General features: G+C 45.6%; 2 protein-coding genes, 1 long non-coding RNA gene and 6 pseudogenes across 3 annotated transcripts; 6 read left to right on the forward strand and 3 right to left on the reverse strand.

The window, feature by feature from the left end:
- ORNANAV1R-PS3052 overlaps nt 1-1,661 on the reverse strand; it is a 2,315-nt pseudogene extending 654 nt beyond the window's left edge.
- A 7,191-nt stretch (nt 1,662-8,852) lies between these two features.
- ORNANAV1R3062 (vomeronasal 1 receptor ornAnaV1R3062) lies at nt 8,853-9,776 on the reverse strand. The gene has a single exon (NM_001253454.2). It carries the CDS (start codon nt 9,774-9,776, stop codon nt 8,853-8,855), a length of 924 nt encoding a protein of 307 aa, NP_001240383.2.
- ORNANAV1R-PS3507 (vomeronasal 1 receptor ornAnaV1R-ps3507 pseudogene) lies at nt 24,824-25,753 on the forward strand (annotated as a pseudogene).
- Nucleotides 24,854-25,753, forward strand: ORNANAV1R3075 (vomeronasal 1 receptor ornAnaV1R3075). The gene is given in 1 exon segment (NM_001253467.1): nt 24,854-25,753. A coding segment is annotated over 1 exon segment (900 nt).
- Nucleotides 28,339-29,233, forward strand: ORNANAV1R-PS3111 (vomeronasal 1 receptor ornAnaV1R-ps3111 pseudogene; annotated as a pseudogene).
- Nucleotides 28,582-33,335, reverse strand: LOC120638187. The gene is made up of 2 exons (XR_005659709.1): nt 32,789-33,335; nt 28,582-29,199 (listed from the first exon to the last, which is right to left on the reverse strand). It is a non-coding gene; the product is annotated as an uncharacterized LOC120638187 (long non-coding RNA).
- Nucleotides 41,288-42,228, forward strand: ORNANAV1R-PS3473 (vomeronasal 1 receptor ornAnaV1R-ps3473 pseudogene; annotated as a pseudogene).
- ORNANAV1R-PS3474 (vomeronasal 1 receptor ornAnaV1R-ps3474 pseudogene) lies at nt 45,798-46,730 on the forward strand (annotated as a pseudogene).
- On the forward strand, nt 58,534-59,277 carry ORNANAV1R-PS3136 (vomeronasal 1 receptor ornAnaV1R-ps3136 pseudogene; annotated as a pseudogene).

Genomic DNA, 60,948 nt, shown 5'->3' on the forward strand with positions numbered 1-60,948 from the left:
TGACCACCTGGAAGACGCTCAGGGGGCAGGTGGTGCAGATGACAAGACCTCGCGCCAGCCGGTAAATGTATAAGAGGATTTTACAACCAACGTCATCCAGGAAATTATTCAGCCCCCAAGCAGACAGGATGTCGGGGATCCCCTTGCTGAAAAGGGCCATGGTGTTGGCCAGGGCCAGGTGGGCTAGGATCGGGTCCCGAGAATTCAGCTGGTGGGTGGTGGAGACCATGTTTGCATACACCAGGAGGAGGAAAACATTCCCTGAGACGCCAAAGACAATTTGTAACAGAAAGAGATTCCCAAAGGCACATTCCTGGCATCCGTTTTCTTCACTCAGCTGTATCAGAAGAGCTCTACAGTAATACAACCTGGGAAATGAGACAACTAGAGGGAAACAAATACATGCATTAAGAGATAGAGCCAGAGAGTGCCAAGATTCAAAGGAAAGGACAGAAAGACAAAGAGTCACAGAGAGAGAGGAAATGAGGTAGAGAGGGTGGCAGAAGGAGTCACAGGAATCAAACCATCAATCAGCGGTATTTATTGAGCATTCCCTCTGTGTAGACCACTGTTCTAAGCGCTTTGGTGAGTACAATACAACATATTTAGGAGACACATTCCCCGTCAATAATCAACCTTACTGTCTAGAGGGGAGGAAACAGATACATGTAGACAATGCGGGCAACAATCCTGCTACCTCTCACATGCCACATGAGAGCTCTACCACTTCAGTTTATTCCCCTCAGAGAGTCGACAGAGAGACAGAAGAAGAGAGGCAGAATTTGTGAATTAGATGGAGATGGTACGACATTGAAACCAAGTCAAAATGAGACAGTGTGAGTCAAAGAGGGACAGAAAGAGCTCTAGATAGATAGAGACAAGTCAAGGAGGGAGAGACGGACGGAGACGGAGAGCTAGAGAGACACAGAAATCAATCCCTCACTGGTATTCTATGAGCAGTTACTATGTTCAGAGCACTGTAATAAGCGTTTGGGAGGGTAAAATGAAACAGTTGATAGAACGATTCCCTGCCCACGATGAGCATACAGTCCAGAGGGAAGACATACATTAGGGTTTTTATATATGGCAAAGCTCCTTATCTTCCTGCCCAAAACCCTGTCCTCTCTTTGACTTTCTCATCACTGTAGAAGCTTCCTCCATCCTCCGCATCTCACAGACCCCTAACCTTAGCATTATCCTTGACTCCTCTCTCTCTCTTTCAAAACACTTATACTATCCTTCACCAGATCCTATCAGTCACACCTTCAGAACATAGCTCAAATCTACCCTTTCCTTCCCATCCAAACTGCTACCATGTTAATATAAACACTCATCCTATCCCACCTAGATTATTGTATCAGCTTTTTGCTGACCTCCCAACCTCCTGTCTCTCTCCCCTCCAGTTCACACTTCACTCCACTCCTGGGTCATCTTTCTACAAAAAACGTTCAGGATATTTCACCCCCCTCCTCCCTTCTCAAAAATCTTCAGTGATTGCCCATCCACCTCCATATCAAAAACTCTGCACCGTTGGTTTTAAAACACTCCATCATCTTCAACCCTCCAACCTCACCTTGCTTCTCTCCTTCTACAACCCAGCCCACATACTTCACTCGTCTAGTGCAAACTTTCCTATGGTGCCCCAAACTCACCTGTCTCATTGCTGACCCCTGGCACACATTCTGCCCCGGGCCTGGAGCACCCTCCCTCCTCAGATCCAATGGACAATTACTCTCCTCGACTTCAAAGCCTTACTGAAGGCATATCTCCTCCAAGAGGCTTTCCAAAAATAAGCCCCACTTTTCCTTACCTTCCATTCCCTTCTCATTGTCCTCACTTGCTTCACTTTTATGCTTTCATTCAATAGTATTTATTGAGCTCTTACTATGTGCAGAGCACTGTACTAAGCGCTTGGAATGTACAAATCGGTAGCAGATAGAGACAGTCCCTGCCCTTTGATGGGCTTACAGTCTAATTGGGAGAGACAGACAGACAAAAACAATAGCAATAAATGGAATCAAGGGGGTGAACATCTCATTAAAACAGTAGCAAATAAATAGAATCAAAGTGATGTACATCTCATTAACAAAATAAATAAGGTAATGAAAACATATACAGTTGAGCAGACGAGTACAGTGCTGAGGGGAGGGAATGGGGGAGGGGGAGGAGCAGAGGGAAAGTAGGGAAAAGAAGGTTTAGTTGAGGAGAGGTGAAGGGGGGGAGAGGGGGAGCAGAGGGAAAAGGGGTAGCTCAGTCTGGAAAGGTCTCTTGGAGGAGGTGAGCTTTAAGTAGGGTTTTGAAAAGGGGAAGAGAATTAGTTTGGTAGAGGAAAGGAGGGAGGGCATTCCAGCATCACGGGAGGACGTTGCCCAGGGGTCGATGGCGGGATAGGCAAGAACGGGGAACGGTGAGGAGGTGGGCGGCAGAGGAGCAGAGAATGCGGAGTGGGCAGTAGAAAGAGAGAAGGGAGGAGAGGTAGGAAGGGGCAAGGTGATGGAGAGCCTTGAAGCCTAGAGTGAGAAGTTTTGTTTCGTGCGGAAGTTGATAGGCAGCCACTGGAGGTTTTTAAGAAGGGGAGTGACATGCCCAGAGTGTTTCTGCAGGAACATGAGCCGGGCAGCGGAATGAAGAATAGACTGGAGCGGGGAGACAGGAGGAAGGGAGATCAGAGAGAAGGCTGACATAATAATCCAGCCAGGATATTATGACAGCCCGTAACAGTAAGATAGCCATTTGGGTGGAGAGGAAAGGGCGGAGCTTGGCGATATTATAAAGGTGAGACCGGCAGGTTTTAGTGACGGATTGGATGTGTGGGGTGAAAGAGAGGGGAGCCGAATCAAAGATGACACCGAGGTTGTGGGCCAGAGAGACATCCACAGTGATAGGGAAGTCAGGGAGAGGACACGGCTTGGGAGGGAAGATGAGGAGCTCAGTTTTGGTCATGTTGAGTTTTAGGTGGTGGGGAGACATCCAGGTGGAGACGTCTTGGAGGCAGGAGGAAATACGAGCCTGAAGGGAGGTGGAGAGGATAGGGGCAGAGATGTAGATCTGTGTGTCATCTGCATAAAGATGATAGTTGAAGCCGTGAGAGTGAATGAGTGCACCGAGGGAGTGAGTGTAGATGGAGAACAGAAGAGGGCCAATAACTGACCGTTGAGGAACCCCAACAGTTGGAGGATGGGAGGGGGAGGAGGAGCCTGAGAAGGAGCCTGAGAATGACTGGCCAGAGAGATAAGAGGAGAACCAGGAGAGGATGGAGTTGGTGAAGCAAAGGTGAGATAAGGTGTGGAGGAGAAGGGGATGGTCAACAGTGTCAAAGGCAGCTGAGAGGTCAAGGAGGATTAGGATAGAGTAGGAGCCATTGGATTTGGCAAGAAGGAGGTCGTGGGTGACCTTAGAGAGAGAGTTTCAGGAGACTGGAGGGGACGGAAGCCAGATTGGAGGGGGTCCAAGAGACAATGGGAGTTAAGGAATTCTAGGCAGCGAGGGTAGACGACTCGTTCTAGGAGCTTGGAAAGGAAGGGTAGTAGGGAGATAGGGCGATAACTGGAAGGGGCTCTTCACCCTTCCCAACAGCCCCACAGAACCTATGTACAGATCTGTGATTTCATTTATTTGTATTGATGTCTGTCTCCACACCTCTAGACTCTGAGCTCACTGTGGGCAGGGGATTCACTTTTTACTGCTGTATTTTATCTTCTCAAGGACTTACTAGAGTGTTCTGCACACAATAAGTGCTTAATATATGCGATTGAATGAATGAATATAAATAAGTTATGGATATGTACAGAAGAAGACAGAAACACAGTATGACAGAGGGAAACAGAAAGAAGCCAAGCAGGTGTCAGACAGAGGCACAGGGAAAGAGACAGACAGAGATGGAGAGACAGAGGCCAAAAGAGACTCAGAAAAATATAGTACAAGGAAATATACATATATAGAGAGAGAGTATGGAGAGAGAGAGAGAGATACAGAAGGACAGATAGAGACAGATGGAGAGAAGTCAGAAAATGACAGAGAGAAAGAAGTGGGGAGAATGAGAGTGAGACAGGTAGAGAGAGATGGAGAATGCAGAGAGAGGAAGAGAGAAACAGAAACAATGATTAATTCATTTGGATGCCCAGTTAAATTCGGCACTACTTTCCATATGGACCCAAGACAAGCATATTTCCCTGTGGGCAGGTTACATAAGGTACTAAAAAGGTTCTCAGGTCCCACTTTGTTCCATTTCAGATAATGCTGAGAACTTACCCCCAATTCATCAAGACAGGGCTGGAACTCTCCAGGTTGGACGGAGGCAAGATGAGGCATGATTCCCATGGCAGCCTTGAGGAAATTTAAAGGAGATGAGGGAAGAAGCCTGGAATACCCTCTGACCCATTGCCCGGGGGACAGGTTCATTCGGGAATCGGTGTGGCAAGACAGACAAGGAGAGACCAGGGATGGGAAGGCTGAGTTTTATACGAAATTCATTCCATGAAGCAAATTGTATTATTTGATTATTCTGAACACAGCGTATTGAATTATTTGATTATTTTAAATGAGGTGAATTGAATTATTTGATTATATTAGAGCTTCCCTATAAGATGAATATTCTTATGTGCTTCTTGCATATGGTAAAATACCTAGGTCTGACCCAGCACAAATTCACTTATGGTTTGTTCTCACATGGTGATGTGGCTAACTCCCACCCACGAGCACTTCTCATTTGGGAGGAATCCACTTATGCGTTACTCACCCATGGCAAAGCATCTGGCTTCCGGCCCCATGAGTGTTCAGCAGCAAAGTACACTCCCCCATCCCAAGGCTTCTCACTTGGGGCAGGCAAAGTGGGCTTCTCACGCTAGTGGCAGAGGTGACCCGCAGCCATCTGCTGCAAGTCTTGATCTGCTGCACAGCAGGTCAGAGGCCACAGGTATTTATTACCTGTGCTACTAGACCATTGCAGCTTCCAGCCTCAGTTTATCCAATCTTTGCCCTCCCACTTACTTCATACCTAATTTGATTGGCATGCGTGGGGAGGGACACCTTCTGTATTCCAGGCTTGGGCTGTCAATCTAGCAGTTTGGGTTGTAGGGGCGGTATCTCACCTTCACTTCCTAATTCCACCTGTACCTCTCCGTTCCCTACTCCTTTTCCTCTTCTACCCCATTCCCTCGTCCCCTTTCTTATCTGCCCCTCCAACCCACCCTCTCCCTGAATTAACTTTGACCCTCAGCTCTTGGAGCTGAAGACAAAGAGATCGTTTGACCTGAAGAACATGGGTAACAGCCAAGAGATTTTTGGAAGATCTAAAGAGGAACGAGATGCCAGTTGAGATTAAGGAACTAGGGTAAATAAGAGCAGTCTGCATTTGGCTCCAGGATTTGATTATTTTCCTTTTAACCAGACACAAAGTATTTTAAGCTCATGATAGTCTTGTGAGGTGTTCCTATTTTTTTTTTTAGTCTGCCATCTTAAGTACACTACAGCAGAGTGTTCTATCCAGAGCATTTTGGTATTTGTCCCAGCATTTCAGTAAGGCTTTGAGGGAAGGTAGATCTGTGGTCTGACAGTGTTCTTTTGTCTGTCGCCCCCCTTATTGACGGTGATCGCATTAATGAGTAGGGATTGACTCTATTTCTTGCCGACCTGTACTTCCCAAATGCTTAGTACAGTGCTCTGTACACAGTCAGCACTCAATAAATATGATTGATTGAATGAATGAATGAAAGGGAGATATTTCTAAGGGGGAGAGAGTGTGCATGAGCAAGAGGTCATTGGCAGGAGATGTGAGAAGGAAGCACGATGAGTAGGTTGGCTTGAGAAGAATAAAAAGTGCAAGCTGGTGTGGTGTGGGAGAAAAGCATAGTTAGAAAAGCAGTGTGGCGTAATAGATAGAGCATGAGCCTAGGACTCAGAAGGACCTGGGTTCGTAACCCTATTCTGCCACTTGTCTGCTGTGTGACCTTGGAAAAGCCACTTCATTTCTCTGCACTTCAGTTATCTCATCGAGGAAATGGGGATTAAGACTGTGAACCTCATGTGGGACAGGTACTGTGTCTGACCTGATTACCTTATATCTACCTCAGCACTTGGAAAAATGTTTGGTACATAGTCCTTACAAATGTTAGTATCATTATAACAGGTAGAAGGGAAAAAAAACCCCAAACTGGTGGATTGTCTGAAAGACAGTGGTGAAACTCTGTTTGCTGTAGAGAGGAATGAGCAACAATTAGGAGTTTTTGTTTTCTCAAGATGAAGGAGCCTCATCAGAATTTAGGAGGGAGTCCTGGTAAACTGGACACCACCCCAAAGGTCCTTGTCCCCTGGAGCAATGAGCCATCTTAAGAATGGCTCTCGGTAGCTGCCACTGCCCAGATCAACTTCCCGAGTGCAGGAACCTTTAGAATTTTAGAAACCCTGAGCCCCCTAGAATTCCAGATACTTGCCTGTCATCCCTTCTTTCCTGATTTTCCAATCTTAACCCTGTTATACTGATTTGTTAGCACTATAATTTATAGTTATTCTTAATCCACTGTTATTCTGCTTTGTCTCTGTCTCTACCCTCTGTCCTTGTTTCTGAAGCCCAGAGGAATGAGCATGGAATTGTAAATCTGTAGAACCAGGATGTAGCCCCAGCTTTGCTTTGACCTACTGTGTGACCTTGAGCAGGTCACTTTGCTTCTCTGGACTTGAGTTTCCTAACTAGTAAAATGAAGACATGATACCTGCTATACCTCCCTCTTAACTGTACACATTTGTACTTATCTTGTATAACTATTTCTCAAGCATTAAGTCAGGTACCTAACAACATACCCTCTCATTTCAAACTGTAATGTAATTCTTTCTCTGCTCCCTCACTCTTCCCCCTCAGCCTACTAGGCTTTAAATACCTTGAAGGCATGGATCATGTATTTTGAACTATAAAAGTGCTTAGTACAGTGGTCTGCACAAAATAAGTGTTCAAAAAATGCTTTTGATTGATAAGATTGTATGTCCACTACTGGACAGGGATTATGGCTAATCCAATTGTTTGTATTTATCCCAGGATTTAGTACAATAGGTACTTAATAAACATGAAAACCAACCAGTGAACATCAAAAATGAGGTCCTCCAAGCTCGTAGTATAGGACTTAGTACTCACAAGGTGAATTTGTTTACTACTATTATTACAGAGAAAACTCAGCTTGTGTTTGGTAGGACACAAATACAAGAGCTCTTATATGAATCTTTTTAATCATCAATCTTCATCTTCAGCACCATCATCATCAATGTCAGTATCACTATTTACATAATTATCTCCCCCCAAGAGCTCTTTCCAACCTGATTCTCCCTCCCGCTTTCCATCACCTAGGCTCTCAGGTCTGTAGCCCTTAAGCACTTTGATACCCCATGCCCAGCCTCACAGTGGTAGGTACATGTGTTAAACTCTGTCATTTCCCCTATTAGTAATTTTTATAATGTCTGCCTCCCCTCTAGACTATAGTTCTTGTTGGTTAAGGATCAAGTCTACCAAGTGTAAGGTACTGGACTCTGAGGCAAAATACAGTTAAAATGGTAGATGCCAGATTTCATGGAGTTGAAAATCTGCTATTTTTATCTTTATGCTGGTCTTTCTGGTTAGATCGTTGGGGAGGTATGTATACATTTGTTTTTCTAAACTTTCCAAGTTTCTAATACAAGACTCCAAGAAAGTGCTCCATAAATTCTACAATCATTTTTATTACAACTACCTTACTAGGAGTACTACTTCTAAGACAACTACTGCTAAAGTTAGTAAATAATAAAGATGATGATAAGAATAAGAATAATGAGGAGAAAGGTAGGAGAGTTCTCCTTTGGTTCCAAGACTTGTCCTTTGGTTCCAGTACTTTTTTTTAGTATTTGTTAAGAGCTTACTAAGGGTCAGGGACTGTATTGAGCACTGGGGTTCACACAAGTTAATCAGGTTGGACACAGTCTCTGCCCCATATGGAGTTTGTAGTCTTAAACCTCATTTTGTAGCTAAGGTAACTGAGGCTTAAAGAAGTGAAGTGACTTCCACAAGGTCTCCCAGCCTGTGTCTGTTCAGAATTACATTGTTCTGTCCCAGTTGCTTAGTACTGTGATCTGTATGCAGTAAGCACTCACTAAATACACTTGAATGAATGCAATGAATGAATGAATGAAAGTGTCAGAACCAGGATTAGAACACAGGTCCTTCTGACTGCAAGACCTGTGTTCTGTCCACTAGGCCATGCTCCTTCTCATTTACATTTCTGGTGGTGAAATTGTATCTAGGATTGTGTTGTTGAGGGTGAATTTCTTCCATACTTACCCACTGTGCCCACAAAAACTCAGTCATGCACATTTTCTGACTCTTTGCCATTTTGATGATCATTGGTCAGATACCAGTCATGCCAACAGCAGGACATGTACATGAATTTGTATCTGCACTAGGGAGGATGTTTTGCACTGAGATTTTCACACTCCTTGGCCTGGTTCTTGTATGAAAAGCCATGCATGATGGGAATGCTGGCAGACCCTGACAGACCTGAACATACCCCTAGCGTTACTGACTGCTTCCCCTGTTCTGGGTTAGCCTCCTTCCCCAAACCAATGACTCTCATAATTATCAAGCATTGTTTGGTGTCATTGGCCATGGGGAAACTTGGAACAGGTTACCAGGACACCGAGTAGTTCTGCTTCCATATCACAAACACATTTAGACATGGAAGCCAGCTCCATGTACCAGGCCTCCGAGTATACAGGAGAATGAGACTTGCAGGACAGGGTGTCTCTAGCCCCTTCATCCCAGTTCCATTACTATCCCATTCCCCAGATCCCTGGATCCCCCACTCCCTATCAGGCATGCACCATTTCCTAAGACCCTATGATGGATCCAACTTGGGAATATGAGAATCCCTTTTCCAGAACTTTCTTATCCTCCTGTCGCTGAGAATCATCAGAAATGGACTGACAGCTGAAAAAGTTAAAGACATAATGTTGCTACGAAGGATGAGAGGGGGATGTATCTTCATATTCAATAAAAAACTCAGGGTTATTGTGTTCCGTCCAGGGAGGAAGACGTAGAGGGTGACCAGGGCAATGATTCTCTTTGCTGCTCTGACCTCGGGCATTGTCTTGGGGGAGCATCCGGCCCTGTAGAGGTGTCGGACCTGCCAGTGGTGTCTGTGCAGGACAAACACCATGTAGCCACTGGCCACGCTCATGAGTCCCACGAACAACATATCACGGAGGAAGAGCCCCACTGCAATGATCAGCGATGTGACTGCGCTGATACTGATGGAGGAGCAGTATTTCAGGATGACAGAGTTCATGTTGGTGCTGTTCCCAAGGCCCATGATGAACATGGGTGTAGTCATGTCAAACAGCAGATTGAGGACCCAGGAAAGGAGACAGGAAGGGAGGATACACCTGGGGAATTGGGTTTTGACTCCCGCCCACTGAGAGGTGCCAGAGCTGATGGTGATGGCCTGAAAGATGCTCAGGAGGCAGGTGGTGCAGATGTCAATACCCCGTGCCACCCGATAAATATATAAGAGGATTTTACAAGCAACGTCATCCAGGAAATTATTCCACCCCCAAGCTGACAGGAATTCGGGGATCCCCCGGCTGAGAAGGTCCATAGTGTTGGCCAGGGCCAGATGGGCAACGATCAGGACTGGAGGATTCAGCTGGTGGGTGATGGAGACCACATGCCTATAAGCCAGGAGGAGAAATACATTTCCTGAGACCCCAAAGACAATCTGGAACAGAAAGAGGAACGCATAGGCAAGCTCACTGATATCCATTCTCGTCACTCCATGTTATTAGAAGAGATCTGCAGTAGTTCAACCTGGGGAATGAGAAAACTAGAGAGAGAAATACAAACATTAAGAGACAGAGACAAGAGATAAGAGTCAGAGGAAGAAACAGAAAGACAAAGAGTCAGAGAGAGAGAGAAGAGAAACAGGAGCAACTGAAATCAAAAATCAGTCAATCAGTGGTATTTAGTGAGCATTATATGTACTTAGGAGAGTACAGAACAGAATTAACAACCTTACTGTCAATTAACAACCTTACTGATTATTCATTCAGTCATTCATTCAATTGTATTTATTGAGCGCTTACTATATGTAGAGCACTGTACTAAGCGCTTGGAATGGACAATTCAGCAACAGATAGAGACAATCTCTGCCCAACAATGGGCTCACAGTCTAAATGGGGTAGATAGACAACAAAACAAAACAAGTAGTCAGGCATCAATGCCATCATGATAAATAGAATTATAGATAAATACACATCATTAACAAAATAGAGTTATAAATAATATATACAAATATGCACAACTGCTGTGAGGAGGGGAAGGGGGAAGAGCATAGGGATGGAGTAGGGGAAATGGGGAGGGGAAGAGGAGCAGAGAGAAAGGGAGGGCTCTCTCTGGGAAGGCCTCCTGGAGGAGGTGAGCTCCTCAGTAGGGCTTTGAAGAGAGGAAGAGAGTTAGTTTGGCAGATGTGAGGAGGGAGGGCATTCCAGCTCAGTGGTAGGACATGGGTCAGGGGTTGAAGGAGGAACAGACGAGAATGAGGGACCGTGAGGAGTTAGTGGCAGAGGAGCAGAGTGTAGGAGGTGGGCTGTAGAAGGAGAGAAGGTAGGTGAAGAAGGAGGGGGCCAGGTCTTGGAAGCCAAGAGTGAGGAGTTTTTGTTTCATGTTTCACTGTGGGGAGAGTACTGTACTAAGCTCTTGGAAAGTACAATTCAGCAATAAAGAGAGATAATCCCTACCCACACGGGGTTTACAATCTAAAAAAGAGAAGACAGATATCAAAACAAGTAAACAGGCATTAATATAAATAAATAGTATTATAGATATGTACATGTATTCAGAAGTGCTGTGGGGCAGGGATGGGGGATAGACAAAGGGAGCAAGTTTGGCAATAAGGAGGGAGGGGGAGCTGAGAAAACATGGAGCTTAGTCTTGAAAGGCCAGTAGGGCTTTGAAGGTTCTCCTCCTCCAAGAGGCCTTCCCAGACTAATAGAGGGACAGATGTATTAGGGAGAGAGACACAGAGAGAGAGAGAGAGAGAGAGAGAGAGAGAAAGAGAGACAAACATGGTGAGACAGTCAGAAAATGAAAGAGAGAAACAAAGAAGTAGAATGAGAATGAGAGGTAGAGATAGAGAATGACAGAGAGAGGAAGAGAGAAACAGCAACAGTGATTTCTTCATTTGGATGCCCAGTTAAATTTGAGACTACTGGGCCCAAGACAAAAATAGTTCCCTGTGGGAAGGTTACACAAGAAATTAAGAAGGTTACCAGATCCCATATTATTCCAATTCAGTCTCATTTCTCAGATAATGCAGGGAACCTGCCCCCAGTTCATCTGGAACTCTCCAGGTTGGACTGAGGCAAGAAGAGGCAGGATTCCCATGGCAGCCTTGAGAAAATTTAAAGCAGATGTGGGAATAAACCTGAAGTACCCTCTATCTCCCCTCTTAGGATGGTGAATTCTTGAAGATACAAAATGACCTCTATAATGCAAGCTGAGAATGTCCTCTTCTCCACTCCACCTCTCAGATCCCATAGTGCAGGGGGAGAGACATTGGTGATGACTAATGACCCTTGGGAACCAGGTAGTGAGAGCTCACTGAGCATGCTCAGTCTCTGGGCAGGAAGGAGACAAAGTCTATGTTCTGGTTGCCTTCAGGGTGGGCTTTAGGGGAACAAGAAAAGTTATTTCGCCTCCAACCCCTTTCCAGGAGGTGGCCAGGAGGTGAGGCCAGAAAGAGAGAGAAGGGGTCTGTGTTGAGAAGGGGTGGGGAGGAGAGAGGAGAAAAAGGAGAGTGGAAAGAGAAAAGGGAAAAAGGTAGAAAGGATTGGGGGAGGCAGGGAGAACGGCCAGGGGAGTAAGAGAGAAGGAACGGAAAGATAAAAACAGAAGGGACAGGAGTAGAAAGGAAGAAGGGACAGCAGGAGAAAGAGAGAAGAGACAGGTGGAGAAAAAGAAATGGGAGGGTGAGAAGAGTCGGGTGAAGGGAGCCAGGATTTACCTGGTATCTTATTTCTACTCCAACACTGGTTTGCTTTGGGACCTTGGGAAAGTTACTTAACTTCTCTGTGCCTCAGTTTCCTCATCCTTCAGGGTGTAGTTGGAAATTTCCCATATGGACAGTTGATGGGACCAGGAGTCAGAAGACCCAGGTTCTGCTAATAACCTGCTGCGTAACATTGAACAGGCCACTGAATTCATTTATTCAATAGTATTTATTGAGTGCTTACTATGTGCAGAGCACTTTATTAAGCACTTGGAATGTACAATTCGGCAACAGATAGAGACAATCCCTGCCCAGTGACGGGCTCACAGTCTAAGCCGGGGAGACAGACAGCAAAGCAAAACAAAACAGAACACAAAAAACAACAAGACATCATCACGATAAATAGAATCAAGGAATCTCTCTGTGCCTCAGTTACCTCTCCTGTTAAATGGGGATGAGATTCCTTAGCTCTCTCCCTCTCAAACTCTGACCCTCAATAGGGGACAGGGACTGTTTCCAATCTGATTATCTTGTTTCTACCCCAGATGTTGGTGCATAGTAACCACTTAATAAATATCCTCATTAGCCCGGCCTGCCACATGCTTGCTGGGTGACCTTGGGCAAATCACTCCAACTCTCTGAACCTCAATTTCTTCATTTTCAAAGTGGCATCTGTAAATGCCACGACACAGAGATGTTGAGAGAGGACAGCGTGAGATACATCAACTGACAAGCCCCTAGTACAGTGCTCCGCACATAATAAGCACTCAATAAATACCACTGATTGACAGAACTTTGGGGTAATAAATTTAGGGCTCTATTATTATTACTGTATTATCATCATACTTTGAAAAGGGAATTCTCCCTAGCTTTGCCTGCCTGAAATGGGACTCATATGGACCCTGCCTTTGGAGGTGGCATGGAACTCCTAATAACACAATCCTCCCTTCTAATGAGGGTTGTCTGGATGCTTTACACCCCAGACATGTGGACACCCTTTCTTGCTTTGCCTGACTGTTCCATCCAATATAAAAATCATTAGAAATCTACTGTGGAAACAGCATGACCAAAAGGAAATAGCCCGGACCTTGGAATCAGAGGATGTGGCTTGCAATTGCAGCTATGCCAGTTGCTTCCTGTGGGATCTTGGGAAAATCACTTTACTTTTCTATGTCTCAGCTTCATTATCTGTAAAATGGGCATTAAATACCTCCTCGCCCTCCCACTTAAAGTGTGAGCCCCATGTGGGACAGGAGCTGTGTCCAATCTGATTAATTTGCATCTAACCCATCACTTAGAACAGAGCTTGACTCATAGTAAGTGATTTATAAATATCATAGGAATAATAAGAATAAAATAATAGAAATAAGGATAAGAATAAAAATAAGAATTAGAATAATATTTAGAAAGAGGTAATAATCCTTTCCCAGGATGAGAGCCTGGAGTCCAGCACAGTTGGAACTGATCCTTTGCCTCAGGATCTGGTGGACAAGGATTTCTCTCAAACCTACTTCACCTACCCATATCTCTCTCCTCCTCCACAATGTCGGATTTTCCCCTCCCTCCAGGTCATTTCTACATGCATATCCCATTGAGGTCTCAAGCTCAAAATTGACCAAAACTGAACTCCTCATCTTCTCTCCCATAGCCTCTCCTTCACCCAATTTTCCCATCATACTTGGCAACACTGCCAGCCCACCCCATACCATGGACTGATCCTTGATTCCTCGCTCTTTTTATATTCATATTCAGTCTGTGGCTAAATTTCATTGGATTTTCCTTCATCAGATCAACTGCTTCCTCACCATCTAAATGGCCACCATCCTGCTGCAGGCACTTGCCAGGTTAGACTACTGTGTGATCACTCTAGCCTGTGGATGTCACTTCTGCTTTCAGGAGCATTTCCATTGGCAACATTAGTGGGCCATATTCTTAGCATCAGATATCAAGGCAGTATTGTGGACAATGAAAGCCTATAATTCATTCATTTGATCGTATTTATTGAGCGCTTACTGTGTGCAGAGCACTGTACTAAGAACTTGGAAAGTACACATTGCTCAGTGGAAAGAGCACGGGCTGGGGAGTCAGAGATCATGTGTTGAAATCCCAGCTCCACCGCTTGTCAGCTATGTGACTTTGGGCAAGTCACTAAACTTCTCTGTGCCTCAATTACTTCATCTGTAAAATGGGGATTAAGATTGTTAGCTCCAAGTGGGACAACCTGATTACCTTGTAACCCCCCCAGCGCTTATAACAAATATTAAGAGCTTATCATGTGCAGAGACCTGTACTAAGCGCTTGGGAAAACACAGTACAACAATATATCTTTAGCTTTACAGACATAGCAGGAATGTTAACCACAAAATCGCATTTCCGTCGTGGACCTGAAACTGAGAGAAGCTACTAAAATGGACAAGCAGCGTGGCTCAGTGGAAAGAGCACGGGCTTTGGAGTCAGAGGTCATGGATTCAAATCCCGGCTCAGCCACTTGTCAGCTGTGTGACTTTAGGCAAGTCACTTAACTTCTCGGTGCCTCAGTTATCTCATCTGTAAAATGGGTTTGAAGACTGTGAGCCCCACGTGGGACAACCTGATTCCCCTGTGTCTACCCCAGCGTTTAGAACAGTGCTCGGCACATAGTAAGCGCTTAACAAATACCAACATTATTAAAATGGACATGGACTAAATAATTTCTTATTGGAGCCAAGGGCAGTAATTTCATTGTAACGATGCTAGTTTTGAGAAAGATGCAGACCACCAATCTTTGTTTATTATTTTTAGGAGCATTTCTTAAACTGGGAGAAAGCAGCGTGGCTTTGTAGAAAGAGCAGGGGCTTGGGAGTCAGAGGTAGTGGGTTCTAATCCCGGTGCCTCCACTTGTCAGCTCTGTGACTTTGGGCAAATCACTTCACTGCTCTGTGCCTCAGTTACTCATCTGTAAAATGGGGATTAAGAATGTGAGCTCCAAGTGGGACGCCCTGATTACCTTGTATCCACCCAGCGCTTAGAACAGTGCTTTGCACATAGTAAGCACTTAACAAATGTCAACATTATCATTATTATTACAATATGGCAACAGATAGATGCAATCCTTACTCACCGACAGGCTTACAGTATAGAAGGGGGAGACAGATAACAAAACAAAGCAAGTAGTTAGGCATCACTACCATCAAAGTAGATAATAGAGCCATAGATAAATGCACATCATTAATAAAATAAATAGAGCAGTAAATAGGTACAAATATATGCAAGTGCTGTGGGGAGGGGAAGGGAGTGGAGCAGAGGGAGGGAGTCGGGGCCAATGAAAGGAGAGGAAGAGCAGAGGGAAAGGGTGGGCTCAGTCTGGGAAGGCCTCCTGAAGGAGGCGAGCTCTCAGTAGAGCTTTGAAGAGGGGAAGAGAGGTAGTTTGGAAGTCATTGTCCCAAGTAATGAAGCAGTGCTCACTGCAACACAATTGTTCTGGGGAAGGGGTGACCAGAAAAGAATGGCCCAGCAGCAGGATAACCAAACAACAGTTGGTTGGAGTGCTGAAATTGAAAATGTAAATCTAGGAGGGTTGGGGAGACTATTTAAGTGCATGGTAAAACAAAGCCTCAGGCCATGCTAAATCCCAGCTGGGAATCAATAGCTCTGGAGAGACCAGCATAGTGCACTGTCATCAGGAAGGGAGTGCTGCAATGGTAACTCTGTTAGGATCATGAAACTAAGAGGCAAAGGAGTAACAGCTCAGATGCTGCCAACTACAAAGACAACACAACAGGGGGCAGTCTTCTCTAATTACTCTGTTGTGACTATTGATTTCTATTGTGACTATTGATTCCTACTGTGCTCTCCAAGCACTTAGTTCAATCTAGGCTCCAGTGCTCAACTCTGTGGTATTGTACTCTCCCAGCTGCTTAGCACAGTCCTCTGCACACATTAATCCTTCAGTGAATATCACTAATGGACTGATTGTATGCATAATTCAGCCAGGACAATGGCTGTTCCCTTAGATTTTTCATACTCACAACCCAACTGATGCATTCTATTTATTTCTATTGATCCCTGTTTACTTGTTTTGATGTGTATATATCTACAATTCTATTTATTTCTATTGATCCCTATTTACTTGTTTTAATGTGTATATATCTACAATTCTATTTATTTCTATTTATGCCTGTTTACTTGTTTTGATGTTTGTTTCCCTCCCTTCTAGACTGTAAGCTGAGTGTGGACAGTGATTGTCTCTCGTTATTGTGGAATTGTACCTTCCAAGCTCTTAATACAGTGCTATGCACACAGTAAGTGCTCAATAAATGCGAATGAATGAATGAATGAATCACACCATTGGCAATATCTTCTTTAAATACCAAGGACAAGATTCTGTGAGTCTGTGTGTGTGTTTGTGTGCATGATACATATGCTGGCAGGGAGACCAGTGAGGAGATTTTTAGAGTATCTCTCTCCTCACTGGTCCTCTCTCCTCCATGCTCTTCCAACTCCAGTCCATTCTTCACTCTGTTGCTTGGATCCCCTTTCTAAAATGCCATTTGCCATTTTTGTCTTACTCACCCGCATCACTTGTGAATTCAGCCTGGGAGGGCAGCTCATTGACAGTGAGGCTCTGTTGGGACAAGGCTGAGGCAGCATTTATCAGTAGCTCTCCTCATCTCTCCACTCCCTCAGGGAGTGATTAGTGTGTGTGTGGGTGAAGGTGTGGGGGGGCAGGGGGGAAGGTGCCATTTTGTAACTCACTGAGCACTAATCCACTGTGACATTCAGAGTGGGACATCTCTGGAATTTCTCAGACTCTGCTCCCTGTTGCCAACCAATCTGGGATAAGATGAGCCCAACATTCTCCCTGCAATTACTTGATGCCAATTAACACATCAGAGGTGCCCTTAGAGGAACCTGGCATCATCAGTGCTGTACCTACACTTCCTTTTCTTTCCCCACTTCCTGTCTCTCTCACTTCACACTCTCTTTCCCTCTGCTAGGCTTTCTCTCTTCCCCTTCCCTCGATCCTGCACTCTCCCTAAATTAGATTTGGCCCTCAGCTCTTGGAGCTGAAGACAAGGGGATTTTGTTTCTTTAAGAACATGGGTACTGGTAAGTGCTTTTTAGAATATCTCAGGAAGAACCAAGATCCCAGCTAAGATAAGGAACTATGGTCAATAAAAACAGATGACATTCAGAGTCAGGATTTGGTTGATTTTCCTTTTGACCACATCCAAAGTATTTCCTGCTTCTGATAGTCTTTTGAGCTATTTTTCTTTATTTACCCTCTTGAGTGGTCTGAGCACTTTGATGTTCATTCCAGTCCCACAGCATCTATGTAAATAGCCTATTTTCCCAATCCATAATTTGTTTTAGTGATTATCTCCCACTATAGGATGTCTGTTCCTTGTGGGAAGGGATCTTGTCTACCAACTCTGTAATAGAGAGGAAGAGGCTAGTGACAGAGAATGTGTCCATTTTATAATTTGTAGTTCCCAATTGCTTACTGCAATACACAGCACCAGATGGACACACAATAAATACCACTGATTAATTGATTGATGGTGAGTCAGGGTGAACTGCAAAGCCAGAAACTGTTTACCTTCTATGACTATACATAGTCTGAAACCAAGCAAGAAAGAAACTTTATTAAATATGTTTATTTAAATTTATTTTGGAATGAAGCACTCCAGAACATTTTTAGTAGTAGTAATAATAACAACTACTGAATGTCTATCAAGTGCAGTCAGAACCTCAAAGGAAGATGCTGTTCCAACTGTGAGTTTCAAAGCTCTCCATTCACCTGTTGGTCTGCTCTTACTCTGCCACTCTCTTTTCCAACCATCACCCACCTCACTCTCTTTGCTCTTACCCAGAACACACCCTAACCCTTTATCCCTTTCTTACCTTTAACCACTAGGTCACTGCATTTCCCCTGCTCTTCCTCCACATACATCACTCTCTTCTTACAAAGCCTTCAAAAGATCCTCCTCCTACAAGTGTCCAGCCCTGGCTCTTACCCCAGAGCTCTAGCCTGAAGCCACTCGGTTCCTATGGAGAGCCTTAAAATAGCACTGACAGAGAGACAGCTTCATCCTACTCACCCTATTTCATCGTTTATTTTGACTCGGAGCGGCAGCTTGCGGGCAGTCAGATTCTCACAGGACATTCTCTGCCCTCAGAGAGGCTGATTATAAATGATATATTAAAGATTTCAGGGTGAAAGACTTAAGAAGACTTCAAAACTGGGTAATAACAATAGTAATCTGAAGAAGAACAGTACTCGTAAAGACCTTACTATGTGCCAAACACTGTACTAAGTGCTGGGGTGGATACAGCAAATTTGGGTTGGACACAGTTCCTGTCCCATGTGGGGCTCACAGTCTCAATCCCCATTTTACAGAGGAGGTAAATGAGGTACAGAGAAGTGAAGTGACTTGCCCAAGGTTACAGAGCAGACATATGGCAGAGACAGGGTTAGAACCATGACCTTTTGACTCCCCAGCCTGTGTTCTATCCACTACACCTGCTGCTAAACTGGGAGGCAGGAGACACTGGTTCCCCTCCTTCCAGGTGACCCTAGACAGGTCCCCTGGCCAGTCTTGGCCTCAGTTTTTCCATCAGTAAAATGAGGCTAATCTACCTGAAGAATCCATGACCCCTCACACCCTAAGTGAGAAGCAGGACTCACAGACCACCAAGCCAGTGGAAAAATCAGCCAACATATCTGATTCTGGAGGGGAATCACAGGGTTTGTCCTTCCCTCAGTTGTTCTGTCTCCAAGATTCATTCAGCAGCAACCCTTTACAAGGCCACCAGAAGGGAAAGGATGTCTTAGGATGATCTAGTGGAAAGCATGTGGGTCTGAGCATCAGGAGATGTTGCTTCTCAACCTCGCTCTGCTATTTGACCTCAGCAAGTCGCTGAATTTCTCTGTGCCTCGGTTTTTCTCACCTAAAAATGGGGATAAGATCCCTGCTTTTCCTCTGTCTTCCACAGTGAGACCCATGAGGGATAGGTACCATTTTCGATCTGATCATCTTGTATTGACCCCGGTGAATAATGAGTACTTAATGAATAAAAATTACAAAAAGGGAATTGATTTCAGGCTACAGAGGGAACAGGAAACCAACCAACATTTGCCCACGGTTGAACTGGGTTTTTGGGTTGGAGGGCAGTGTTGCCTCGGTAACTGCTGTGGTCTTTTCCACCTACACTGCTATCTGTTTTCCCGGATTCCCACTGGGCCTGTCCACCTCACTGAATGACCCAGGTGGATCTTAAATTGGAAACATTCCCTGCTGATGGCCATCCCCCACAGACTCTCCCTTTCTTCTGAAAGCTTCCCTCCTCCACAGCAGTGAGATGTGTGTTAGATGTTGGGTGGAGAGGGCAGTGTTAAAATGCTCTGTAATAATGAGCTGAAAATGAAACTGATGATTTTTGTAAGGAAGGTTGTGCAACTGTAGTGTTCTGCCCTCTCTTTTCATATCCAATAAACAATCATTCTCCTCACCTTCCAAGCCTTTTTGAAGGCACAGCTCCAAGAGGTCTGCCCTAAACCCTCATTTCCCCTTTTTTCAAATCCCTTCAGCAGTGTCCGGACATGTTCTTTTTATTCACCACTACCTCCCCCACCAGCCCCTCAGCACTTGTGTACATATCAGTAATCAATATGTTTATACTTCCATCTCTCCCTCTAGACTGTAAGCTTGTTGAGGACAAGGAATTTGTCTATTATATGTGTCATAATCTCACAGAGTTTAGTACAATGCTCGACACACAGTAAGCCAGACTCCAGATATATGACTGATTGATTGATTGACTGCTCACAGTTTGCACTTAAAAGGGATTGACTGATTGGCTAATCAACTGAAGTTGGCCACCCAGTCCTGTCAGCCAGATGCCAGAATGGGAAACAGAAGCAGAGCCCATAAACACAGGACACAGGAAACATAGAGAAGCAACATGGCTTAGTGGAGAGAGCACAGGCCTAGGAGACAGAAGGACAAAGGTACTATCCCAGCTCCTCCACTTGTCCACTGTGTGGCCTTGGGTAAATCACTTCACTTCTCTGTGCCTCAGTTACCTCATCTTTAAAAAAATGAGAATTTAGCCTGTGAGACACGGACTGTGTCCAACCTGATTACCTTGTACCTACCCCAACACTTAGAACAGTGCCTGACAACATATTGAGCACTTAGCAGATTCTATTTTTTAAAAAAATAGGTCTGTTCAAACTTGAGGATTAAGCCAATGATACCAACAAGTGATAGCATAATGAGGGGCAGCTTTTGATTGTTCATGATTGGAGTCTCACATTGCCCTTTTCAGTCACACATAATCAAAGTTCTTAGTGAATACCAAAATTGATCAGCTAGAGTAAAAGCTCCTGTGGGCAGGAAACATGTCACTTTTATTTGTACTTTCCAAGCACTTAATAATAATAATAATGTTGGTATTTATTAAGCACTTACTATGTGCCGAGCACTGTTCTAAGCTCTGGGGTAGATACGGGGTATCAGGTTGTCCCACGTGAGGCTCACAGTTAATCCCCATTTTACAGATGAGGTAACTGAGGCCAGAGAAGTGAAGTGACTCACCCACAGTTACACAGCTGACAAGTGGCAGAGCCGGGAGTCAAACTCGTGACCTCTGACTCCGAAGCCCAGGCTCTTTCTACCGAGCCACACTGCTTCCCTTGTTACAACTTTCTGGACAAAATAGCTTCTCAATAAATACTATTGATGGATTATTTTCCATTTAATTCTAAGATCCTTGAACATAGAGATGATTTCTTCTATCTGTTGCACTCCCTCAAGGGCTTACTATACTTCTCTGCACACAGTGCATGCTCAATCAATACAATTAGATTGTAATTTCCTTAAGGGCAGGGACCATGTATAATAACTCTACTGTACATTATCCCAAGTGCTTAGGAGAGTATTTTGCACACCAAATAGGCTTAATAAATATTATTGATTGATTGAAAACATTCTAATGTCTTCTCCAGCCCAGAATTTTCATCCACCAGTAAACTGACATACATTTAAATCTCAAGGTATTTCAACATTTCAATGAGCGATTCCCCAAAATGTGTTAATTTGGGGCTTCCTTGAACACCAACAATGAACTAAGCAATCTGACAGGAACTGAGGTAGTTACAGGGTCATCAAATTGGACATTGGCCCTGTTCTGTACTGGAGTCAATCTATGACGTGGAGAAAAAGGATGTCTTACTCCTTATAGATTGAACATTCACCATGGAAATAATGTGTAACTTCTATGTTTTGGGCACACCCAAGCTTATATTACAGTATTTTGCACCTAGTAATGCTCAGTAAATACCTTTACTATTTTACAGATGTACAAACTGAAGCTTATAGAGGATAGACTACTTGACCAAGTCAGTCTTCAATCAAATTTATTGAGTACTTACTGTGTACAGGGCTGATGTTCTACATTCCTCCTCCCTTCTTTCCCTTGCTCTTGTTGAGCAGAAAGATGAGAAGCAGCATGGCCCAGAGGTGAGGAGTCAAAGGACATTGGTTCTAATCCCTGCTCTCCCCCATGTCTGCTGTGTGACCTTAGCAAGTCAACTTCTCTTTGGTTCAGGTACCTCATCTGTAAAATGGGGATGAAGACTGGGAGCCCCATGTGGGACAGGGACTACGTTCAACCTGATTACCTTATGCTTGGCAAATAGTAAGGGCTTAACAAGTATCATAATCATTCTTTTTATTATTATGAGGATGAGAGACACATACTAGGAGGGGACTGATGTGAGCTGGGGCACGGCAGTATCTGTGACGCATGCGAAGGTGGGAGGGATGAGAGAGTGTCAGACACACACTAGAGACCCAGGCTTGGTTCCTGGCACAGCTGGGCTGTGGGGTCAGAGCTGGAATGTCCCTGGGGCTGCCAAATATGACACTGATGCTGCCATGTCTCTCCACAGGCATCTCTGATAGCCAGATAGCAGCAAGGAAGTGAGCAGAGAGATCCGGGATCAACTTGTCCCAGATTGGTGGACAGAAGGGAGGGGAGTCTGGGCATTTCCAATGATGTCCCTGTCCAAGTGTAAGAGTGGATTACTGCTCAGCGATTTTCTCATTCATCCACACACTAATCACTCCTTGAGGGGAAGGGAGATATGAGGAAAGCAGGTGATAAATGTTTCCTCAGACTCTTCCTGCCAGAGTCTCTCTGCCCATGAGCTGCCCTCCCAGCCAGTAGGAGAGATAGTTATAGGTGAGTACGATAATCCTCTTTCTGTCAGTGTGATTTCAGGCTTTCCTTAGAAATTTGCAGCTTTGGGCCTGGAGCTTTGGGATGGGAATCAGGGCTGTTCACCTCTGAAGAACCTTCTCCCAGGGCTCCCACCCTCCCATTTCCAAGACTTTTGGAACAGAGGCGCCTCAGCATTAGAGTCAATCTTCTCTTGTTCTAAGTCGAGGGAAAGGATCAGTTTTAATCTCAATATGCAGAAGGCAAAGTGTTGCCATCCAGAGGGTTGCTGTGAGTTTGGGTTTCAATAACACCCAGGGGTTGGCAGACAGGGAGGGCTGGAGCAGAGAGAGATGCTTGCAGAGCACACATCTCCCTGGGTCTCATGATTCTCCCTTCTCTTCTGCTCAACTGTATCTCTTGGGATATCTGGGCTACAGTGACCATGGCCCAGGAGAGATCACTTCTCAGACACCCACTGACACAGCCATGGCCCCATGATTTCATAGAAAAAGGATGGGTAATTTGAGCAGAGAGAGCAGAACCAAAGAAATCCCAACTTCAGCCTTGGTGGCTACATAGGAGATGGAGGCAGAACAGAGCAGAATAGCAAAGGGAAGAGCCCTGCTCTTATTGGCTACACCTCCTTCCCTGCCTTTAACCTCAATTGCCTCAAGTTTAAGCAACTGATGGGAGGAAGGAAGGACAACATGTTTACTCTTCCAGTCTTCCACTCTCTATTTCCATCTGTCTCTCAGTGCTCACTCCCTCTCTTATTACCTGTTGACCTTGGGATTGGGAGATCTGGGGAAGGGGAAGGAGGGTGGGGTTGGGGGCTGGGACTGTGCCCAGCTCTACCCCAGGCCCCTAGCTAAGGGTGACTCTTTTTGTGTCTGTTATTATTATGATCATTATTGTACCTTTTAACTGCTTAAGCACTGTTCTAAGTGCTGCAGCATATGTGAGCTGATCAAGTCAGAAACAATCCCTGTCCTACTTGGGGCTTAAGATTTAAGTAGGAGTGAGAACAGTTTTAATCCCCATTTTACATTGAGGAACTGAGGCCCAGAGAAGTGTAGTCATTTACCCAAGGTGGAGACAAGTGGTGGAGCCAGGATTAGAACCCAGGTCTTCCAACTCCCAGGGCTGGGCTCCTCCCACTAGTCCAGTAATGCTGCTCATCCAAGCCCACTCATCTACTGTGGATCGTGAGCAAGTCACTTGGCTTCTCGGTGCCTTGTTTACCTCATCTGTAAAATGGGAATAAAATAACTTTCTCTTTCCTTGTTAGACTGTGAGCTTTAAATGGGACAAGGACTGAGTCAGAACTGATAACGTTGGATCAACTCCAGTGATTGGAATACAGTAAGTACTTAAATACAATAGTCTTTTTCTTATGATGCTTGTTAAGCATTTACTATGTGCCAAGAAAAGTACTAAGCGCTGGGGTAGATGCAAGCTAATCTGGTTGGAGATAGTCCATGTTCCACATGTAGCTCACCTCCCCATTTTATAAATGAGGTAACTGAGGCACAGAAAATTTAGGAACTCCCTCAAGGTCATGCAGCAGACAACTGCCAGCGTCAGAATTAGAACCCAGGAACTTCTGACAGCCAAGCCCTTGCTCTATTCACTAGGCCATGCTGCTTCTCATAGTTATCATACTTGTAATATACTTTCCTATCCTTCACCACTGTTTTTAGATCATAGAATCAAATAACCCGTTCCCCTTCTCCCCAGTGTGATAATCTCCCATCTCAACCTTCTACTCCTCTGTTGAGAGCTGAGAAGATAGAGGTAACCTCAAAAGGGGCATCCTCACTGATGAGGTGGTGCAGGGAGTGGAAGGGCTTTAGAACTAAATCTCCAACTGTGGTTTAGGGAAGAGCTGAGTTGGGAGGATTGAGTTTTCTGAGGGAATGATCTTAAATCCAAAGCCAATGATTCAACTTTAACCAAGGGAAGTGCCAAACTGGTTTGAAACCTAACTTTTCTCTTCCTCAGTCCTGCTGCTCCTCATCCATCTGTACCTCAACCCACCTCCTCTGCCCTTCACACTCCTGAATCTTCCAGCATTGGCAGACTTCCATCTTGGCTCCCATGAGAACTGAGAAGCTCATAGTTTTCTCATGACAGATTAAGCAATTCGTGGTATTTTCTGAGTGTTTATTGGGTGTATGGAATTATGCTAAATTCTTCAGAGAGGATAATACAACAGAGTTTTTAGGCAGGTTCCCTGGATCACCAGTCACTGTCCTCCTCTACTAGTTAAGTGGGCTTTAAAATCCCCAAATGTCCTTTTTCCTGCCCCATTCCCAGGCTCTATGAGAGGGTCTATCAGACTCTGAATCCTGATAACACAAAAGGCTTTCCTTTGACTGAACAACATTCTTCATGATTACATTAGTGGACACTTGGAAGAGGTTATTGTCTTGAAGGTGCATCAAGATTAATTGTTGAAAGGTGCAAAATTCTTCTTCACTCTTTCTCCATCCCTGTCTCTTTCTTCCCCTCTCAATCTCTCTGTCTGTCTCTCTATTTCTCTCTCTTTCTCTCCCTTTTCCCCTTCCCAGGTTGCTCTGCAGGAGGTCACCTCTCTTTTTAACTGGAAATTCAGGACAATGGATGCCACTGAACTCTCCTTTGGGATCATGATTCTGTTGCAGGTCAGCATTGGGCTCTCAGTGAACATCTTCCTCTTCCTGTTTTATATTCGTGTTGTCTATGCCAGTCACAGGCTCAGCTCCTCCGACCTGATCCTAGCCCATCTGGCCTTGGCCAACACCATCATCCTCCTCACCAGTGGAATCCCAGAGGCTATGTCAGCTTGGGGGCGGAAAAATTTCCTGAATGATGTTGGATGTAAGATCCTCATGTACCTTTACCGAGTGGCCCGGGGCCTTGCCAACTGCACCACCTGTATCTTGAGGGTCTTCCAGGCTGTCACCATGAGTCCTGGTACCTCCCAGTGGGCAGGGGCCAAAGTCAAATTGCCCAAGTGCATCCTCCCCTCTTGCCTCCTCTCCTGGGTCCTCAATATGCTGGTAGATTTGAATGTACTCCTGCACATAACAGGCCCCCAGAACAACAGCAATGTTCATATGGCAATAAAACTGAATTACTGTTCACAAGTCAGTATCAGTGTGCAAACTGCCCTCGCCATTGCAGCTGGGCTGTCCCTGAGGGATCTGTTCTTTGTGGGGCACATGACTGTGGCCAGCGGCTACATGGTGTTTGTCCTGCACAGACACCACTGGCAGGTCCGGCACCTCCACGGGCCCGACCGCTCCCCCAGGGAGATGCCTGAGGTGAGAGCGGCCAAGAGGGTCATTGCCCTGGTAACCCTCTACGTCCTACTCTACGGGAGGCAGTCCATCATGCTGAGCATTTTAATGAACTTGAAAAGGAATTCTCCTCTGCTGATGAAAAGCCACATGGCATTATCATTCACCTTCTCAGCCGCCAGTCCCTTTCTGATGATCCACAGCGACAGGAGGATGAAGATGTTTTGGAAAAGGGAATCTCCTGACTCCAATGTGGATGCCTCATAGGGTCCCCGGGTAAGCCCCCTGCCTTCCCACAAAGTCCTACTGAGATGGAGTGGCCAGACGCTCTGATTTTGTACAATTCAGAAATCCTCCTCCTCCAGTAAGACTTCCCTGATTGATTCCAACATTGCAAGTCAGGTCAACACATCAGCCATGCACAGGGCTTGTGTGTTTTATGCTCATCCTCAACGCTCAAAAGCAAATACCTATTCAACTATATATTCAATTATTCATTTCAGCCTAACATATTCTTAGATCTTCTACCTTCCAGACTTTTCCTCCAGCTCCCACTATTTACCTGTAATGTATTTCCCTATCATACTGTTAGCTCCTTAAGGCACAGAAAATGTCTTTCATGTCTGGTGATGACACCCAAGCACTTAATATAGTATTTTGCATTCAATGGTTCCAACCCAGCTCGGGCAACATCATTCCAGCTATTCAGTACCATTGATTGATTGACTGGGTGTCATGGTCTTCATTAGGGAGCTTCTGGCCCATTTAACCCACCCAAAGTCATGACACATTAAATGTAGTAGCGTTAGTATATATTGAGCACCTCCTGGGTAAAATGCACTGTACTCAGCACATGCAGTTACTACACAAATATGTGACATATTCCTTGTCCCCAAGGAGTTGATATTCTAAAATGGGAGAGACTGACATGAAAGTATTTACAAATAGAGTATTCAATAAAGAGAAATGACTGTGCTGTTATTACTATATTACTATACAGTAATAATAATAATAATAATAATGATTAGTAATTATACTATTTGTTAAGTGCTTACTTTGGTCCAGGCATTGTACTAAGCAATGGGGTGGATATGGGCAAATTGGGTTGGATACAGTCCTTGTCTCACACAGGGCTCACAGTCTTAATCCCCCTTTTACAGATTAGAGGCACAGAGTAGTGAAGTGACTTGCCCAAGGTCAAACAGCAGATAAGTGGAAGCGGGATTAAAACCCAGGTCCTTCTGACTCCCAGGCCCGTGCTCAGTAAGTGTCTGGGAGTAGATGTAAATCAGTTTATAATGGACAAGGTGATGGCAGTGGTGGAGGGAGCTGCCGTTTAATCACAGTCACCTCCATATTCACTCGTCCTTCTTGTTCATAACCATTAAGAATTGAGGGACTTTTTCCCAAACAAGATTTTAAGCTCCTCGAGGACAGAGCTTGTGTCTTCTACTTCTACTGCTTATGCCCAAGTGCCTAGCACAGTACTCTACACACAGTAGACACACAATACAACTATTGATTGGTTGACTTTATTCATTTTTCTTTACTCAGTAAGTGCTCAATAAAAACTATTGATTGATTGACTTGGTACAGGGCACTGCACACAGTAGACACTGACTATAACTATTAATTGATTGAACATAATAATACTAGTTACAGTATTTGTTAAGTGCTTACTATGTGCCAGGCACTGTATTAAGAGCTGGGTGGATACAAGCAAATTGGGTTGGACACAGTCCCTGTCCCCCATGGGGCTCACAGTCTCAACCCCCATTTTACAGATGAGGTAACTGAGGCCTAGAAAAGTCAAGCAATCTCCTCAAAATCACCCAGAAGACAAGTGGCGGAGCCAGGATTAGAACCTATGACCTTCTGACTCCTAGGGCCATGCTGTAATCCAGTATGCCATGCTGCTTCTCAATCTCCATTACTCTACATTCAGTAGGCACTTAGTAAATACTATCCTTTCACTGATTGACTGTTCAATGCTTTGCATGTGGTAGTCACTCAGCAAGATCTATTGATTGATTAAGAAATCAGCCTTCTCCTGAAATGCTCACCTGCCCCAGAGGAAACCGTTCTTTAGCCCAGATCTGAAAGGTGCTTGGTATGGAGTAAATGCTAAATAAAGACCAGTTTTAGCATCTTAGCAAGGTGGCAAAGGCAAAGTGGACTGAGGGCCTCCCTTCAATCAAAGATGCTGTTGGTTGGGAAAAGACTATTGTACTGACATTAGTTGTCCTGCTAGGGCTGGTTGTATGACCCAGAGGATGTGAGAGACACTTCCTCAGCTGCGCCCAATGGACTCTCATGGAACCAGACATGAGCTCTGTGCCCTGAAACCTTCCTGGAGTGCCTGACCAATCTGTCTTCTTAAGAAACTGGCTGCCAACACCCCAGAAATTCCCACTGGAGGGATGCTGCAGGAGGAGAAGGGTTTTCAGAGCCCAGCTGGACTGTGCAAGCTCATTGTGCTCTCCCTGACTGGATGTCACTGCCCAGTAGCTGAGATATCTCTAACTCCCATGCATGTCCCCCAGTAGGGACCTTCTAGGTGGAATTGGTGGACAATGATGGGAAATGGGCAAGGCATATCAGAAACAAACGGAATGGGTGAACATGCTATCAAATCTGGGTGGTGCAGATTTGTGTGTCTGTGTGTGCTTATGTATGTGTCTGTATGTGCACTTACATAAATATATTTGTTGCAAAAATGTGCTCTCTTGCCTTTTCTCACTTTCTCCCATCTCTCTCTCTCTCTCTTTCCCTCTCCTTACTTCTCTCCTCCTTCTCCATCTTACATTGCTCTACAGAATGACCCCTCTGATTTTAACTGATAATTCAAGAAGATGGATGCCATAGAGATCTCTTTTGGGATCGTGATTTTGTTGCAGTTCAGCATTTGTGTTTCAGTGAATGTCTTCCTCCTCCTGTTTTTATTCCTGTGTGATCTCCACCACCCAAAAGCCCAGCTCCTCTGACCTGATCCTCACCCACCTGGTCTTGGCTAACATAATCCTCTTCCTGACCTGTGGGGTCCTAGAGTCTATGTCAGTCTGGGAGTTGAGAAACTTCCTGGATGACATGAGATGTATAATCCACATCTACCTTTATCGAGTGGCCCAGAGCCTTGCCAGCTGCAACACCTCTCTCCTGAGCATCTTCCAGGCCGCCACCTTCAGGCCCGGCACCTCCCGGTAGGCAAGGGACAAAGCCAAATTACCCAAGTATGCCGTTCCCTCCTGCCTCCTTTCCTGGGTCATCAATTTGCTGATTGATTTTGATCCAGTGATATACATGAGAGGTCTCCAAAATGGCAGCAGACTATGAATCATATTTGATCTCAAATACATCTCAGAAGATAATTTCATTGCAGAAACCACCCTGGCAGCCACAATCTTGTACTCTCTCCATGCTCTGCTCTTCATGGGGCTCATTTGTATAGCCATCAGGTTCATGGTGTTTGTCCTAAACAGACACTACTGGCAGGTCCAGCATCTCCATGGTCCTGACCACTCCCTTTGGGTGATGCTTGAGGTCATAGCAATCAAGAAAATCATTGCCCTGGTCATCCTCTACGTCCTCCTCTGCTGACGACAGACCATCACTCTACTGTAGCCAAGATGAAAGGAAAGTCTCTTCTGCTGGTGAAGTCACATGGTGTTTTCACTTACCTTTTCAGCCTTCAGTTCATTCCTGATGATCAACCGCTACGGGAGAATAAGAGCATTCAATAAAAATTAACCTCCTGTGTCTGACCTGGATTCCTCTTTAAGTCCCATGAAGATTACTCTAATGCCCTCTTAGTCCCACAGGGATGGGGTAATTAAACATCCCAATTGAGGCATTTCCATTCAGACATTGGGGAATCTGGTCTGAGTCCCCATAGGCCTTACGTAGGACTGTTAAAGATAGATGCTGTTGTTGAGTTCCCTCTCCCACCATCCTTCCCCAACATCTAGGCTTCACTGACTCTGACTACCTCTCTATGACCCCTAATAAGCACTTAGAAAATGGCTTCTTCTTAAATTGCCATAATAAAGAAGTTTACTTTAAATTAGGCAGAAATATGGATGTTTCTAGCAGTTATGGTATTTGCTGAAAACCTACTGGGGGCAGTGCCCTGTACTACGTACCTCGAAAAGTTCCATATAAAGACAATATATCTCCTTCTCCAAATGAGCCTACAATTCTATATTTTCTGAGTATATCTGAGTATTTTCTGAGTTTCCACTGGGTGTCATGACCTATACAAAACATTTGAAAAAGTTGCTCAGAAGCTCTAGACTCATTCTCAGGCTGTAACAAGATTACACTCTGTGCCCTCACACTAGTTTTCCATTATATAGTCCAAGGGAACTCTATATGCGTTCCCCAGTTCCCCTCAGTTTTTCTAAGCACAGAAGGTACTACGTTAATATGATTGATTAACTGATTGATATTTGCTGAGCACCTCGTGATGAAAAGTAAGTACTAAGCTCTTGGAAGTAAACAAAAGAAGTACCTCCTATCCTCAAGGATCTTACAATCCAATAGGGAAACCCAGCAAACATGATTGGTTCACAGATTGTGAGAGCAGAAGGATGAACAAAGATGGAATGGATAGAGGTTTGTGAGCCCCCAGGGGTGAGGGACCATGCCTAATTCACACCTTTGTATGGTCTCCCAGCATTTAGTACAGTACTTTACACATCATAAGCACTTCATAATATTACTTACTACTAGTGATATTAATGAATCAGGATAAATAAATAACGGAGCATAGACATAAATATAAAGGTACTTGAGTGCTCAGTAGAGTGCTCTTCACACAGTTAATAAAGAATATTGATTGATTGTTCGATGGAATTAAATTTTGTCTTCTCTATTGCATTGTACAGCCTGACATTTTTATTATAGCTGTTCAGGGCTTAGCTCAGGAATCAACAGGTACTAATGATGAAGTTGATGAAGACTGGAATGATGATGATAATGATGATGGCAAAGAGGAAGGGGAAAAGCCAAAGAAGTTTTTGATTGAGGGGGTTAAGGACTCCGAAGACATCATGGGTCACTAATACTTGATGTTCCACATTTACGCAAACACATGTTGCCACCTTCTTGGGTAACAATGATTTAAATTTGTTAAAGGAACCAGAACTTCACTAAAGAAGATGGGGAATATCAACCAATTAAATAATAACAATTGAGGTCTCTGTTAAATAATTATTGTGTGAAAAGCACTGTATTAAGTGCTGGGATAGATACAACATACAGGTTGAGATTGAGTCCCCTGTCCCATGGGGGGCTCACAGTCTAAGCAGAATTTGGAACTGGTATTTAATGCCCATTTACAGTTGAAGAAACTGAGGAACAGCAAAGTAAAATGACTTGTCCAAGGGCACCCAGCAGGAAAAGTGGCAGAGTCAGGAGTGGAATCTAAGTCCTCTGACTCCCAGGTTCAAAATAACTCCAATAGGCTATATAAGAGACATGGAGGAAACTCGTGGCAGAGTTGGGCTGGGGGTGGGAGGTGGATAACCCTGGGGCTGCAGAATATGGGACTGATGATGCCATTTCTGGCTTCCTGATGGAAAAGTAGTAGCAGGTAACTGTGAGGAGAGAACTGGGCTTATCTTGGCCTAGATTCATAGGCAGCAGGGAGGGGAGTCTGGATATCCCAGAGATGCCCCGGTTCGAGTTTCAGAGTGGGTTATCACTCTGGGATTCACTCATTCACACACACATACACACACACACACACACACACACACACACATATACACTAATCAATCCCTGAGGGAGGAGAGATATGAGTAAGACAGATGATAAATGCTGCTGCAGCCTTGTCCTGCCAGAGTCTAACTGCCCCTGAGCTGCCCTCCCAGCCAGTCTGAGTGATGGAGATAGGTGAGTATGTAAATGCTCTTTCTGTCAATGCAATTTCAGGCTTTCCTTAGGTACTCTGACTTCAAACTCTGCTCTGGAGAGGTATCCAGGGCTGGTCACCCCTGAAAAGCCTTCTCCTGGGACTACTACCTTCCAAGTCCCAGAATCTCTGGAACAGAAGCCCCTTGACATTAGATTGGATTCCCTCATGTCTGAGGTCTCAGTAAAGAATCAGTTCTAATCACCGTAGGTAGGATATGTAGAATATGAGCTTGCACTTGGACACTGCAAGCTCAGAATGGCTTCCAGATGTCATCCAAGTGGCAGCTGGCAGGGAGGGCTGGGTCAGAGAGAGGTAACTACACAGTACATATCTCTCTGTGCTCCATGGTTCTCCCTCCTCCCTTCTGGAGCTATGCTTCCCGGTCTAGTGGGGCTGCAGTGACCATTGCCCAGAAGAAGTCAGTTTCTAGCCCTGCTTACTCACCACGCAGGACACCCCTATCCTAGCATCAATCCCACCTCCCAAAGGAGCAGGATGACTGGTGGGCTTAGATGGCAAGATCACAGAGATTTTCCCTTCAGCCCAGGTGACTACTTTGGAGGTGGCGACACCCTTTCCTTGCCATGCAAGCTGTAACCATATTAATCCAAGCACTTATCCTATCCTGACTTAATTACTGTATCAGCCTCCTTGCTGACCTCCCTGCCTCCTGTCCCTTCTCATTCCAATCCATACTTCAATTTTCTGCCCAGATCATATTTTTAGAAAAACGCTCAGTCCATGTTACCCCACTCCTCAAGACTTTTCAGTGGTTGTTCATGGACCTCTGCACCAAACAAAAACTCTTTACGATTGGCTTTAAATTACTCAATTACCTTGCCCCTTCTTACCTTACCTAGCTTTCCAACTACAGCCCATACTACACATTTTGCTCCTCTAATGCCAACCTGTTCACTGTGCCTCAGTCTCATTAATCTCACCACTGACCTCTCACCCCCATTCTGCCTTTGGCCAGGAATGTCCTCCTTCTTCATATCCAACAGATGATCCCTCTTCCCACCTTCAAAGCCTCATTGAAGGTACGTATAGGAATAATGATAATGATAGTTCCATCACTGTAAATAGCACCTCTATTCTCCCTGTCATAACATCCGTAACTTTTACATAGTCCTCAATTCATCTTTTATATTGTTCAGTGTGCCTCAAATTTCCATCAGTCACAGACACCAAAAGCAGGTCCATCACCTCCATTAGTCCGGCTGCTTCCACAAGGCAGTGCCCAAGGTCAGAGCAGCCAGGAGAGTGGTTGCCCTGGTCACCCTCCATGTTTTCCTCTATGGGTGACAAACCATCATGCTGAGTGTTTTAGTAGACATAAAAGAAAATGCTCCTTAGCTAGTGAAGAGCTATCTGGTACTTCTACTCACCTTCTCTGCTTTGAGTCCACTCCTTATAATTCATGGAGACAGGAGAATAAGGACATTCTGGAAAAAGGAATGTTCCATATCTGATCTGGATCACTCTTAAAGTTCCAGATAAGTCAGCTGCTTTTCTTCTGGGTGCGACTGTGATAGGGTGACCAGGCAACCCGATTTTGGTAGCACCATCTTAATGTTGGAGAACCTTTTCTGAGGCTCCTAAGAGTTAGGAGAGAATCAGTTATGGGTGAAGGTGATATGGTTTCCCTTCCCTAAATTCGTTCCATGTCTTTGAGGCTGCCCTGCCTTTGTGCTGGGCAACAAGTGATGGCAGTAAGCAGGGAGAATTGAAGTGAGCTGGCCCATGAAGCTCAGCCTTGGTCTAGCATCCTGAAGCTGTCTTGACCCCGCTGCTGTGGGGTCAATTCCCCAGGATACCCAGCACGGAGGTAAGTTCCTGAATGATTATAGTCCTGGAAGTATATTCACATGGAAGCAGCCACAGCTGGTGCAGCAGTGACATCTACGATGCTAGATAGGCTGGACCAGGTATTATGGATTTGCAACTCACTCAATGACTGTGGAAGATGTTGCAGAATTTTCTGTGGCAGATAAAGGAAGTTGGCTTCAAGGAAGTTGGGCTACAGCTTCCCCACATTCAGTTAATAGCTGAACATGGCACCCATTACCCTGAGTGACTTCTCAACCAACCTGCAATCTCTTTTATCATCTATCCTTCCACCTGGATTGCAAGCTTCATGTGGCAGGTATCATGCCTACTAATTCTATTGTGCTCATACATGTGCTTAGTGCTCTTCACACATTCCGTATTATTAGACTATAAAACGCCTGAGGACAGCAATCCTGTCTACCAACTCTACTGGACTCTCATAAATGCTTAGTACTGTGCTCTGTACACAGAAGATGCTCATTCAGTACTATTAAGTTGTAAGCTGTGTGCTCTGCACACGGTAAGCACTCAATAAATACAATAGAAAGAATAAGCTCTTGATTACTATATCAGGCTCCTTGCTGACCTCCCTGCTTCCTGTCTCACCCCTCTCCAGTCCATATTTCACTCAGCTAACTGGATGATTTTTCAACAAAAATGTTCAATCCATGTTTCCCCACACCTGAAGAACCTCCATTGGTAGACTATCCACTTCTACTACAAAAAAAACCCTGTACTATTGGGTTTAAAGCATTCAATCAGCTTGCACCCCCCCACCCCACCCCACCCAACTCAGCTCACAACCTTCCTAATATAACCCAGCCCACACACTTTGCTCCTCTAATGCCAACCTTGTCACTGTACCTTGATCTCATCTATCTTGCTGCTGACTCTTGCCCACATCCTGCCTGTGGCCTGGAATGCCCTCCCCTTTCATATCCTAGAGACAATTACTCTCCCCACCTTCAAAGACTTATTGAAGACACATCTCTAAGAAGCCTTCCCATACTAAGTCCCCATTTCCTTTTTTCCCACTCCCTTATGCATCACCCTGACATGCTCCCTTTATTCACCACCACCCCACCAGCCCCAAGGTACTTAATGCACATATCTGTAATTAATTTATTTAAATTAATATCTGTCTCCCCCTCTAGACTGTAAGCTCACTGTGGGCAGTGAACGAGTCTGTTATATTGTTGTGTTTTACCTTCCCAAGTGCTTAGTACAGTGTTCTTGCATACAGTAAGTGCTAAATAAGTATGATTGATTAATTAAGCTCCTTCTGGGAAGGGATTGAGTCTACTAATCTATTGCACTCTCTAAAGTACTTAATACAGAATTTAACACACCGAGTGGCAATCAGTAAACACTTGGAAGAGTAAAGAAGGTGCATCTCCTTACCTCACAAGTCTTAAAATTTAATGACAAGTCTGATTTCATACTGTGGGAGGAGAATCTTAATCAAGGACAGAACAGCCAGTAATATGAATATATCTGGATAAATAAAGGATGGAATATACAAAGAAATATAAAGGTAGTTAAGTGCTTAAGATTTTTGTTCTGCCCATCCTAAGTGTTCATTAAATGTTATCCATCTGGTTGATTAATGGATCTTTAGATGGCACCATTTTACACTTGCTTTATATCCGCTAAAGGCCTAACTAATTATTCTATTGGCACTATCAGTGAAAATGAGGAGGAGCCTAGGAGTCAGGTGGATGATGATGTTGTTGATAGTCATGATTGTTGATGATTACTGATGATGATAATGATGATGGAAGAGAGAAACGGGGAGAACCAAGATATAGTGTGCAAGAAAGTTGCTGATTCTTAGCACTAGGCTGAAGCAGGGACTACAAAAAAAAGTTATGAGTCACTAACCCTTGAAGAACCACACACACATGGAGTCACTGCTTAAGTGTTTGATAGCCAAAAATCCAAATTTTTAAAAATCTGAATTTCACACTCCTCTTTCTCTATCCTTTATTGATCGACAGGGACTTCAATATCCCTCTGAGATTCCCGATGACCTTCCTGGGACCTGCCCTTTCTCAATCCTCAATCCTTCTCAGTTTTGCTCCACCCCACCTCACCCACTCACCAACTTGGACAGACCCTCCATTTCATCATCGCTAGCTATTGTACAATCTCTAACCTCATAAACTCTGAAATTCCATTCTCCTCACATGAATTCTCTCCCACACGTTCCCTCTTCAGAAATCTCTCCTGTTACATCACAGAGACTTCTAATCCCTTGACCTATTCTAGTGTTCCAAAGTTATCAAGATATATTTGGTCTCCATATGTAATCTTCTATCTCTTCACATACAAATCCACGTCCCCAGACACCTTAAACATAACATGTCCAAACAGAACTGCCCCCTGGCAGTCCTATAACTCTAGAGAGCACCACTATCTGCCCTCTTAATGCCCATTACTTTTAAAATGTCCTTGACTTATCTTTGTCATTTGCCTGCATGCCTGTTATGGAACAGAACCACCTTACCACCAGCATAAAGGCACTAAACCATCTCTTCCCCTCCTGTTTTACCTCACTAATCTCCCACTGCAATCCAGCCCACTCACTTTGTTTCTCTAATGGCAGCCCACTAACATCACATTGATCTTGTCCTTTTGATTGCCTCTCTCCCATGTCCTCTCTCTGGCAAGGAATTCCCTCCTCCTTCATATTTAACAGACCACAACTCTTGTCACTTTCAGAGACTAACTAAAATCATAGGTCTTCTAAAAGGCCTCCTCTGACAAAGCCTTCACTACTCCTATTTGCTTTCCGTTCTGCATCACTTAAGCATTCGGATCTATATCCCCTAAACACCTTGTATTTTACCCCATCCCAGATCACTTGTGTACATAGGCATATGTTACTTATTTAATTGCCTGCCTTCCCCTCTAAACTGTAAACTCCCTATGGGCATAGATCATGCCTACCAATTCTATCATATAATTCTCTGAGAAGCAGCATGGCCTATTAGTAAAAGCACGGGCTGGGGAATCAGAGGACTTGGGTTCTAATCCCGGCTCCACCACCTGTCCGCTGTGTGACCTTGAGCAAGTCACTTCACTTATCTATCCCTCAGTTACCTCACCTGTAAAATGGGGATTAGGATTGTGAACCCCATGTGGGACAACCTGATTACCCTGCAGCTACCCCAGCGCTTGGCACAGAGTAAGTGCTTAACAAATACCATTATTATTATTCTCTATAAAGTGCCCTGCATACATTCAACACACAGTAAATAACATTGATTTATTGACTGATGTAAGAGGATGGGAAGTCTGAACCAATGAAATGATATCATAAGAGACCTAGCCTTGGCTCCAGGCAGTGCTGGGTTGTGGATGAGAGCCGGGATTTTCCCGGAGCTGCAGGATACGGTACTGATGTTGACATGTCTCTCTATGGGCATCTCAGAGGGTCAATTAGCAGCAGGTTATTATGGGGCACACCTTGCTCATCTTGTCTCAGTTTGATGGGCAGCAGGGAGCAGATTCTGAGCATTTCCAGTGATGTCCCAGTCTGAGTCTTAGAGCGGATTAGTGATTCTCTCTCTCTCACACTCACATACACACACACAGCAAACATACATCACTCCCCGAGGGTGGGAAAAGATGAGGAAAGTGGCTGATAAAATGCTGCCTCAACTTTGTCCAGCCTGAGTCTGACTGCCTGCAAGCAGCCCTCCTGGCCAGCATGAGTGATGGAAATGGATAAGCAGGATAAAATCATCTTTCTCTGAGAGTGTGGTTTTTGGCTTTCCATAGGAACTCTGGAGCTTTGGATTTGATCTACGAGGTGGGGGTCGGGGCTTGGTCAGCCCTAAAGAACCTTCTCCCAGGGCTCCCTCTTTCCTATTCCCAGAGCCTTTGACCTCACTGGTCTCTCACTATAGCCCAGCCCGTACGCTCTGCTCCAGCAATACCAATTTACTGTTCTGCAATTTTGTCTTTTTCACTGCCAACTTTCTGCCCACATCCTCCCTCTTGATTTGGAGCTCCCTTCCTTAGTGAAGCAGAATGGCTTAGTGGAAAGAGCACAGGCTTGGGAGTCAGAGGTTGTGGGTTCAAATCCCGTCTCCACAACTTAGCTGTTACTTTGGGCAAGTCACTTAACTTCTCTGTGCCTCAGTTACTTCATCTGCAAAATGGGGATTAAGACTGTGAGCCCCACATAGGACAACCTGATAACCCTGTATCTACCCCAGGGCTTAAAACAGTGCCTGGCACATAGTAAGGGCTTAACAAATACCATTATTATTATTATTATTATTATTTCTTTTCCTATTGAATGGATGACTACTTCCCCTACCTTCAAACCCAGTCTAAAACCACAATTTCTCCCAGAGACCTCCCTTGACTATGCCCTCACGAATTTTATTCACCCTGTCCTATTTATCATTTGGGCCTGAACCCCTTCAACACTTTGATTTTCACCCTGTCATATGTGACATATAAATATCCTCTTGCCACATATTTTAATGATTTTCTCCCTTTATAGTCTGTAAACTCCTTGTGGATAGGGATCATGCCTACCAACTCCACTGAACTGTACTCTTCCAAGCACTTAGTACAGTGATCAGCACACACTACCAGCAAAATAAATATTACTGGTATGTTGATGGATGGAAGAGGATAGGAAATACGAACCACGGAAATAAGATTACAGAAGACGGGGCTTGGGTCCTGGCAAAGATGTGGGTGGGAGCTGGAATGTTCCTGGGACGCTGAATATTGCACTGGGAATGTCACATCTTTCTATGGACACCTCTGAAGGTCAATTAGCAGCAGGTAATTTAGGGGAGAGATCTGGATTCACTGTCTCCCAGCACTGAGGATAAAAAGAAGGGGAGCCAGGGCATTTCCAGGGATGCTCCAGGCCCCTGTCAGAGTGGATTAATGATCAGTGAGTCACACACACACACGCACAAACATACTAATCACTCTCTGAGGGAGGGGAAAGATGAGGAAAGTGACTGATAAATGCTGCCTCAACTTTGTCCTGCCAGAGTCTGACTGCCCACAAGCTGCCCTCCTAGCCAGCCTGACTGGTGGAAATAGGTGAGTAGGATAAAGACAACTTTTTCTGTTGGTGCTCTTTTGGGTTTTTCCAAAGGAACTCTGGGGCTTCAGACTCGTGTTCCGGGGTGGGGTCTCGGGCTGATCACCAATGAAGAACCTTCTCCCAGGGCTCCCATCTTCCCATTCCCAGGACCTTTGAGGTAGAGGCCCCTCGGCATTGGACTGGATCCCCTTCTGGCCAAGGTCTCTGAAAAGAATCAATTTTAATTTCGATATGTAGAAGGTAAAATATTGCCATAGAAATGACCACTATGAGTTCAGAATGACTCCCAAATGGTGGGCAGGGAGGACTGGGGCAGAGACAGGTGGTTATACAGTACACACCTCCCTATGCCCCATGGTTCCTCCTCTGTGTTTCTGCAGCTGTATTCCCTGGTCATGGCGGGGCTGCAGTGAAGATGTTGAAGTGAAGCCCAGGAGAAGATGGTCCCTGTCCCTTTTCAGCCACCCTCCAAGACACCCATGACCAAGCAAAAATTCCAGCTCCCACTGGAGCAGAACGGGCAGTTAGCAGATATGGCAAAGCCACATAGATCTCCCCTTCAGCCCAGGGGGCCACATCAGAGTTGGAGAGAGCATAGAACACAGTGATAAATGGCAATGCCTTGATCGTCCTGTCTGTTTCCACCTCCCTTTCTTATATAAACTCCAGGCTCCCATTCCATAAATTCTTACATCCTCCAAGCACCCTCTCTCTGCCCTCCTTCCCTTGCCCATTCCTCCCCTCACTGTTGTTCTTAAAAAACAGAAACAGCTAACACTGTTCCCCTTTGCCCCTCATCCCAGTGAGTCTGATAATCCCGTCTCAGACCTGTGCCCTTCTCTTAGAGCGTGGTACAGAAAGGGAAGACCACCAAAGCAGCAGTGTTTTCACTGAAACAGTGGTGCAGGGGCTGAAGTGCCTTTCTTTTAGCATTAAAGTCCTAACTGTGCCCTGGGGAAAGGCTGGCCAATGGGGAGGGGGACTGAACATCCTCAGTATGTTCTCTGGGGCCCAACATTACTGTCCGGTGGCTGTGTTTTGTGCTTCACTACCAACATCCCGCAAGTCACAAAGGGTGGACAGAGTGAACCACAGGCTGCAAGGAGATGACCCAACCCTCTATAAAGCAGGAACAGGATAAGCTTCTATCAACCTAATAAGCTTATATCAACCCCAGCGCTTAGTAGAGTACCTGGGACACAGTAAGTGCTAAGCAAATGCCATAAAGAAAAAAGTAAATTAAATTTAAAAAAACTGGAGGTCCTCACAGGTGAGGAGAGCTGTGCCCTGTAACTCGAGCTCAGATATCAGCCCCTTGAATCATAGATCATCAAAGGGCATAACTTGGGATATGAAACTTTGGGATAGATGTCAAAGAGGTTATCCACAGTTCCTCTAAGGGCCTTTGGAGCTGGACCAGAGAGAGAGCAATGGGGTGACCCAGGATGTCACTACAACATGGCATAGTGGATAGAGCACGAGCCTGGGAGTTAGAAGATCATGGGTTCTAACCCTGGCTCTGACATTTATTTGCTGACATTTATTTGACCTTGGGCAAATCATTTCACTTCTCTAGGCCTCAGTTACCTCATCTGTAAAATGTGGATTGAGATTGTGAGTCCCACATAGGACAGGGACTATGTCCAAGCCCCTTTGCTTGTATCTTCCCCAGGGATATGTACAGTGCCTGGAACATAGTAAACACTTATTTGCTGACATTTATTTGACCTTGGGCAAATCATTTCACTTCTCTAGGCCTCAGATACCTCATCTGTAAAATGTGGAATGAGATTGTGAGCCCCACATAGAACAGGGACTATGTCCAAGCCCCTTTGCTTGTATCCTCCCCAGGGATAGGTACAGTGCTTGGAACATAGTATACACTTAGCAAGTACCACAGTTCTTATTATTATTGCTGTTATCCTTATTTTACTAGGAAGAAAACCCAAGAGATGCCATCCCCAATCTCGAACCCCAAAATAATGGGCAAAATGATGTGATCATACCTCTTGAAGAACTGCTCCAAACAGGCAGGAGTTTTTTTCTTCTTTTTAATGCCCTGTCATTCATTCATTCATTCATTCATTCATTCATTCATTCTATTGTATTTATTGAGCCCTTACTGTTTGCAGAGCATTATACTAAGCATTTGGAAAGTACAATTTGGCAACAAATAGAGACAATCCCTACCCAACAACAGGCTCACAGTCTAGAAGGGGGAAGACGGACAGTAAAGCAAAACAAGTAGACAGGCATCAATATTATCAATATAAAAAGATAGAATTACAGATATATAAACATCATTAATAAAATAAATGGAATCATAAATATGTACACATATACCCAAGTGCTGTGGAGCAGGGAAGGGGTAGAGAAGAGGGAAGGAGTAGGAGTGATGAGGAGGGGAGGAGGAGCAGAGGAAAGGATAGGCTCAGCCTGGGAAGGGCTCCTGGAGGAGGTGAGTGGGATGAACACAGATAGCTAGAGAGGTAGATAAATAGGCAGATAGATATTCTAACAAATGTTTTATCCCTTTTGCTCTAAATATTGCTGTCCATGTATTTTCTATTGTTTTTCAGTTTTTATTCTTTACCATTCTTATATATCTGTAAACTCTCCCTTCTCCCTTTCCTTGTTCCTAGATTGTAAGCTCCCTGAGGGCCAGGAATTGTGCCTAATTTTCACCTGTGTGCAATTTTTCCAGGCACTTAGTAAAGTGTTCTAAATTCCCTTTAGAGCTCGATCGATACCACTACTATGACTACTACTAAATGACTAAATGCTTTCTCCTTCTAAATCTAATGACTAAATCTAAGTCTAATGACTAAATCTCTCTAAATGATGATGACTAGATGCTTTCTCTCTTTTTATCTCACTCTCTCCATCTTCTCCTCTACACTCGCCTACCCCTATAACTCTCCTCCTCCTTGTTGCTCTAAAAGTTATTGCCTCCAGTTTGAACCGAGTATTTAAGCCAATGAATTCCACTGAGCTCTCTTTTGGGATGTTGACTTTCTTGCAATTCAGCCTTGGGCTCTTGCTGAACATCTTCCTCCTCCTGTTTTATATTCGTGTGGCCTCCACCAGCCACAATCCCAGCTCTTCTGACCTGATCCTCGCCCACCTGGCCTTAGCTAACATCATCATCCTCCTCACCACTGGAGTCTTAGAGACCTTGTCAGCTTGGGGGCTGAGAAATTTTCTGGACGATGTTAGCTGTAAAATCCTCATGTACCTCTACCGAGTATCCCGGGGTCTTGCCATTTGCACCACCTGCCTCCTGAGCGTGTTCCAGGCTGTCAGCATCAGTCCCAGCACCTTCTGGTGGGCAGGAATCAAAGTCAAATTATCCAAGTGCATCCTCCCCTCCTTCCTCTTCTCCTGGATCCTCAATATGCTCATAGAAATGGATATGCCGATATACATGATAAGCTCCCAGAACAACAACAGTTTTCAAATCATGTTGGATCTCAAATATTGCTCAGAAATCAGTGACAGTGAAGAAACTACGCTGGTAATTACAGTGGCCCTACTATGAGGGATCTCTTCTTCATGGGGCTCATGAGAACAGCCAGCAGCTACATGGTGTTTGTCCTGCACAGACACCATCGACAGGTTCGGCACCTCCATGGGCCCAGCTGCTCCCCCAAGGCGATGCCCGAGGTCAGAGCAGCCAAGAGATTCATCGCCTTTGTCACCCTTTATGTCTTCCTCTATCGACGACAGACCATCATGCTGAGTGTTTTAGTAAACGTGAAAGAAAAATCTCCCATGCTCGTGAAAAGCCACATGGTATTTCGACTCACTTTTTCTGCGGTGAGTCCGTTGCTCATGATTCACAGTGATAGGAGAATAAGGATATTTGTGAAAAGGCAATCTCCCGTGTCTGACCCGAAGCCTTCTACAGTCCCAGAGTAGACATCTGCCCTCCCCGAGGGTCCCTCTCAGTACTCTCCTACTACATACCAGCCTGCACATGTCACTCCTCTAATGCTAAAGTTCTCATTGTACCTCAATCTCATCTATCTTGCCTCTGACCTCTTACTTATGTCCTGCCTTTGGCCTGGAATGCCCTCCCTCCTCTAATCCAGCTGACAATTTCTCTCCCCCTCCTTCAAAGCCTTACTGAAGACACAGCTCCTCCAAGAGGCCTTCCCTGACCAAGATCTCCTTTCCTCTTCTCTCACTCCCTTCTGCATCACCCTGACTTGCTCCCTTTATTCATCTCCTCTTCCATCCCCCTAGCACTTATGTCCGTATCTGTAATTTATTGGTTTATATTAATGTCTGTCTTCCCCTCTAAACTGTAAGCTCACTGTGGGCAGGGAACGTGTCTGTTATATTATTGCATTGTACATTCCCAAGCACTAATACAGTGTTCTGTGTAAAGTAAGAGCTAAATAAATACAATCGACTGATTGTCAGATGTGTGACTGTGGGCAAGTCACTTAACTCTGTGCCTCAGTTACCTCATCTATAAAATGGGGATTAAGACTGTGAGCCTCACGTGGGACAATCTGATTACCCTGTATCTACCCCAGAGCTTAGAATAGTGTTCTGCACATAGTAAGCACTTAACAAATACTAACATTATTATTATTATTATTATTATCTCCTTCTTACCCAATCCAATGGCTCCTACTCTATCCTAATCCTCCTCGACTGCTCAGCTGCCTTTGACACTGTGGACCACCCCTTTTTCCTGGATATGCTATCCAATCTTGGCTTCACTGACACTGTCCTTTCCTGGTTCTCCAGTTATTTCTTTGGCCATTAGTTTTCAGTTTCCTTCGTGGGCTCTTCTTTTCCTTCTCACCCCCTAACTGCGGGTGGTCCCTCAACGTTCAATTCTTGGTCCCCTTCTATTGCCCATCTATACTTTTTCCCTTGGAGAACTCATTTGCTCCCACGGCTTCAACTACCATCTCTATGCACATGATACCCAAATCTACATCTCCTCCCCTGATCTCGTTTTCTCTCTTCAAGCTCACATCTCTTCCTGCCTTCAAGACATCTCTACTTGGATGTCCTCCCATCACCTCAAACTTAACATGTCCAAAACAGAGTTCTTTATCTTCCCTCCCAAACTCTGTCCTCTCCCAGACTTTCCCATCACTATAGACGACACTACAATCCTCCCCATCTCATAAGCTCGTAACCTTGGTGCTATCCTTGACCCCACTTTCTCAACCCACATATCCAATTTGTCACCAAATCCTGGCTGTCTCACCTTCATGACATCAGCAAGATCTGCCTTTTCCTCTCCATCTAAACTGCTACCATGTTAGTATAGTCACTCAACCTATCCCTCTAGATTACTGCATCAGCCTCTTTTCTGACCGCTCAACCTCCTGCCTCTCCCCACTCCAGTCCACACTTCAGTCCGCTGCCCGGATTATCTTTTTACAGAAACATTCAGGGCATGCCACCCGCCTCCTCAAAAATCCTCAGAGGTTGTCTATCCAACTCCTTATCAAACAAAAACTCCTCAGTATTGACTTCAAAGCTCTCCATCACCTTACCCCCTCCTACTTCACCTCCCTTCTCTCCTTCTACAACCCAGCCTGAACACTTCACTCTTCTGGTGCTCCACTGTGTCTCAGTCTCACCTGCACCACTGCCAACCTTTGGCCCACGTCCTATCTCTGGCCTGGAACGCCCTCCCTCCTCAAATTCGCCAATGACTCTCCCCTCACTTCAAAGTCTTACTGAAGGCACATCTCCTCCAAGACGGCACATCTCCTCCAACACTTCCTAGACTTAAACGCATTTTTTCTCATCTCCCACTCCCTTCTGAATCAACATGACTTGTTCTCTTTGCTCTTCACCCCTCTCCCCACACCCGAGCACTTATGTATATATCTGTAATTTTATTTATTTATATTGATGCCTGATTATTTGTACTGATGTCTGTCTCTCCATCTCTAGACTGTGAGCTCGTTGGGGGCAGGGATTGTCTCTCTTTATTGCTTTATTGTACTTTCCCAAGTGCTCAGTACAGTGCTCTGCACACAGTGAACACTCAGTAAACATGAATGAATGAATGAATGAATGAATGAATGAATTTTAGGATTATAGTCCCAAATGTGTGCTGGGGCGAGGGTGCCCTGAGAGGGGAAGTGGGAGGAGGGGGACTGAACAAACTCTCTGTGACCTGTCATTACTGTCGGGTGGCTGTGTTTCATAATTCTCTGTCCACAGCCCACAAGTCTCAAAGGGTGAATGGAGCCAACCACAGAATGTAAGGAGATGTCCCAAACCTTTGGAGATGAAGAACTGGATAAATTCATATTAACCTGAAAAGCTTATATCAACCTGATAAGCCTATATCAACCCCAGTGCTTAGTGCAGTACCTGGAACATAGTGAGTGTTTAAGAAATACCATAAAGAAAAGACGAATTGAAAGTAAAAATAAACTGGAGGTTCTCACAGGTAGGGGTAGCTGTGTATTGTAACTTGAGCTCAGATACCAGTTGCTTCGAGCATAGAGGATCTTCAGAGAGCATAGTTTGGGCCATCAGAGTCGGGGATGGATGTCCAAGGGGGAAGTGGTCTTACAGTTCCTCTAAGGGCTTTTGGAGCTGGACTGGAGAGAGAACACTGAACTGATTGGATGCTTGGTCTGATTCAAGATGTCACTGCAGCATGGCATAGTGGATAGAGAATGGGCTGGGACTCAGAAAGTCTTGGATTCTAATTCTGACTCTACCACTTGTCTGCTATGTGACTTGGAGCAAGTCACTTCACTTCTCTGGGCCTCAGGTACCTCATCTGTAAAATGAGGATTGAGACTTTGAGCCCCACGTGGGGCAGGAACTACATTCAACCCGATTTGCTGGAATCCACACCAGTGCTTAGCATGGTCCCTGGCACATAGTAAGCTTAACAAATACCATTATTATTATTATTTTTATTATTATTGCTGTCCTTATTTTACTAGGAAGGGATCCCAACAGATGCCACCCCAATCTGGAACCCCAAAACAAGAGGTTACAGTGATCGTACCTCTTGCAGAACTGCACAAAACATACAGGATTTTTTTCTTTTAAATGCCCTTTCAAATATGTGGGATGCACATGATAGAGAGGTAGATAGAGAAATACATGCTCTAGAAATGTCCTCTCCTTCTTGCTGTAGGCATCACTGTGCATTTATTTTCTGTTGTTTTTCAGTTTTTACTGTATACTACTAATCCATCTATAGGTTATCCCTCCTCCTTATTCTTATATAGTGAGCCCCTTGAGAGCCAGAAATTTTGTCTAATTTTCACCTACACAATTTTCCCAGACAGTACGAAGTTTGACATTCCATTAAGGGCTCAATCAGTATCCCATTTCTATGACTAGTCCTACGATGATGTTGACTAAATGCTTTCTCTCTCTTTACCGCACCCTCTCCTCCTTTACACTCCCCTTCCTCTACGACTCTCCTCCTCCAGGTTGTTCTATAAGTTATTGCCACTGGTTTTAACTGAATATTGAAGCCAATGAATTCCACTGAACTCTCTTTTGGAATGGTGATTCTCTTGCAATTCGGCCTTGGGCTATTGGTGAACGTCTTCCTCATCCTGTTCTATATCTGTGTGGTCTCCACCAGCCACAAGCCCAACTCCTCTGACCTGATCCTGGCCCACCTGGTCTTGGCTAACACCATCATCCTCCTCACCAGTGGAATCTTAGAGACCTTGTCAGCTTGGGGTCTAAGATATTTCCTGGACGATGTTGGATGTAAAATCCTTATTTATCTCTACCGAGTAGCCTGGGGTATTTGTATCTGCACCACGTGCCTCCTGAGCATCTTCCAGGCCATCACCATCAGCCCCGGCACCTTCTGGTGGGCAGGAATCAAAGCCAAATAGCCCAAGTGCATCCTCCCCTCCTGTGCTCTCTCTTGGGTCATCAATCTGCTCATAGACTTGGATATACCCATATACATGAGAAGCCTCCAGAACAACAGTGGCAATGTTCGAACTGTATTCGATCTCAAATACTGCTGTGAAATCATCGAAAGTGCAGAAGCCACCTTGGCCATTACAGTCATGCTCTCTTTCCAGGATCTGTTCTTCGTGGGGCTCATGAGCACGGCCAGCAGTTACATGGTGTTTGTCCTGCACAGACACCACCAGCAGGTTCAGCACCTCCATGGGCCCAGTCGCTCCCCCAGGGCGATGCCCGAGGTCAGAGCAGCCAAGAGAGTCATTGCCCTGGTCACTGCCTACGTCCTCCTCTACGGAAGACAGACCATCATACTGAGTGTTTTAGTCAACATGAAAGAAAAGTCACCTCTGCTCATGAAGAACCACCTGGTATTTCTACTCACCTTCTCTGCCTTCAGTCTCTTCCTGATTATTCAAAGCGACAGGAGAATAAGGACATTCTGGAAAAGGGAATCACCTGCTCCCAACCCAGATCCCTCCTAGCTTTCAAGGATAATTGCCTTTCGAGGATAATTGCATGCTCTCTGCTAGGTCCCCCTGTGAGCAGCATGGATGAGTGGGTAGACCATGGGCCTGGGAGTCATAAGAGCCTGGATTCCAATCCCAGCTCTGCTACATGCCTGTTATGTGACCTTGGGCAAGTCACTTCACTTCTCCGGGCCCCAGTTATCTCATCTGAAAAATGGGGATTAAGACTGTGAGCTCAATGTGGGACAGGGACTCTGTCCAACCTGATTAACTTGTATCTAGCCCAGCACTTAGAACAATGCTTGGCATATAGCAAACACTTAACAAGTACCATAATTGCAATTATTAATTTAGTGGATCTGAGAATCGTATCATCCTCGGTTGCGGGTATCACTTATTCCATGTGTTTATTGGTATATAAAATTGCAATTTTTAAATGAGTGACTGGTTTGACCTTTCGTGCTCCTCTTCCCGGCCAAATTCCAAACCCATCTACCCGATCAGTGCATGGATCTCTGTGGATGATGGCTCTCCAACTTCTTCAGCCTGGAGACATCCTCCAGGACCAGATTCCCCCAGGAAAAAGATGGCAGTAGAGACAGCAGGAGTCAAGGCATCATAGGTGATAGGAAGGCTGATCAGAGGTTATGGAGTTTCAAATCACTCACTGGCTCTTTGCAAATGGTTCAGAGCTCTCCTTTGCAGATAAAGGACGTTATGGAACTTCCCTGAGGGGCTCCAGCTTCCCCACATTCAGTCAACAGCAGAACATACTACCCAATTTCCCTGGAGACGTCTCAGCCTACCAGAAATCTCTTTTATCTCTTTTATTGTCTGTCCCTTCCAGCTAGAATGCAAGCTCCTTGATGGCTGCGGTCATGCCTACAAAATCTAATGTGCTCCCCCAAGTGCTTAGTGCTTTTCACACAGTCAATAGTATTAGGATGTAATAATAATGTTGGTATTTGTTAAGCACTTACTATGTGCAGAGCACCAGAGATCCTTTAAAACCACTCTAGTAGAAACTCCCAAATGCTTAATATGGTGCTCTGCACATATAAAATACTCATTCAGTACCCTTACATTATAAGATTTTTGTGGGCAGGGATTGCATCTCCCAACTCTATTGTACTTGCCCAACCACATAATCAAGAATTTAGTACATACAGTGGGCATTCAGTCAAATATGATCAGTTGGTTGACTCACATAGCTTAGTGCAATATCCTGAGCACTTGAAAGAGAACAGAAGTATCTCCTTTCCTCACGGGTCTTAAAATTTAAAAGGAGAGTCAATTTGTAAACTGTTTTGCAAATTTCAGGAACACAAACTAATAAATAGGAACAGGTAGTAGGGTAAATATATCAGGATAAACAAATGTTGGAATATACAAAAATGCCTAAATGTACCTGAGTGCTTAGGACTGTATTCTGCACACAGTAGGTGCCCAGTAAATGTTGTCGTCTGACAGTGTAATTTAGCTCACGAGTATTTTCTTTCAGTATGTACTATATCATTTTACACTTCCTCTGTATTTCCTAAGGGCTTATGTAAGCATTCAATTAGTACTTTTGATGGAGATAAAGAGCAGGAGGGCGAGTGGAGTGATGATGATGATGGAGGGGAGTGGAGCCAAGGAATAGCATGTAAGAAAGTTGCTGATTCTTGGCACTAGCCTGAGGAAGGGTTTCAAAAAAGGCTTCCCTCGAGGAGCCACACAGACACACGAATGAGACACTGCCTCAGTGTTCGGTAGCCACATATCCAAATTTTTAAAAATCTGAATTTCTCATTTCTTCTCTCCTTCTCCATCCCTACACTGATCCTCAGGAACTTCAGTATCCACATTGAGTTTCCCGACAACCTTCCCTTGGCCTGCCTCCTCTCACTCCTCAGCTCCAGCGACCTCCAGCTCCAGCCCACCTCACCTATTCATCAACCTGGACACACTCTCGTTATCATACAATCCCTAACCTTGCTAACTCTGAAATGCCACTTGCCAACCACGACCTCCTCTCCTGTATTCCCTCCCACACATCCACTCCCCACAAATCTTAGATCTTCAGACACAGAGAAGGCCAGTTTCTTAACTCCCTCCAATGTTCCAACATAATCATGCTCCATTTGGTCTCCATACCCACCTACTCTCCCTTGACAAACAAATCAGTGTGCACCAACAACTTGAACTTGTCCTAAACAGGAACCCCTCATATTCCCACTCAAACCCTGTCTTCCACAAGACATACTCATAACTGAAACTACATCACTATCTTCTCTGCCTGAATATCAGTAAACGTGGCATTATCCTTGACTCATCTTTCTCACTCAACCCACGTTTGGTGTGTCACTAAATCCTGTTGCTTTTACAGTCAAAACATCTCTAAAATCTACCCCTTTATCTTCATCCAAATTGTTACTAAGCTTACCCAAGCATTTATCATATTCCTGCATTGACTATTCATTTATTAATTCAATAGTATTTATTGAGTGCTTACTATGTGCCAGAGCACTGTTCTAAGCACTTGGAATGTACAATGGGGCAACAGTTAGAGACAATCCCTGCCCAATAAGGAGCTCACAGTCTAAACCGGGGAGTCAGGCAGCAAAGCAAAACAGAACATAACAAAACAAGACATCATCAATATAAATAGAATCAAGGATATACACACCTCATTAACAAAATAAATAGGGTACTAAATAATATATACAAATGAGCACAGTGCTGAGGGGAGGGAAAGTGGGAAGAGCAGAGGGTGGGGGGGAGGGGAGGAGAGGAGGAGCAGAGGGAAAGGGGGGCTCAGTCTGGGTAGGTCTCCTGGAGGAGATGAGCTCTCAGTAGGGCTTTGAAGAGGGGAAAAGTTAGTTTGGCGAATGTGAGGAGGGAGGGCATTCCAGGACAGCGGTAGGATGTGGGCCAAGGGCGGAGAGAGGATGTGGGTCGACGGCGGGAGAGGCGTGAACGGGGGACCATGAGGAGGTGAGCAGCAGAGGAGCAGATCATACGGGGTGGGCGGTAGAGAGAAGGGAGGTGAGGTATGAGGGGGCCAGGTAATGGAGAACTCTGAAGCCAAGAGTGAGGAGTTTTTGTTTCGTGCGAACGTAGGCAGGCAACCACTGGAGGTTTTTGAGGAGGGGAGTGACATGCCCAGAGTGTTTCTGTAGGAAGATGATCCGAGGAGCAAAATTAAGAATAGACTGGATTGGGAAGAGACAGGAGGAAGGGAGATCAGAGAGGAGGGTGACACAATAATCCAGTAGGGAGATTATGAGAGCTTGTACCAGCAAGATAGCATTGGATGGAGAGGAAAGGGTGGATCCTGGTGATATTGTGAAGGTGAGACCAGCAGATGTTGGTGACGGGTTGGTTGTGTGGGGTGAATGAGAGACTACTTCTGCATCAACCTCTTATATGACCTTCCTGCCTCCCGTCTCTCCCCACATCAGGCCTTACTTCAGTTCTCAACTTCTTACAACTCAAAACCTCTACTGGCTGCTCTTCCACCTCCACCTGAAGCTGAGGTCAGCCCCTCAGCACCTGACCTTCTCCTTTAAGACCCTAAATCTCTCTTCCTCCTACTTTTCCACACTGATCTTCCACTACAGCCCAGCCCACGCACTTTACTCCTGTAATGTCATTGTTCTTCAGTTTTGACTTTCTCACCCTGACTTTTTGCCCACTTCCTCCCTCTGGCTTGGAACTCTCTTCCTCTTCATATCCAATGGGCTACTCTCCCCACATTCAAAACCAAACTAAAATCACAGTTGCTCCCAAAGACCTCCCCTGACTATACCCTCAAGGGCTTGGGAATCAGAAGGATCTGGGTTCTAATCCAGCTTCTACCACTTATTTGCTGTGTGACCTTGGGCAAGTCACTTAGCTTCTCTGGGCATCAGTTTCCTTATCTTTAGAATGGGGATATAGACGGTGGGCCCCACGAAAGACAGGGACTGTGCCCAACCTGATTGAATTGTATCTACCCCAATGTATAGAACAGTGCTGGACACATCTTAATACCTCATACCATCATCATCATTAACATTATTATTACCCTGACTTCTAAGTCATTTGAGTCTGTACCCTTGAACACTTCATTTTCACCCTATGTAAATATCCTCCTGTCACTTATTTTATTTTTTTTCTCCCCTTATAGTCTGTAAGGTTCTTGTTGGCAGGGATCATGTCTACAAACTCTATTGAACTGACCGCTCACTCTCTTAAGCACAGTGCTCTGCATATACTACAAGCGAAATAAATATCACTGGTATGCTGACTGATGTAAGAGGATTGGAAATATGAACCAAGGAAACAGCATCACGGAAGACACAGACTTGGGTCCTGGTAAAGCTGTGGGTGGGAGCTGGGTTGTCCCCTGGACTGCTGAATATAACCCTGGGACTGCAATATCTTTCCATGGACATCTCTGATGGTCAATTAACCGGAGGTAATTCATTCATTCATTCAATAGTATTTATTGAGCGCTTACTATGTGCAGAGCACTGTACTAAGCGCTTGGGATGAACAAGTCGGCAACAGATAGAGACAGTCCCTGCCGTTTGACGGACTTACAGTCTAATCGGGGGAGACGGACAGACAAGAACAATGGCAATAAACAGCGTCAAGGGGAAGAACATCTCGTAAAAACAATGGCAACTAAATAGAATCAAGGCGATGTACAATTCATTAACAAAATAAATAGGGTAACGAAAATATATACAGTTGAGCGGACGAGTACAGTGCTGTGGGGATGGGAAGGGAGAGGTGGAGGAGCGGAGGGAAAAGGGGAAAATGAGGCTTTAGCTGCGGAGAGGTAAAGGGGGGATGGCAGAGGGAGTAGAGGGGGAAGAGGAGCTCAGTCTGGGAAGGCCTCTTGGAGGAGGTGATTTTTAAGTAAGGTTTTGAAGAGGGAAAGAGAATCAGTTTGGCGGAGGTGAGGAGGGAGGGCGTTCCAGGACCGCGGGAGGATGTGACCCAGGGGTCGACGGCGGGATAGGCGAGACCGAGGGACGGCAAGGAGGTGGGCAGCAGAGGAGCAGAGCGTGCGGGGTGGGCGGTAGAAAGAGAGAAGGGAGGAGAGGTAGGAAGGGGCAAGGTGATGGAGAGCCTTGAAGCCTAGAGTGAGGAGTTTTTGTTTGGAGCGGAGGTCGATAGGCAACCACTGGAGTTGTTTAAGAAGGGGAGTGACATGCCCAGATCGTTTCTGCAGGAAGATGAGCCGGGCAGCGGAGTGAAGAATAGACCGGAGCGGGGCGAGAGAGGAGGAAGGGAGGTCAGAGAGAAGGCTGACACAGTAGTCTAGCCGGGATATAACGAGAGCCCGTAACAGTAAGGTAGCCATTTGGGTGGAGAGGAAAGGGCGGATCTTGGCTATATTGTAGAGGTGAAACCGGCAGGTCTTGGTAATGGATAGGATGTGTGGGGTGAACGAGAGGGACGAGTCAAGGATGACACCGAGATTGCGGGCCTGCGGGACGGGAAGGATGGTCGTGCCATCCACGGTGATGGAGAAGTCTGGGAGCGGACCGGGCTTGGGAGGGAAGATGAGGAGCTCAGTCTTGCTCATGTTGAGTTTTAGGTGGCGGACCGACATCCAGGTGGAGACGTCCCGGAGGCAGGAGGAGATGCGAGCCTGAAGGGAGGGGGAGAGGACAGGGGCAGAGATGTAGATCTGCGTGTCATCTGCGTAGAGATGGTAGTCAAAGCCGTGAGAGCGGATGAGTTCACCGAGGGAATGGAGAACAGAAGAGGGCCAAGAACTGACCCTTGAGGAACTCCAACAGTTAAAGGATGGGAGGGGGAGGAGGCTCCAGCGTAGGAGACCGAGAATGATCGGCCAGAGAGGTAAGAGGAGAACCAGGAGAGGACAGAGTCCGTGAAGCCAAGGTGAGATAAGGTATGGAGGAGGAGGGGATGGTCGACAGTGTCAAAGGCAGCAGAGAGGTCAAGGAGGATCAGAATGGAGTAGGAGCCATTGGATTTGGCAAGAAGGAGGTCATGGGTGACCTTAGAGAGAGCAGTCTCGGTAGAGTGGAGGGGACGGAAGCCAGATTGGAGGGGGTCTAGGAGAGAATGGGAGTTAAGGAATTCTAGGCATCGATTGTAGACGACTGGTTCTAAGATTTTGGAAAGGAAGGGTAGTAGGGAGATAGGACGATAACTGGAGGGGGAAGTGGGGTCAAGAGCGGGTTTTTTTAGGATGGGGGAGACGTGGGCATGTTTGAAGGCAGAGGGGAAGGAGCCCTTGGAGATTGAGTGGTTAAAAATAGAAGTTAAGGAAGGGAGGAGGGCAGGGGCGATGGTTTTAAGAAGGTGAGAGGGAATGGGGTCCGAGGCGCAGGTGGAGGGGGTGGCACTTGCGAGGAGGGAGGAGATCTCCTCTGAGGATACTGCAGGGAAGGATGGGGAAGTAGGGGAGGGGGTTGTTGGGGGGGAGGGGAGAGGCGGAGGGGTGACTTTGGGGAGCTCAGACCTGATCGTGTTGATTTTCGTGAGGAAATAGGTGGCCAGATCATTAGGGGTGAGAGATGGGGGAGGGGGAGGAACAGGGGGCCTAAGGAGAGAGTTAAAGGTCCGGAACAATTGGCGGGGGTGACGGGCATGGGTGTCGATGAGGGAGGAGAAGAAGCTTTGCCTGGCGGAGGAGAGGGCAGAGTTAAGGCAGGAAAGGATAAATTTGAAGTGTGTGAGGTCGGCTTGGTGCTTGGACTTTCGCCAGCAGCGCTCAGCAGCTCGAGCATAGGAGCGTAGGAGGCGGACGGAGGAGGTGATCCAGGGCTGTGGGTTAGTGGAGCGAGAGCGGCGGAGGGAAAGGGGGGTGAGAGAGTCGAGATGAGTAGAGAGGGTGGAGTTGAGAGCGGAGACCTGATCGTCGAGAGTGGGAAGAGAGGACAGGGCGGCAAGGTGAGGAGAGATGCTATTGGAAAGACGGATGGGATCGAGAGAGCGGAGGTCTCTGTGGGGCAGTAGCGAAGATTTGCAGGGGGAGGGAGTGTGAGAGATGAGGCAGGTGAGAAGGTTATGGTCAGAGAGAGGGATTTCAGAGTTGGTGAGTGAGGAGATAGTGCAGCGGTAGGAGACGACGAGATCGAGGGTGTGACCGAGTCGGTGAGTGGGCGCGGTATGGTGGAGGAGGAGGTCGGCAGAGTCGAGGAGGGATAGCAGGCGGGCGGCAGAGGAGTCATCGGGTACATCCGTATGGATGTTGAAGTCTCCAAGGATCAGAGTGGGCAGAGAGAAGGAGAGGAGGAAGGTGAGAAAGGGGTCAAGGTGGTTGAAGAAGTCGGAGGTGGGACCGGGAGGGCGGTAGATGACGGCGACAAGTAACTGGAGTGGGTGGTAGAGGCGAATGATATGGGCTTCGAAGGAGGGGAAGGAGAGGGAGGGGGGAGGAGGGATAGTGCGGAAGCGGCATCGGGGCGAGAGGAGGAAGCCGACGCCTCCTCCCTTACCGGTGAGTCTGGGGGAGTGGGAGAAGGAGAGGCCTCCGCTGGAGAGAGCGGCGGCGGAGACCGTGTCTTCGGGAGAGAGCCACGTTTCCGAAAGGGCGAGGAGGAGGAGAGAGCGGGAGAGGAAAAGGTCATGGAGAGACCTGGGGATCTGGGCTCATCATCTCCCAGTTCTGGGGGCAACAAGGAGGAGGAGGCTGAGTGTTTCCGAATGTCCCAGAGAGTGCCAGAGTGGATTAATGCTCAGGGAGTCACACAAACACACACACACACACACACAAACACACTAATCACTCCCTGAGGGAAGGGAGAGGTGAGGAAAGCAGATGATAAATGCTGCCTCAACTGTGTCCTGCTAGAGTCTGACTTCCCATGAGCTGCCCTCGCAGCCAGCAGGACCAAAGGATAAGGAGTGAGTAGGATAAGGCTGTCTCTCTGTCAGTGCGATTTCATGCTTTCCATAGAAACTCTGCAGCTTTGGACTGGAGCTCTGGAGAAGCAGCCAGGGCTGGTACCCTTGAGGAACCTACTCCCAGGGTTCCCACTTTCCCATTTCCAGAACCTTTGGAGCAGAAGCCCCTCAGTATTAGACTGGATGCCCTCCTGGCCAAGGTCTAGATAAAAAATCAGTTTTAATCTCGATACGTAGAAGTCAAAATGTTGTCATATAGATAATAATAATGATGTTGGTATTTGTTAAGCGCTTACTATGTGCAGAACACTGTTCTAAGCGCTGGGGTAGATACAGGGTAATCAGGTTGTCCCATGTGAGGCTCACAGTTAATCCCCATTTTACAGATGAGGTAACTGAGGCACAGAGAAGTGAAGTGACTTGCCCACAGTCACACAGTTGACAAGTGGCAGAGCCGGGAGTCAAACCCAAGATCTCTGACTCTGAAGCCCAGGATCTTTCCACTGAGCCACGCTGCTTCCCAATAGAAGGGAAGCCAATAGATGGGCATTACAAGTTCAGAAGAGCTCCCGGTTAACCCTCAGATGTCAGTTGGCTGAGAGTACTGGGGCTGAGAGAGGTGGGTACAAAGCGCTCATCTCCCTGTGCCCCACGGTTTCCCTCCCTCCTTCTACAGCTGTGTTTTTCCACGGAGCAGGGCTGTGGTGACCATGCCCTGCGAGAACCTGGTCCTTGTCCCCTCTCAGACACATTCCAGGACACCCCTGACCGAGCATCGATTCCAGCTCCCATTGAAACAGAAGAGGTGGTTGTGGGGAGATATGTCAGGATTGCAGAGATCTCTTCAGCCCGGGGAGCCACACTGGAGGTGGAGGCAGCAGAGAACAATCACTCATCCTATCGGACCGGATTACTACATCAGCCTCCTTTCTGACCTCCCAACCTCCTGTCTCTCCCCACTTCAATTCATACTTCAGTCTGCTGCCCTGATTATCCTTCTACAGAAACGTTCAGGGCATGTCACCCCCTCTTCAAAAATCTCCAGTGGTTGTCTATTAACCTCTGGATCAAACAAAAATTCCTCACTATTGGCTTCAGAACTCTCTATCCCCTTCCCCCTTCTTACCTCTCCTCCTTTCTCTCCTTCTACATCCCAGTCCTCACATTCCACCTCTCTGGTGCTAACCTTCTCACAGTGACTCGATCTTGCCTGTCTCACCACCAACCCCTGGCTCACTTCCTACCTCTGGCCTGGAGCACCCTCCCTCCTGAAATCCACCAATCATTCTTCCCCACTTTAAAGTCCTACTGAAGACACATCTCCTCCAAGAGGCCTTCCAGACTAGGTCCCCTCTTCCTCAGTTCCACTTCCTTCTGTGTCACCTCAACTCACTCCTTTTGCTCTTCCTCCCTTTCCCCACTCCATAGCACTTATATATATAAGTTTATATCTATGATTCTATTTATTTATATTGATGGCTGTTTAGTTGCTTTGATATCTGTCTCCTCCCCTCTAGATTGTGAACCTGTTGTGGGCAGAGAATGTCTCTCTTTATTGCTGTATTGTACTTTCCAAGCATTTAGTACAGTGCTCTGCACATGGTGATTGCTCAATAAATATGATTCAGGGAGTCACACAGACACACAAAAACACGCTAATCACTGCACATGAACTGTCCTCCCAGCCAGCAGGACTAGGGGATTAGGGGTGAATAGGATAAGGCCGTCTCTGTCAGTGAGATTTCAGGCTTTCCATAGGAACTCTGCTGCTTTGGACTGAAGTAAATGAACAGAGCAATTAAGCCCAGCGCGTTGCCTGTTCTCTTGTTTCCTCTGTGTTTCCACCTCTCTCTCCTAACTGAGCACCAGCCTTTCACTCCATCATCTTTTCATGTTCCAAACATCCCCACTCTGCCCTCCATCACTTGTCTATTCCTTCCCTGGAGAAGCAGCATCGTGACGTGGATAAAGTCCTGGTTTAGGAATCAAAGATTCATGGGATCTAATCCTGGCTCTGCCACTTGTCTTCTCTGCGACACTGAGCAAGTGATTTGACTTGTTTGGGTCTCAGTTACCTCATCTGTATAATGGGGATTGAGACAGTGAGCTCTATGTGGCACAGGGACCATACCCAACCCGATTTGCTCGTATCCACCACAGTGCTTAATATAGTGCCTGGTACCTAGTAAAAGCTTACCAAATACCACAATTATTATTATTATTACTATTCCCTCATGCTGTTCTTAAGTAACAGAATCAGCTGAGCCTGTCCCCCTTTGTCATACATCCCAGTGAGTCTGATAATCCCACATCTCAGACTTGTGCCTTTCTCTTAGAGTGCGGTGCAGAGAGGGAGAGTCTAGCAGGGGCATCCTCACCAAAGGGGTAGTGTAGAGGAGGAAGGGTCTTTCCTCTAGCATTAAAGTCCCAACTGTGGCCTGGGGCAAGGTTGGCCTTATGGGGAACTGAGCATGTGCAGCTTAGTGGAGAGAACCCGAGCCTGGGAGTCATTAGGACCTGGGTTCTCATCCTGGTTCCACCACATGTCTGCTGTGTGACCTTGGATAAGGCACTCCATTTTTCTGGGCCTTGGTTTTCTCATCTCTAAAATGGGGATTAAGATTGTTAGCCCCCTTTGGGACAGGGACTGTGTCCAACCTGGTCATCTTGTTTGTACCAAGAGTTTAGAACACTGCTTGGCAAAAGTAAGCACTTAAAAAGTACCATAATTAATTAATTATGATTAATGCTCAGAGTGCTCTGTGACCTGACATTACTGTCCAGTGGCTGTGTTTTCGGCTAACCGTCCACATCCCACAAGCTGGAAAGAATGGATGGAGCCTACACAGCTGCAAGGAAAGCTCCCAGCTCTCCAGAGAGGAGGAACTAGATAAGTTTATATCAGCCTGATCAGCTTATATTAACCTGATCAGCTTATATCAACACCAGAACTTAGTGCAGAACCGGGAGCATAGTAAGCTCTTAACAAGTATCATAAAGGAAAAATTAAATTAAATTAAAAAAATATAAACTGGTAGTTCTCACTGGTGGGGCTAGTTGTGCCCTGTGACTAGAGCTCGGAGATCAGTCCTTCCGACAGTAGTGGATTGTCAGAGGGCATTGGTTGGGACACAGACTCGGGGATGGATGTCCAAGAGACAAATGGTCTCACTGTTTCTCTAAGGGTCTTTGAAGCTGGACTGGAGAGAGAGCAGTGGGCTGATCTGATGCTTGGTCTGACCCAGGATGTCATTGCAGCATAGTGAAGTGGATAGAGCATGGGCCTGAGAGTCAGAAGGTCATGGGTCCTAATCCTAGCTTCGGCAATTGCCTGCTGTGGGACCTTGTGTAATTCACTTTACTTCTCTGGGCCTCAGTTATCTCATCTGTGAAAGGAGATTAAGATGGTTATTACCATGTAGGACAAGCACTGTGTCCAAACAGATTTGCTTTTAGCCATCCCAGCACTTAGTTCAGTGCCTGGCACATATTAAGCTTAAGAAATACCACACTTATCATTATTGAGTGTGTATACACACACACACACACACACACACACACACACACATATAGATGCTTTAACAAATGTCCTACCCTTCTTGCTGTAAATATCGCTGTGGTTTCTTTCCTGTTGTTTTTCAGTTCTTACTGTTTTATTGTCATCCATCTGTAGGTTATCTTTTCTCCCTTTCCTGCTTCTGAGATTGTGAGCCCCTTGAGGGCCAGGAACTGTGTTTATTTTTCACCTGTGCAATTTTCCAAGACACTTCGTACAAGTGTCTTAGCATTCTGTTAAGGGCTAAATGAACACCATTTCTATGACTACTGCAAATACGATGTTGACTAAATGCTCTCTATCTCACTCTCTCCATCTCTTCCCTTACACTCTCCTTCCTCTACAACTCTCCTCCTCCATGTTGCTCTACAAGTTGTTGCTACTATTTTGAACTGAATTTACAAGCCAATGAATTCCACTGAGCTGTCTTTTGGGTTGCTGATTCTCTTTCAATTTAGCCTTGGGCTCTCGCTGAACATCTTCCTCCTCCTGTTTCCTATCTTTGTGGTCTCCACCAGCCACAAGCCCAGCTCCTCCGACCTGATCCTCACCCACCTGGCCTTGGCTAACACCATCATCCTTCTCACCAGTGGACTCTTAGCGACCTTGTCAGCTTGGAGACTGAGAAATTTCCTGGATGACGTTGGATGTAAAATCCTCATTTACCTTTACCGAGTAGCCCGGTGTCTTTGCATCTGCACCACCTGCCTCCTGAGCATCTTCCAGGCCATCACCACCAGTCCCAGCACCTCCTGGTGGGCAAGAATCAAAGCCAAATTGCCCAAGTGCATCCTTCCCTACTGTGCCCTCTCCTGAGTCATCAATCTGCTCGTAGAATTGGATGTACTGATATACACGAGAAGCCCCCAGAACAACAGTGGCAATATTCGAGCCATATTGGATCTCAAATATTGCTTCAAAGTCATCAAAAGTGCAAAAACTACCTTGGCCAATACAGTCATGCTCTCTTTCCGGGATCTGTTCTTTGTGGGTCTCATAAGCATGGCCAGCAGCTACATGGTGTTTGTCCTGCACAGACACCACCGGCAGGTTCAGCACCTACATGAGCCCAGACGCCCCACCAGGACAATGCCTGAAGTCAGAGCGGCCAAGAGAGTCATCACTTTGGTCTCCCTCTACGTCCTTCTATAGAAAGCAGACCATCATGCTGAGCATTTTAGTCAACATGAAAGAAAAGTCACCTCTGCTCGTGAAGAGCCTTCTCCACCATAAATTCATTCCTGATCATTCGCAGTGACAGAAGAATAAAGACATTCTGGAAAAGGGAATCACCTGCCGCCAACACAGATCCCTCTTAGGCTTCAAGAGTAGTTGCCTGCCCACCCGTGGGCCCCACTGGGATAGGGTGACCAGACGGCCTGATTTGGGCAACATTGTTCAGATGCTACGGTATCTGCTCTGAGTCCCCCTTGAGCTAGGGGAGTCCAATTAAGGGTGATGATGATGGTGGCTTCCCTCCCTTAAAATCCTTCCTTGTCCTCAAGGGAGCCCTGAACCTGGCCACCTCTGCCCATTCCCCACAAAAGTTCAGGGATAGCTGTGAGACAATGAAGATTGGTGGTATTTGTTAAGTGCTTACTACATGCCAGGTACTGTACTAACTGCTGGAGTGGATACAACCAAATCATGTTTGGACGCAGTCTCTGTCCCATGTGAGACTCACAGTCTTAATCCCCATTTCACAGATGAGGTAAGTGAGGCACAGAGAAGTGGAGTGACTTGTCCAAGATCACCCAGTTGACAAGCAGAGGAGCCAGGATTAGAACCTAGGTCCTTCTGACTCCCAGGCCCATGTTCTATCAACTAGGCCTTGCTGCTTCTCTGTTGTCACTGCCCAGGTCTGGCTAGATAAACTTCATGTGCCCTAGCTGTGGTGGCCCCTACTTAGAACACTGTTGAGTCTGGTCCCCTGATTGCCCTGGGCCTAATGGAAAGATCACAGACCTTGGATTCAGTAGTCCTAGGTTTTAATCTTCTGTCTGCCACTTGCCTGTTGTGTGATTTTGGGCAAGCCATTAAACTTCTCTGTGCTCTAGTTTCATCTTCTGGCAAAGGGGGATTCAATATGTGTTCTCTGTCCTTTTTTTACTGTCCACACTGAATGGGGATTGAACACCATCTGATGATCTCATATATCCTCCAGTGTTCAATCCAGGGCTTTGCACAGAGTAAGCACTCAACAATTATCATTATCATTATTATTATTATTATCACTGTTACTACTATTATTGCTATTATTACTGCAAGAATGAGTATAGGGTTTTTGATTATCAATAAATTATTTCAAGGAATGTGTCTTGTGCCTTCCCCAGTGTGAGTTAACAGCTGTACATATTAACAATTACCTGTGATTTGTTTCATTGTCTGCCTTCCTGGCTAGAGTGTGAGCTTCTTGAGGAAGAGGGATCATGTCTATGAATCCTATTGCATTCACCCAAACACTTACTACAGTGTTCTGCACAAAACAAGTGATCAACCAATACTACTAGAAGATGGGTTTCTTGAGGGGAGGGATTGTGTTTCCTATCCGTCTTGTACTCGCCCAAATGCACACAGTAAATACTCTGCAAATAAGGGCGACAGATTGATTGGTATTTGCTGAGCATCTACTCTGTACAATGTTGTACTAAGCATTTATAAAAGTATATATGTTTACTTATAAAAGTAATTTGATTTCATCTATCTAATTGATGACCTCTTGCCCACATCCTGCATCCGGCCTATGCTATTGATGCCTGTCTACTTGTTTTGTTTTGTTGTCTGTCTCCCCCCTTCTAGACTGAGAGCTGTTGCCAAAATGTA

The sequence above is a fragment of the Ornithorhynchus anatinus genome, unplaced genomic scaffold (assembly GCF_004115215.2).
Source record: "Ornithorhynchus anatinus isolate Pmale09 unplaced genomic scaffold, mOrnAna1.pri.v4 scaffold_224_arrow_ctg1, whole genome shotgun sequence".
NCBI classification, from domain to species: domain Eukaryota; kingdom Metazoa; phylum Chordata; class Mammalia; order Monotremata; family Ornithorhynchidae; genus Ornithorhynchus; species Ornithorhynchus anatinus.

Excerpts from the sequence above, each read along its gene's own strand:
- ORNANAV1R3062 (NM_001253454.2), bottom strand. The coding sequence starts at position 9,776 with ATGGATATCAGTGAGCTTGCCTATGCGTTCCTCTTTCTGTTCCAGATT.